This window comes from Rutidosis leptorrhynchoides, chromosome 7 (genome assembly GCF_046630445.1).
Source record: "Rutidosis leptorrhynchoides isolate AG116_Rl617_1_P2 chromosome 7, CSIRO_AGI_Rlap_v1, whole genome shotgun sequence".
Taxonomy (NCBI): domain Eukaryota; kingdom Viridiplantae; phylum Streptophyta; class Magnoliopsida; order Asterales; family Asteraceae; genus Rutidosis; species Rutidosis leptorrhynchoides.
The window spans coordinates 345,778,435-345,850,523 of NC_092339.1; positions in this window are offsets into that span (position 1 = coordinate 345,778,435).

Here is a 72,089-nt window from a genome sequence, read left to right on the forward strand (position 1 = left end):
TGAGAATAGACATGTTTTAAAAAGGTCAACATAAAGTTGGTGAGATATAGGTTTAGTGCCGGCAGCAATATATATATAGACCACAAGATTTCGTATATAAACAGTTTAATAAAAGTATTCTAAGTGGTTGAGCACTCGGTAACCATACTTAACATTTTCACGTCGCATATTCCCTTTAATATGAAATCTTACTACACCGTACCAAGTGTAGTCACAAAACGAAGTACTGTGCAACCGTTGAATACTGGTCGTCCAGTCCGGTTGGGGTTGTCAGGCCCGATAGATCTATCAACAGGATTCGCGTTTACAATACCGCTGTAAATATTAGTTACCAAGCTACAGGGAAGTATGCCAGTGGTACAACTCAACGTAGAACATATTTTTCAGTTACTTGTGTCCATATCGTAAAACATAAAATACATGTATTCTCATCCCGAAATATTTAGAGTTAAAAGTGGGACTATATACTCACTCTTGTCTTGATGATATAAATAATTTGACTCGGTCTTCCGGTTGATATCACGAACCTATCCATATATAATATATCAATATGTTTTCATTTTTAAACAAACGTTATAAATATATACTTGTTATACTTTTAATACTTTGAATATTTCCTTAGTCCGAAGTTAGCAGTCCGATGTTAGTAATTCAATTTTAATGGTTCATTTTTAGATGTTTAATATACCCGCAATGAAATAAATAAAACCCCCAACGAAATCAATAAAACCCCATCGTATATGTGTTGGTCGAGATTAATCTTGACCCATGGTACCGGTGTTGTCAAATGACGTGTTGCGTACATAAAGTACCGGTGTTGTCAAATGACGTGTTGCGTACAATCATGGGATCTTATGATTAATCTTCTCGTGTTGTTTACGGGTGATCCTGAACCATATAAAATTGAATTGTAAGTACATATATATAAAATATCATGTTATCTTAGAAGTATGTGATTTTATATAAATTTTTCCAATGAATCCCGAAGTCATTTAAGTCTTGGATAACCAATTTTGTTTCGGTCATAGTTTCTTCGTTACAAGTCCGTTTTCGTTGATTCAACTTGCCATCTCCTTGGATCGAGTCCCTCTTTAAGACTATGAACTGTAAATACCTTAGTTTGTATTCAAAATCACACGGCATAGGTCAAACTTTAGTGAAACTTATGAAGTTAATCATTTTTCCATCATGTAAACAACCTCAAATGATTATTTTTCTAAAAATACTTATACTTTGAGTTAAATCATGAAATTTTTATGTGTTATCATATTCATAGTAAAAATCATTTTTCTAAAAAATAAATCTCCAATTCAAAGTTTAAGATGGTTTTTAATTATCCAACCCAAAACAGCCCCCGGTTGCACTCCGACGTCGTAAATTCAGTTTTTAAGGTGTTCTTTGAAAAACCAAGTTATACCTTGTTAAGTTAGCATATAATTAAGATATGTTACAGGTCTTGAAGTATTTTAAAAGTTAAGTTAGAAGGATCTATTTAGTTTGCGAACAAGTTTGAAAACATTCAAACTATGTTCTTGTTGTTAAACTTGTATACCACAAAATATGATAGCTATATATATATGAATCGAATAAGGTTATGAACATAGATTCTACCTCAAGTTCCTTGGATGAAGTTGCTGTAAAAGAGAAGTAAGAAGCTAGAATCAAAAGGGTGATAGAAGTGGATGAAAGATTGAAAGTAAGTTGGTGTTCTTGGAAGGTTTTCTTGAAGTGTTGTTGTAAGAGTTTTCTTATGGTGTTTTAGTATGGTTTTTATGGCTAGATCTTCTTGGTTATTTGCTGGATTGTTATGGAGTTTAGAGAGTAAGAAAGAGTGTGTGTTTTTGATAAGAAAATGGTAGTAAAAATGAATCAAAATGCTCTTGTATATATACTACAAAAAAAGGTGTTCCATGATGTATATGGACAAAAATTTCAAGTGATCATTTTATGTATCTAGTCCTAATTGCTTCCAAATTCAATTACCTAGCCCTAATGGCATGAACATTGGCTGGTTAGGTGGTGATTTTGATGTGTATTTACTATTAGTAAATACGTATAAAAGCTAGGTATGATACGAGTATAAATACTCTAGGTATACGTATAGAAATTTTGTGAAAAATGGAATGAGGATTCAAATATAGCTATCTTTTGTGAATACACTTATATGGTTTTATGTATTTAAGTCTTTAAAAGTGATTAAATACATTACTTATACGATATATGTATAAACATTATATGTCTTAAGTATTTATGTCAAATAACGTTACGTATAGTTATTGTTTTGAAAACTTAAGTTAGTAGTTTCAAAATATACTTATAACTTGTTGTTATTAATACAAAATGAGATATTAAAACATTTATTAATCATGTTAAATATGTATATATACCTATATATACACAAACGTATAAATATCATATATTGTATAGTTCGTGATATCATCGGTCAAACTAGACGGTCAAACGTTGTGTAAAACTCTTTTCGGAAATATCAGTCTCGACAATTTGGATTGCTTATCATGTTGGCAAGGTTTAATTTATGTAAATATTAATCTTATAAGTATAGAATGATCGAAAAAGTGCGGGTCGTTACATTACCTCCCCGTTAAATAAATTTCGTCCCGAAATTTTAAAATTGTACCTATTTTGCGTCATCGAGAAACAAATGCGGATACTTTCGTTTCATCTGATCCTCTCGTTCCCAAGTAAACTCGGGACCTCTTCTAGCATTCCAACGAACCTTAACAATCGGTATATTGCTCTGTTTGAGCTGTTTAACTTCACGGTCCATGATTTCGATTGGTTCTTCGACGAATTGTAGTTTCTCGTCGACATGAATTTCTTCAAGAGGAATGGTGAGGTCTTCCTTTGCAAGACACTTCTTAAGGTTTGAGACGTGAAAGGTATTATGTACTCCGGCGAGTTGTTGCGGTAACTCGAGTCGATAAGCTACCGGTCCAATGCGTTCGATGATCTTGAACGGGCCTACGTACCTTGGGTTTAGTTTACCCCTTTTGCCGAAACGTATTACACCTTTCCAAGGTGACACCTTTAGCATAACCATGTCCCCAACCTGAAACTCTAATGGTTTCCTTCGGACATCGGCGTAGCTCTTTTGGCGACTACGGGCTGTTTTCAATCTCTCCTTGATTTGTACTATCTTTTCAGTAGTTTCATGTATGATTTCGGGACCAGTTAAATGTCGATCTCCTACTTCATTCCAACAGATAGGAGATCTACACTTCCTTCCATACAATGCTTCGAATGGCGCAGCTCTAATGCTCGCATGATAACTATTATTATACGAGAATTCTGCTAACGGTAGATATTTATCCCATCCGTTTCCAAAATCGATCACACATGCCCTGAGCATGTCTTCGAGAGTCTGAATCGTTCTCTCACTCTGTCCATCGGTTTGTGGATGATATGCGGTACTCATATCCAACCGAGTTCCTAGTGCCTCCTGTAGTGATTGCCAAAACTTTGAGGTAAATCTACTATCACGATCGGATATAATGGAAATAGGTATTCCATGCCTTGAAACAACTTCCTTTATATACAATCGTAATAGTTTCTCCATTCTATCCGTTTCCTTTATAGGCAAGAAATGTGCAGACTTGGTGAGACGATCAACAATCACCCAAATGGTGTCGTATCCCCAGGTAGTCTTTGGTAACTTCGTGATGAAATCCATGGTAATACCGTCCCATTTCCATTCTGGAATTTCTGGTTGTTGAAGTAACCCTGACGGCTTCTGGTGTTCTGCTTTGACTTTGGAACAAGTTAAACATTCCCCAACATATGTTGCAACGTCTGTCTTCAAATTAGGCCACCAATAATGCGTCTTAAGATCTTGGTACATCTTTCCAACTCCAGGATGTATCGAATATCTTGTCTTATGTGCCTCGTTCAATATCAACTTCCTTAATCCACCCAACTTCGGTACCCAAATACGATTTGCAAAATATCGAATTCCATCTTCCCGCATAACGAGTTGCTTCTCATACTTCTTCATTATTTCATTTCCTATATTTTCTTTAGTAAGTGCTTCTCGTTGAACTTCTTTGATTTGTGAGTTGAGATTCATGCGAATTTTTATGTTCATCGCTCGTACTCGAATTGGTTCTCGTTCTTTTCTGCTTAAAGCATCAGCCACCACGTTTGCCTTCCCGGGATGATAACGAATTTCACAATCATAGTCGTTTATTAACTCGACCCACCTACGTTGCCTCATGTTCAATTGTTTCTGATCAAAAATATGTTGAAGGCTTTTATGATCAGTAAACACAGTGAATTTAACCCCATACAAGTAGTGTCTCCACATCTTCAATGCAAACACGACTGCTCCCAATTCTAGATCATGCGTCGTATAATTTCGCTCGTGAATCTTCAATTGTCGGGATGCGAATGCAATAACTTTCTTCCGTTGCATAAGAACACAACCAAAACCTTGTCGCGAAGCGTCACAATATATTTCAAAATCATCGTTCCCTTCTGGTAACGATAAAATAGGCGCCGTAGTTAACTTCTTCTTCAGTAATTGAAATGCGTTCTCCTGCTCCGAGGTCCATTCGTATTTCTTCCCTTTTTGTGTTAATGCTGTCAACGGCTTAGCTATTCGGGAAAAATCTTGAATAAACCTTCTATAATAACCGGCTAAACCCAAAAATTGGCGTATCTGTGTTGGTGTCTTAGGAGTCTCCCATTTTTCAATAGCTTCAGTTTTTGCTGGATCAACCTGAATTCCTTCGTTATTAACAACGTGACCAAGAAATTGCACTTCTTTCAACCAGAAAGCACACTTAGAAAATTTAGCATAAAGTTGTTCTTTTCTCAACAACTCCAGTATCAACCTTAAATGCTCTTCATGCTCTTGCTCACTCTTGGAATAGATAAGAATATCATCAATGAAAACGATAACAAACTTATCTAAATACGGACTACAAACTCGATTCATGAGGTCCATGAATACAGCTGGCGCATTCGTCAATCCAAACGGCATAACCAAAAATTCGTAATGACCATAACGTGTCCGAAAAGCAGTTTTCGGAATGTCCTCTTCTTTGACGCGTAGTTGATGATAGCCCGATCTTAAGTCGATTTTCGAATACACACATGATCCTTGCAACTGATCAAATAAGTCATCAATTCTCGGTAGTGGATACCGATTCTTGATAGTTAACTTATTTAATTCACGATAGTCTATACACATCCTAAAAGATCCATCTTTCTTCTTAACAAACAAAATTGGAGCTCCCCACGGTGAAGTACTCGGTCGTATGAATCCACGGTCCAGTAATTCTTTTAACTGACTTTGAAGTTCTTTTAACTCGGACGGTGCAAGTCTATATGGAGCACGAGCCACTGGTGCAGCTCCTGGTACTAAATCTATTTGAAATTCTACCGATCTAAATGGAGGTAATCCAGGCAATTCTTCCGGAAAAACTTCAGGAAAATCTCTTGCCACAGGCACGTCGTTGATGCACTTTTCTTTCTTTTCGACTTTATTAACATGTGCTAAAATAGCGTAACATCCCTTTTCTAAACACTTCTTGGCTTTCAAACAGCTAATGAGTTTTAGCTTTGAATTACCCTTCTCTCCATAAATCATCACCGACATTTTATCCTTACCAGGAATACGAATTGCCTTCTTGGCACAAACAACTTCCGCTCCTACTTTGGACATCCAGTCCATGCCGACTATTACATCAAAACTTCCTAATTCTACGGGTATCAAATCAATCTTAAATGTTTCTCCGGCTAAATTTATCTTACAATCACGACAAATTTTATCGGCTTTAATTAGTTTACCATTAGCTAACTCAATCAAGTACTTAGCATCTAGAGGTAATGATGAACAATTCAATTTAGTGTAAAAATTTATACACACGTAACTTCTATCGGCGCCAGTATCAAATAAGATAGATGCTGATAAGTTATTAATGGTAAACGTACCCGTAACAAGCTCCGGGTCTTCTCGTGCCTCTCTAGCATTAATAACAAACGCTCTTCCACGTGCAGGTCCGCCATTCTGATTCGGGCACTGGCTCTTATAGTGACCTTGTTTTCCACACCCAAAACAAGTAATGTTAGCCAAAGCAGTTCTATTTGCGTTGGTGGCAGGAGTCTTGTTACCATTTGCATTTGTAACGAGAGCCTTACAATCTTCAGCAAGATGTCCCTGTCTATTGCATTTAGTGCACAACACACTACAGTAACCAAAATGATGTTTGTGACAACGGTTGCATAAAGGACTTTGTCCTTTGTAACCAAAGCCTGAACCGCTACCCGCACCTTTCGTGGTTTCTTGTTTCTTATAAGGTTGTTGTTGGTTACCTCGATCATAACCTCCATTCCACTTTTTCTTGTTCCCCAATACCTTCACCTCAGTATTGAATGCTTTCTTATCCAGAATGACCTGATCCATTAGCTCGTTTGCCATGGTTATAGCTTCATGAATTGTTTTAGGTTTCGATGCTGTAACATTTGCCTTGACCTTTTTGGGCAAACCACCTTTGTACATTTCAATCTTCCGTGCTTCGGTTGGAACCAATTCAGGACATAGTAAAACCAATTCCATGAATCGCTGATTGTAGTTGGTGATTTCAGTACCAACCACCTTCAAACTTCGTAACTCATCTTCTAACTTAATAACCTCATTCCTTGGACAATACTCGGTGATTATCATTGCTTTGAATTCTTCCCATGGAGTATCATAAGCTACATCTCCTCCTACCGCCTTCACATAATTCTTCCACCATGTGAGTGCACTATCTTGTAAAGTGCACGATGCAAACTTGGTCATGTCTTTTTCATCACAACCGCTGATTTTAAACACCGTCTCCATCTTTTCTATCCATCGGGTTAAACCGATAGGTCCTTCTGTTCCACTGAATGATGATGGCTTGCAAGCTTGGAACGTTTTGTAGGAGCATCCTACACGAGGATTTGGATTAACTGCAGCAGCTCTTGCAGCCTCAACCCATAACATTCTGTCGTTCACTCGCTGGTTGATGAGTTCCTCGAGTTCTTGTTCCGTCATTCGATTCAATCGCGCCATTTCCTAATGAAAGAAAATAATTATTCACATGGATTATTATAGATGTAGTGTGTATTTATAGTACATTATAGCTTATTAATAATATGAACTAGGTATTATTATAAAAGCCTTTTCTTCTTATTAGCGTTTTATAATTATATCTAGGGTAGTACCTACCCGTTAATGTTCATACTTAATAGCTTAGTACAGAACCAATTACTACAATCTAAATAATACTTAACCATGGAAAATTATTGCATTTCATACTTCGCTATTTTACATATGCTTATCTTACATCGAACATTAAACAAACCACACTAATAATATTATACAAAACATTATTTGATTCCATGGTTTAATTTGGCAGCGCATCGTTTGGTCTATTTCCCAAAACATTTATGTCCAGGGAATCCCCCAACGCGAATCCTAGCTGTCTCCCTACGTTTTGGCTGAGGAGCCGAAGAACTAGATGCGGGGATAGCACTAATAGGAATAGCGGGAATAGGGGTGGTAGTGTTGAGTGGAATTGGTGCTACGTCATTCTCACTAAGTTCGGGATTTGAATTTTCTAATTCATTCGCTTTTCGTTTCTTTCCTTGATCGAATTTTTCTTTCGTAATTTCTAGTATTTCTTCCTCAGGTTCACTTTCTTCTTCGGGTTCACTTTCCTCTTCGGGTTCACTTTCCTCCTCGGGTTCACTTTCCGATATTTCTATAGTTGGTTCATCCGGAAATTGTGAGTCTTCCCCAAAAATACCACTTTCGTCATCGGATATGTTAATGACTGAAACACAATCTGAAGGTTCTGATTCGGAGTCGCTGAATGTGATAATAAGTTTCGAGCCCGACATCTATCACACAACAACTAACCCATTAGTACTACATAATATTTACATATAAATTTTAACCAACAGTGATAAGCAATGGTTTTTTTTTTTTTTAAAATCAGACCCGGTCAAAGTCCAGACTTTACTAATGTATCCTAACGACTTCTCGATTAGACACACTAATGCAAACCTGGTTCGCTAAGACCAACGCTCTGATACCACATGTCATAACCCGTCCTTAACCATAAGAACGCGTTAGATAACGTATGATTTCATTGCGAGGTATTGACCTCTATATGAGACATTTTTGAAAGAAAACTGCATATATTATACATTACAAACCATAACCATTATTTTTGTTACAAGCTTAAGACAATAAAAAGAAGATTAACGTTTAGCGATAATCTTCGACTTACAAACTTTACAAATGATGACAACAACACGGTTTCTAGCATATTTTACAATACAACATCTCGGATATGCAGTTTTATTTTTGACACAAACATGCGTACGCAAGATCCTGGTTAGATCCAACATGATGCAGCAGAAGCTTTAGAAATCACCTGAGAATAGACATGTTTTAAAAAGGTCAACATAAAGTTGGTGAGATATAGGTTTAGTGCCGGCAGCAATATATATATAGACCACAAGATTTCGTATATAAACAGTTTAATAAAAGTATTCTAAGTGGTTGAGCACTCGGTAACCATACTTAACATTTTCACGTCGCATATTCCCTTTAATATGAAATCTTACTACACCGTACCAAGTGTAGTCACAAAACGAAGTACTGTGCAACCGTTGAATACTGGTCGTCCAGTCCGGTTGGGGTTGTCAGGCCCGATAGATCTATCAACAGGATTCGCGTTTACAATACCGCTGTAAATATTAGTTACCAAGCTACAGGGAAGTATGCCAGTGGTACAACTCAACGTAGAACATATTTTTCAGTTACTTGTGTCCATATCGTAAAACATAAAATACATGTATTCTCATCCCGAAATATTTAGAGTTAAAAGTGGGACTATATACTCACTCTTGTCTTGATGATATAAATAATTTGACTCGGTCTTCCGGTTGATATCACGAACCTATCCATATATAATATATCAATATGTTTTCATTTTTAAACAAACGTTATAAATATATACTTGTTATACTTTTAATACTTTGAATATTTCCTTAGTCCGAAGTTAGCAGTCCGATGTTAGTAATTCAATTTTAATGGTTCATTTTTAGATGTTTAATATACCCGCAATGAAATAAATAAAACCCCCAACGAAATCAATAAAACCCCATCGTATATGTGTTGGTCGAGATTAATCTTGACCCATGGTACCGGTGTTGTCAAATGACGTGTTGCGTACATAAAGTACCGGTGTTGTCAAATGACGTGTTGCGTACAATCATGGGATCTTATGATTAATCTTCTCGTGTTGTTTACGGGTGATCCTGAACCATATAAAATTGAATTGTAAGTACATATATATAAAATATCATGTTATCTTAGAAGTATGTGATTTTATATAAATTTTTCCAATGAATCCCGAAGTCATTTAAGTCTTGGATAACCAATTTTGTTTCGGTCATAGTTTCTTCGTTACAAGTCCGTTTTCGTTGATTCAACTTGCCATCTCCTTGGATCGAGTCCCTCTTTAAGACTATGAACTGTAAATACCTTAGTTTGTATTCAAAATCACACGGCATAGGTCAAACTTTAGTGAAACTTATGAAGTTAATCATTTTTCCATCATGTAAACAACCTCAAATGATTATTTTTCTAAAAATACTTATACTTTGAGTTAAATCATGAAATTTTTATGTGTTATCATATTCATAGTAAAAATCATTTTTCTAAAAAATAAATCTCCAATTCAAAGTTTAAGATGGTTTTTAATTATCCAACCCAAAACAGCCCCCGGTTGCACTCCGACGTCGTAAATTCAGTTTTTAAGGTGTTCTTTGAAAAACCAAGTTATACCTTGTTAAGTTAGCATATAATTAAGATATGTTACAGGTCTTGAAGTATTTTAAAAGTTAAGTTAGAAGGATCTATTTAGTTTGCGAACAAGTTTGAAAACATTCAAACTATGTTCTTGTTGTTAAACTTGTATACCACAAAATATGATAGCTATATATATATGAATCGAATAAGGTTATGAACATAGATTCTACCTCAAGTTCCTTGGATGAAGTTGCTGTAAAAGAGAAGTAAGAAGCTAGAATCAAAAGGGTGATAGAAGTGGATGAAAGATTGAAAGTAAGTTGGTGTTCTTGGAAGGTTTTCTTGAAGTGTTGTTGTAAGAGTTTTCTTATGGTGTTTTAGTATGGTTTTTATGGCTAGATCTTCTTGGTTATTTGCTGGATTGTTATGGAGTTTAGAGAGTAAGAAAGAGTGTGTGTTTTTGATAAGAAAATGGTAGTAAAAATGAATCAAAATGCTCTTGTATATATACTACAAAAAAAGGTGTTCCATGATGTATATGGACAAAAATTTCAAGTGATCATTTTATGTATCTAGTCCTAATTGCTTCCAAATTCAATTACCTAGCCCTAATGGCATGAACATTGGCTGGTTAGGTGGTGATTTTGATGTGTATTTACTATTAGTAAATACGTATAAAAGCTAGGTATGATACGAGTATAAATACTCTAGGTATACGTATAGAAATTTTGTGAAAAATGGAATGAGGATTCAAATATAGCTATCTTTTGTGAATACACTTATATGGTTTTATGTATTTAAGTCTTTAAAAGTGATTAAATACATTACTTATACGATATATGTATAAACATTATATGTCTTAAGTATTTATGTCAAATAACGTTACGTATAGTTATTGTTTTGAAAACTTAAGTTAGTAGTTTCAAAATATACTTATAACTTGTTGTTATTAATACAAAATGAGATATTAAAACATTTATTAATCATGTTAAATATGTATATATACCTATATATACACAAACGTATAAATATCATATATTGTATAGTTCGTGATATCATCGGTCAAACTAGACGGTCAAACGTTGTGTAAAACTCTTTTCGGAAATATCAGTCTCGACAATTTGGATTGCTTATCATGTTGGCAAGGTTTAATTTATGTAAATATTAATCTTATAAGTATAGAATGATCGAAAAAGTGCGGGTCGTTACAACTAAGTTGGATATGAGCACCGCTTATCATCCGCAGAAGGATGGTCAGAGTGAAAGGACCATTCAAACGTTAGAAGACATGTTACGAGCGTGTGTTATTGATTTTGGTAATGGGTGGGATAGATATTTGCCACTAGCTGAATTTTCTTATAATAACAGCTATCATGCAAGTATTAAAGCCTCACCGTTTGAAGCTCTGTATGGTAGAAAGTGTAGGTCTCTCATCTGTTAGAATGAGGTTGAGGATGCTCAACTCACAGGCCCAGAAATTATTCATGAGACTACCGAGAATATCGTACAGATTAAAGAAAGATTGAGAATCGCCAGATGTCGGCAAAAGAGTTATGCCGATAAGAGAAAGAAAGATATTGAATTTGAAGTTGGTGACCGTGTTATGTTGAAGGTATCACATTGGAATGGTGTGGTACATTTTGGAAAAAGGGGAAAGTTAAATCCTCGATTTGTTGGACCATTTGAGATTATCGAGAGAGTTGGACCCATGGCTTATCGTTTGAAATTGCCACAAGAACTCAGTACTGTTCATGAAATTTTTCATGTATCGAATTTAAAAAAGTGTTTGGCCGAGGCCGATGAGACCATTCCTCTAGATGAACTTCATGTTGATAAACAACTCCATTTTATTGAGGAACCTGTTGAAATTATGGATCGAGAGGTTAAGACTCTCAAGCAGAGTAGAATTCCTATCGTTCGAGTTAGATGGAACGCCAGACGCGGACCCGAGTTCACTTGGGAACGTGAAGATCCGATGAGGCAGAAGTACCCGCATTTGTTCCCAGATTTCGAGTCAACCCCTGCACCTGCTTAAATTTCGGGACAAAATTTCCGTAACGGGAAGGTACTGTCACGACCCTACTTTTTCCGTTATCTTTTACCGTTTACAATTTAACGTCCATTAATTTTTATTCGTGCCACGTCATTTCTATGACCTATATTATTATTTTAGTAATACTATATTAATTATTATGTGTTATGTGAATATTTGTATTCATATTTTAAATTGTACGTTTATACGAATCGTGGATTTCTGTCCAGCGAATCTTTTCGATTTTCAAACCAACGGTCAAGCTTTTGGGATTTTTAAATCCAAATTGTTTTAAATATGATATTTTAAGGTCATATGATTATATATAGTGTTTATATATTTTATTCGTCGCGTATTTGTTATCTCTCCGAATTATTAATCGCGTAATAGCGTTTTCGCGTTTCGGGTTTCGATCGGGCGTCCAGGCCACAAGCAATTGTTCATTAAGCAAAATTAGGCCATAGGGCCCACCCCATACCCATCCATTCGGCCGAACCAAATCGGGAGGGGGTATACCCCTTTTGTTTTCCACTTCCACATTTTATTCTTCATTTTATCAAATTAAATCAAACCTAATATTTTCTCTCAACTTTTCTCCTTCCTCTCCTCTCCCTTGGCCTTCCCCCTACACCAAGAACATCATCATCATCTTCATCAATTGTTGATCATTCAAGAAGCTTTCATCATCATCGCGTTCATCCCTTCGATCTCTACACGTTCATATCATTCAATTCTTGATTAGGGTATAAACCCTAACCCTAACTTTTTTATTTTTCTTTAATTTTTCTATTTTTATATGTTATTATGATTGTATAGTACTTGTATGTTGATGGATTGTTGATTGTATGCATAGAAACACTTGTTATAGCATGTTTTCGGTTTGATTGATTTTGGACATCAGCATATTCGACCATTTCAGGGAACTAAACTGATTTTTTTTGTAAAATTAAAGTGTCTAGATGTGTTCCTCTCATCAAGACATTGATTTTAGACTCCGGATTAATGTTATTTCGATTCCCGGAGCTTAAGTTATGATTAAAATGGTGTTTTCATGAAATCAAATTATAAAAACTAATGTGTGCAGGTTTGGTCGGACTTTGTGACCATTTTTGGAGTCTTTAGGTGTACTAGTGTGTTAGGATTGATGATTGGATGAACATTCATGTTCGGGTCATCGAAATCCGAGCCACGGATCACCCGATATGACTAAAACATGTTTTTGAACGGATTAAAGCTCCAAGTTGAATGTCGGCTGTTGGTCACAACTTGGTGGCTGTTCTTGGGGTGTTCTTGAGTGTACTAAGGTGTCGGTTAGTTTGGTTAGGCGAAGATATATATAAGACTCACCGAAAACCGATACCTGGGGCTCAAGTTATGACCCGATGAACTTTTAATTAAAACTTATGGTTATTAAACAAGACTTATGATATAAATAATGATTTTCGTTATTAATAAATTATTATGATATAAAAATTAATTATTTTAATTTAAGACTTATGATATACATATTTATTATATCATTTATTAATAGTATTATGATTTAATTAAATATTTAATTAAACTTATGATTAATAATACTTTTATTATTAATGAAAAATACTTAAGGTAAGTATTAAACTTATGTTATGAGATTATTATAATAAGACTTATAATAAGGATTAATTATTTATTAAATTATTATAAGGCTTAGTTATTATTTAATTATAATTTAAATATTAAATACTTATGATTTAATAATTATAATTAAATACTTATGATATGATTAATAATTCATTATTAATTAATAATACATATGATATGATTAAAATTTATTATTAATTAATAATACTTATGTTATGACTAATATTTATTTAATTAATTAAATACTTATGTTATATTAATTACATCATTTAACTTATGATTAACTTTAATAATTCAATTTAATCTAACTAAACTTATGTTATGACATAATTATACATATATGACTTTAAATAACATTATAACTTATATTATTAATATAATTTATACTTTAAAATTCAATGTTGATTAAGTTTGACCAAGGTTGACTTTTGAGTTGACTTTCGATTGACTTTGACTTTCAGTTGACTTTCGTTGACTTTCGTTGACTTTCTAATTAAGGAAACTTTCCTAAGTTAAAACTTTTCAAAAATAGCAACTTTCTAAATATGAAAACTTTTCAAAAATAGAAACTTTCTAAAAATAGAAACTTTCCTAAAATAGAAACTTTTCAAAAATGGAAACCTGCTAAAAATAGAAACTTTCTAAAAATAGAAAGTACGTGTCCTTACGCTATTCTGATCAAACCGAAGCATGTTGAGTATTGTTCTATGTTTACTTGCAACAAGTACTATAGCTATCATACTAAGACTTGACCTAAGTTATTTATTTATATCGACCTGCTTTATTTTTAGGTCGGCGTTGTGATCATTCTTGATCACTTTACTTCGTTTGCTGTTCGCTTTTTGTGTGGTTACTTCATTTGCTTTAAGGTGAGTTATAGTCCAGCTTTTCGTACTATTTAAAGTATTTTTGGGATGTGATTACATGCATTTTGTTTTACGTTTAGACATAAGTGGCAATTAAATTTAAATCATTCATTATGAGTTGAACGAAAATATTCTCTAGTCTGGTAACTGTAATCACTGGTTTCTACTGGTGAACGCGAATCCTGTGGATAGATCTATCGGGCTTGACAGCCCCATTTCGAGCTAGTCGCGCTAGCAATTTATAATCGGAATATATTAGTACTTCGTATTTATTTGAAGATACACATGTTCATTGTATATATATTGTGTTTGGCAAGGGTAAGTAAATAGTTAAGTGGTTACCAGGTGGCTCATAGATAATGGAATAATGTTTTATGTTTTCTAACATTTTAAATCTTGTGGTCTAAAGTTTATTCGTTTATTTAAACCTATAATTCACTCAACATTTTTGTTGACAGTTTACTCGCATGTTTTCACAGGTACTTGATTTGTTTGGTGCTTCCGCTGTGTTAGAAGTGTCTGCATGCATTTGGGCAGATTTTGTTAAACAATTTATGAAACATTAAACTTGCATTCTCTTTTTGGATATTTAAACTTGAGGGTATTTGGTTGGCTATGTTTTATGTCAACTTTGGATAGTTAATATGTTGCGTTTGTTTAAACTACATATTTTGGTAAATTTCCTTTTTGGGAAACTTTTTGAATAAAAGAATGCAATGTTGTTTATTAAATTCATTTAAAGTTCGATCAAGCTATGGGACCAAGTGACGGAGCCGTTAATTGTATTGACGGGGCCATCACAGATGCGGTGGGAAGTGGGGTCCAAGGACCTTAAATAAAATTTAAAAGTGTTTAAACACTTCCGGGAGAATCGAGTCCTCCCATGTTGTTTTTAGGAAGTAAAGTCTTTCAAACTTGTAAGTAAAGTCTTACAAGTAAAGTTTGTTTCAAAAGACCATTGCTTGAAAGTAAGGTTTTTTAGGTTTCGTGCAATAGATCCCCCGAAAAATTTACACCCAAGGTAGGTCGCTTTAGTGCAACTACCCTTGTGGCTGTCCCATAATAGGGAAGGCTTGTATGCACACTGGCTTTTGAGCCAAATCATGGAATTGATGGACCTCTTTATTAGCCACGTGGGGCACTAATTCCACGAACCTCCGTCAATGCTTTCGCCCTACTATGAGAGAAACCATAGAGTTGTGATAGAAAGCTTGATGAGTGGCGGTCATCATGTGCCCGGATTGACCATAAAGATAGGGGTAACCAGTCCCCTACGCTTTGGCGCACCCACCTTAACCCAAATTCTGGAATTGACGGATTAATGATGAAATTGATGAATCATTGGTGTTTCAGGGGCATGGAGGTGAAAGAGGGATAGCCATAACGGGGTTAATTAGAGGAGCATACTTTTTGAAGGCGTATACCTTGTGCACGATAGATTCCTTAGTGAACGGTAATTTTTATGATATTTATGACTATTGTTCATTTTTGGGGTTTTACATTATGATTTTCATGGTGATTGGAGCTTATGATTTATATCTTGTTGATTATTTTGAGTTGATTTTGGTAAGTTGATGGCCATCCCGTGAATCCTACGTAATTGGTAAAAGTCAAAGAGGTCAGAATTTTGAGTTTATCATATTTCATATTTATGATTGATGTTTTAATGACCTTTGCGAAGAGGTAGTTGACTTTGACCGGGGAAATGGTTGTGATGGGTAGATTTAGGCTTGAATTATGGTTAAATTGATGGTTTTGTTGAAGACTTGTCCAAATTTGTTTATTTCTACATTAGTTGATTTTATTTAAAGAAAGAATTGCTTGAGGATAAGCAAGGTTCAAGTGTGGGGGATTTGACATCGCTCAATTTATACATATTTTACATCGCAAGATCGGTTCTTTATTGTTGTTTTTTCGAGAAAATGTGAAGACTTTTATTATTTATTGAGCTAAAATGATAAATATAGCTCCAGAGATTTTCGGGTTAGTGTTTTGGTGGTTTCTTGCTAAGTATTGGTGATATTTGAGCTTAAAGTACGTTTAGATGCAAGAAAATGAAGTTTTGCTGAGTCTGGAGTGTATCACGACCGTGATAGGTGGTGTCCCGGTCGTAATAAGTTGGCAGGGATTGGCAGAATTCGAAAAAGGGTGAATCACGGTCGTGATATAGGCATCGCGGTCGCGATGCTGATGATTGATCCCGGTCGCGATGGCGGTATCGCGGTCACGATGCGGGCTCGAACTAGTGACTTTTTGTTTAACTATAAATACTCGAGGTTTTTAACCCTAAAGGGGGAGACAGTTTTCCAGCTAGGAATTAAGGAGTTCTTTGAAGACCTAAACCCTACCATTGAATACTTGCTCATTATTTACTTCTATTCAGTTAATCTTAACGTTCGGTACTCGTTTTTATTATCAGTTTATCGTTGTAATCATGAATACTGTTGGTTTTTATTGTTTGATTGTTCTTTGCTACTTTAATATGCTAGGCTAAATCAGTTTGGTGTTTGCTTGAATGTGACACTACAAATATTGGATTGTTCTATCTTATGGATTTAATGTTTTTATGATTGAAATTGATTGTGTTTGGTTAAAGATCCATTCTTATGCATGTTCTTAGTTCTTAATTCAATTACATAGGTTGTTAATCATTTAATGTGAGTTAGATTTGAGATGCAATCTATGCTTCAACACTTAGGTGATCTAGATAATTAAAGAAGTGATTTCAAGTGATTGTTTCATTAATTTAATTGGTGATTGAAAGACTAGTGAATTGCATGATAGTGAAATTGTTGCAAGTGATTGTGATAATTAGGACTTTATGTGAATTTAGTCCAAACCAAATCTCATTAGTTTCTAGCAAATATAGTTTAATTTCTTGAAGTGAGTTTATGTAAGTTTACCAACTTTGATTGATTAGAGCTTTGTGAAAAGTCATACAACTATATTTAGAACATAATAATCGGTAATAATTGCAAGAACAATCCATATTAGTAGTGAATCATTCAAGTGGACATTGTTTTTATCTCTACTGTTAATTCATTTCATTTTACTTCACGTTGATTGCGTGAATTGAAATACAAACCAAATCTTTAAACTGAATTCTAGGATAGTTATTAGTGTTAAGATCTTGATTAAACTGCTCTATGTGGAACGAACTGGTCAATTACTTATAGATTACTGCATGATCGAGTTATAGTTGCCTTTAAGTGTGTGATAATTGTTAAGTTTTTAGCTAATTATTTTAAAGTACGATTTCACATATCAGGGAGTAAGTAATATATTTTTTGAAAAGTTTTTTGATTTAAGGCCAAGTTTGTTTGTGGAGCAATGAAACTAGTTAAAAAAACATGTAGATTTAGGCTTAATTTTCACTATAAATAGACTCATAACCTCCTAGTAAGTTTGTGCACAATAATAAAAAAAAATTGTTTAATTTGCACCCGTGAATGAAACCCTCCTCCAGGCCATTAGAGTTGAGATATAATCACGTTAGATTCTTGTGTCGTATATATTTATTTGTCATTTATGTTTGTTCTATTCGTTTGTTGTTGTGAGTTTGTGATTAGTGTCAATCCATGTCTTGTCTGGTTTGAATCCATAATTCCTTAGACATAATTCATGGAATAACTATATACTAATTAAAATAAGAACATGTTTATCTTTCACTTAATGATCTATTTTTATACAACTCTTAATTCAGTAAGTAAAATTTATGTTTCTTTAAAAAAAAACTGAATGATCTAACATTGATTGGTACATAATCTGAATGATTCAAAAGTTCTAATTAAGGTTGCTTCTGAATGAAAATAACTTGTTTGATAATTATTTTGAACGAATAATGTGAATTATGTAAAATTACCTTATTAACCCTTGACATGAATAAAAACTATAATATAATTGCTTAATAAGTATTCCTAATATAATTTAAATAGCATATTACGTATAATTTTGGTGCTTAATGGTTAAAAGATAGTTCCAGCTCTGAATGATTCAACACTAAATGATGAACCATTTAATATCATATATCATTCAGATGTGAGACACAAACACATTGAATGTTGAATGGTATAGAATTCAGCGCTAAACCATTCAATCAAAAGGTAAACAAACACACAATTTGTCATTTAATCTGTCATTTAATCTAGGAAACATGAAATCAGACACCCTTTTCCATTAACAGACAAATGGAAACATGACTTAACATAGAAAAAAGTAAACAGCCCCTAAATGTATCTTCATGGAGAATTTTAGTGAGCGTCTACAGACAAGGGACAGACCTATATTGGGGTGAGGGAGTCATTCATCCTCGACGAGTAAATTTTTTTAGTGTATTTATATATTAAATTTTGACGTTTTATCGTTGTATTCTTTGTTTTTTCACATTTTTGCACTCCTCGAAAGAAGTATTGAATTTGTCACTGCTACCAACACGATTTAATTTGATTCATAAGGGAATAGTCATCTATTCTTTTTTTTTGAAAGCTAACAAGATATTATATGTAAGAAACTATACAAGATAAAGTAGCCACACTCGGGCAGCCCTAAAACCACAACTTCGCCTAGGAGTAGCAACGAGGACTCAAAACAAAAAACAACTACAAGCTGACCTTGAAAATACTAACTCAAAATGCTACCAGACACGAAACAACAGAGTATATGCTGAGATAGCAAATAAAATATTCAAGATAGAGACAATTACTCTTGCGGGTTTGAGAGCCAAATATACCAATCAATACTAACTCCTTTTAACCTTATGGATATCCAATCCAAGCTAATAATTTGAATCTCATTTAGAGCAGAAGGACTGCACCAGCTTTTATTCCTGAAGATCTTTCAATTTCGGTTCTTCCGCAATAAGTATCCGCACGTTCATTCAACCGTCTGCCAAATTTTTGACCCAAGATCCGAGGAAGCACGATTTAAATTACCTGTGAAAGTCTCATTTATGCTAAGATTTGAATAGATTCCTATCCCCTACCACTTGTAAACCCGGGACCATACATCTAAAGTGTTTTTACAAAATACCAAAGCGTGATCAATTATCTCCACATCGCCATCGCAAATAGGGTATCAGACCGAATGAAGATCAACACCACATTTTTCTAGCTCGATTAAAAACAGAATCCTTTTCTTAAGAACCCTCCAAATAAAAATCTCGACTTTCTTTGGCACTAATATGTTACGCATGGTTCCTGGTTGACTTCTACCATCCATAAGAATTTTTCAGCAATATTATTGTTGATTTTCTTTGTGGTGAAAATACTGTTTGGAGACAACACCCATTTTCACGTATCTGCACCCCTGGAATCATGAACATAAGAAGTAAGCAAGTTTGTTAGAGTCTCAAGATCATCACTTTCTCGACTGAAGGGAGATATGCTTCATTGCCATAAGATCTCACAACTACCATTGCTCCAGTTTATACGATCAATAACCTTTTTCATCTTTATTTGGTTCTAAGCGATATAACCTGTCAAATTTATGTTCCAATTTTTCGTCGCCAATCCATACAACTTTCCAAAATAACGTTGAGGAGACATCGATAATAACTTTCTGGAATGAAGTGTAGAATGGAACACCTAAGTAAGATAACATTAGACATGCACGTATAATAGAAGACCAAGTACTGGAAAAATATGGTTGTGAGATTGGACTATTATGTACCAACCCACCAAGTGGCCCATATATGCTTATGATGACTTTTGCATATAATGAGCTAGACTCAATATGAAGCCTCCACCATCATTTACCGAAAATGGCTAAGTTTTTGCAAATTAGGGAACCAATATTGAGACTACCATCCAAAAATGGAAGGATGGTCTTCTCCCATTTAATCCAAGATATATTTTTACCCGGCCCAAAAACTCCCCAAAAGAAATCTCTCCTCATTCTCTCAAGTTCATTTATCACACAAGACGGAGCACAGAATATCGAAAAGTAGTACAATGGAAGACCCGAATGAACCGACTTAATAAGCGTTACATGGCCACCAAAAGAAATCGAACGTGCTTTCTGATCCGATAATCTACTCTTGAATTTGTCAATCACCACTTTCCAATCACACAAATTTCTCATCCTTGAACCAATAGGCAAACCAAGATAAGTGAACTAGAAAAGTACCACCACTACACCCAAGATATTTGCAAGAGAAGCTATCTCATTGTCATCCACCCCAACGCCATAAATAAAACTTTATTCCATGTTGACTTTATATCCTGAAGTTAGTTCAAAACATTTGAGAAGATTCATAAGGCTCCTTAAGTTGTCGTAATCCCAATCTCCAAAGAAAATAGTATCATCCGCATATTGGAGATGTGAAATGACGATTTTATCTTTCCCCACTTCCACGCCCTTGTATAAGTTCTGATCTACCACCGCTTTTGCCAAAATATTTAGTCCTTATACCGCTACGATAAAAAGAAAGGGTGAAAGAGGGTCGCCTTGCCGAACACCTCTTCCCATCATGAATTCACTTTTAGGTGACCCATTCACAAAGATTGAGATAGATGCCGAATTAAGGCATGCGAGAATCCACTTACACCGTCTCTCACCGAATCCCATATACCTCATGACTTCCAACAAGTATTCTCAATCAAGGCTATCAAATGCCTTTTCAAAATTAACTTTGAAGATTAGACCTTTTTTTGCGGGACCGTCTAATGAAATCAAAGGTCTCATTTGCTATTTGAATAACATCGAGAATATATATCTTGCTTTTAAAAAAGCGCTTTGTTCAACACCAACTACACTTGGGATAACCCTACTAAGCCTATTTGATAGGGCTTTTGACACAATCTTATAGAAACTTCCAATAAGGCATATAAGATGATAGTCGTTTAGGTCTATAGGATCGTTTGTTTTAGGAATCAAGGAAATGAAAGATGCGTTGCATCCTTTTAAAATTTCGCCCTTTTCCTAAAACCAGTGAATTGCATTCATGAGATCAACCTTGATAGCATCCCAATATTTTTTAAAGAAACGCATATTAAAGCCATCCGGTCCCGGTGCCTTATAATTCCCACAATCCTTTAACGCTTCCCAAATTTCTTCCTCGGCAAAAGGACTTTCCAAATTTGCAACATGTTCCTATGAGATGACCAGATATTGTAGGATACACATAGAACGCCTATTAATTGTTTGCCTTTTAATTTGTTGGCAAAAGTGATTATGCATGGCCTTCTTTATGTCAAAAACATTCTCGTTCCAAAGGCCATTAATTATAAGACCACGAATGTTATTTTTGTTGTATTTTCGTCGGATAATAAAATGAAAATAACTCGAGTTTTCGTCGCCTTCCACTATCAAACGAGCTCTCGTTTTTTGACGAAGCATGTTTGCTTTTGACCCTTACATAACCGATTTCTCCTACAATCCATCAATGCAAACCTCTCATGTTCACTTAAAACCCTGCTTTTGGCCAATGATTCCCAAACATCTACCTTTGATTTTAGCTCCACAATTTCCTGATCAAGATAACTGAAATTCGATTTATTCCAAGATTTAAGAGCATTTTTCACAGTCTTTAGTTTGTTACGAAAAACAGTCTTTCATATTCCCATTCACCTCAATACTCAAAGCATCCTTAATTATTTTATCCACCCCTTCAACATTTAACCATTCGTCAAAAATTTTAAAAGGTTTTGGCTCAAAATCAATAGCTCTATCTCTGAGAACTATCGGGCAATGGTTCAAAAATTTTCTATCAAAAACAAGGGCCAAAGATCACTCCATAGACTGAGGAAATTTTCAGACCCGAGAAATCTGTCAAGTTTACTCATTTTAACTCCATTGTCGCATATTCGAGTGAATTTTCTACCCCCATGAGAAATCTCCACAAGACTACTATTTGATATAAAGCTGTTGAATCTCCTCGCACGACTAGGAATATAAACATTGTTGAATCTTTCTTCCTCGTCTCTTACATCGTTAAAATCTCTACATGATAACCAACATGTGTCAAAAGTTCGCATTAAGGAATTTAAAGAATCCCATATTCTAATTTTACCTGAGTCGTCATGAGGCCCATAATCATTTACAACAATCATTTCACAATTTGAGAATTTACATTTTCCTTTTATCGCAATGAATAATTCACCATCCACATAACTCTCAACAATGAAACTACTGGAGTCCCAGATTAACATTAGACGCCCCGAATTACCAGTTGCTTCTTTTTGTGCAAAGCCAACATTACTGGTCCACCACAAATTTGAAACCCGGTAATCGCTAATAGTTCTACATTTGGTCTCCTGAATTGCAAAAATATCTGGCCTCTCTTCCCTACATAGGTTTTTAACCCACCCAAAAGCCCCATCTTTCGTAAAACCTCTGATGTTTAAGGACAATATCTTCATTTTAAATGAGAATATATCAATAATCAGACCAAAAAATAACTTACAGATGTTTATATATGATCCTGAGATTTGGCTTCCGACCACTTTAATCCCAGATTCTTGCCATACTCATATACTTCCTCGCTTTTACTCGAATTCAACATTCCACCAACACTTTTCCCATTAACGCTTCTATTTGACACATGAGAATTTGAAGTTTGAGATCGATGATTATCACGTACGGGTCCCGTCATGCTTTTGTTCCGTTTTGAGCTTTTATTCGCTCGATTGATTGAATTACTCTTCGAAATTTTTCTTCGACACTTACTACATCCATCCTTTTTCTTTTGATTACAACCCAATCTCGCCATGGATTTCATCCGCAGAAATCTAGACGATGTCTTCCAATTCCCAGGTGTGCACCGAACATGATTAAGAATAGTCATCAATTCTATTAGGTGCTCAGTATGCGATTAACATATAGAAACAGATTAAGAATCACTTGTTTGCGAAATGTTCGATGTAGATAATATTTTGTTTTCTTCTTGACCATATATATAAATGACAATTACGGAGTATATATTATTATTAAAAATTAAAAATAGTAATTTTCGAGTCATTGGTAGATAGTGTATATACACATTTATACTTGATCGTTCCATGTTACCAATGAGTTTGGGTAATATTTTTATTACAAAGTAAGAGAACTTCCAATGCTTTTCTTTTTAAGCAAAATTGTTTATTTTTTAGATAAATACGTAGCTAAAGGATAATGGTTTATTATCAAAAAATAATACTATAACTATATATCCGACGTGTAGTTATTAATTATTTTTTTTACGGTTTAAACTTTAATTATATTTAGTCTTTTTATAAGACTTAATTTATATCTACATTGCATTGATTTGTTTCTTATATACAATTTTTGTCGATTTCATTGACGTACTCATAGATAATATTTTATATTTGTAATTTTTATTGCCGAAACCCGAAAATCTTACGGGTCTTGAGCTAGTTATGTATTATATATCATTATCAAAAAATAGTACTCTTCGAGTTATTGGTAAATAGTATGTACACATTTATACTTGATCATTCCATGTTACCAATGAGTAGGGTAGTATTTTTATTACAAAGTAAGAAAACTTTCAATGCTTTTCTTTTTAAGCAAAAAGTCTAGTACTAAAAAACGTTTATTAATTGATAAACGTTTTTATTATTACAAGCTAATGACGATTTACTAAAAAAGAAGCTAATGACGCAAAGCTAATGACGCATAGAAGAATACAATATGAAAACCCATTCCATGTTAACTCACGTTCTTACGTTTTAAATATTGTTACTTACTCTGTCCCAGGTGGCCTGAAGAAAAATCGCAAGGGCCACCTTGCGCCTTGCGCCCTTGCGATAATGTGAGGCAAAAAAAGTAGACAAAAAAGGCATTTAAGTAATAATTCGAGGAATAAAAGGCATTTAAGTAATAATTCGAGGAATAACTAGTTTAATTATCATTCAAGCAAATTAACTTAATTAAGACATAATGTGAACGTGTTTTTTTGACAAATTGCGACACTTATCTACCATGGAAAAGACCCCCAAAAGTAACCTATCTTTAATGAAATAAAGGATGAATATGTGATCAATCACGATCTAAAAGTGTAGTTTTATTGTTTTTATCAATCACAAATATTTATACTCACGAATATGTCACAAGTGAGACTTGAACCCTCAACGTCTTGGTTAAAGGGCCAACACGATACCGCTGGGCCAAATGCGCTGTGGTGTTTTATTGTTTATATATATACTTGTTCATGTACGTACACTATATATATCTCAAATATAGATAACATGACATTGTAATCAACATTTTCAGACACGAATATAGTTATCATTGTGCATGGTTGTTATGGATAATGTTACGTTCGATATATGTAAAAATTAATGTTATAAATATGGATCTTCAATTTACTTTCTCTTGTATTCGGATCCAATCATATAGATATGGATCTTTTATTTCTCTTGTACATGTATTCGAATTTAATCATATATATATATATATATATATATATATATATATATATATATATATATATATATATATATATATATATATATATATATATAGGGTGAGGTTATGGTACAAATGATTTTATGCTACATAGAAATAGGAAGAAAGTTTGGCCGTCAGATCGTCCATCTAGAAATTAGATATCGAGATATTTTAGTGAATTCTGTTTAGAAATAATACACTCAGGGGTATAATAGTCTTCTAGTGTATTCTTCCATTTACATTTCACAATTTAAAAAGGTCGCATCTAATTAATTAGCCACTGTTATATTTAATAAATAAATTCCATATAATTATTCCGGCATGAATCATCATCATCTAGATACATCATAATTTTGATACCTTTTAAAATTTGATACATGATTTAAAGTTTGATACAAATTAGATAAAGTTTGATACATAATTTGATACATATACCTTTTAAAGTTTTGATACAACAATTTGAATATTTGATACATTATTCTGTTAATGATAAGGAAATATTTGATACTATGCTGAAGTTTGATGCAAGAACAATAATATGTTGATACATAATAAATATATTTGTACATGAATGTTGGCAAATTGATGCATATACTGTCACGTAGGAAAATTCAACGCATTGTTACTAGACATATTTTTATGCTTGGATAATTCTAAACCATGGCATCAAATAAGTGATGCTAAAAAAGAGAAGCAGTGATACACAAAGGTCGGTGAACATCGCAGGGTTAAAAGAGGTGATTTGTTAGGTTGGAGATGAGAAACCTATTGTGCCATCATTATCAGAATCTTTGCAAGAGTTAGGTTTGGGGAAAAATTGGTTTGAGGAAGGAAGGTTAGGAAAATTAATGGGTGAAAGGTTAGACATTTCAAGAGAGGGGAGGTTATTAAGTGAAGGTAAATAGGGTAGATGAAGATTGCGGTGGACGGTGGTGGAGAAGAGGAGGAAGACGACCGGAAAAAATGAAATTTATGGTGATAGGTTAGGTTGGCACATACTTCAAGTTAGAGAATAAAGCCGTTGCTTTGTTACATAATTCACTTTTGATAGCTTTTGTTGATCCATAGTACAATTAAGATGCAGATTTTGTTGATACAGGATGAATTTTTGGTTCGGCAACAAAGCGTGTAAGTATAATTAATTTAATCAAAAAAGAAGAGTGAATGTAGGTTTTGGTTCGACAACTAAACGTAGGCAAGTAGGCAAGTGTTTATGGATTATTTGCATTTTTAGTTTTAGCATAGGAATAAATTACCAAGTTACCTTTATGCTTAGTGTGTAGTGACCCTAACTTTTCCATGTTTATATATATATTAAATGAAATTGTTATTTACATGATTAAGTGTTTCCAACATGTTAAGCAATCAAACTTGTTAAGACTTGATTAATTGAAATATGTTTCATATAGACAATTGACCACCCAAGTTGACCGGTGATTCACGAACGTTAAAACTTGTAAAAACTATACGATGACATATATATGGTTATATATATAGTTAACATGTTTTTATTATAAGTATGTATCTCATTAGGTATTTTAACAATGAGTTATATACATAAAAATGAGACTATTAATTTAAGAAACTCGAAAACGATATATATAACGATTATCGTTATAACAACGTCTTACTAGGTACATATGAATCATATTAAGATATTGATACACTTGGTTAATTATGTTAAATGATAAGTAAATATATTATTAAGTGTATTAACAATGAAATACATATGTAAAAATAAGACTACTAACTTAATGATTTCGAAACGAGACATATATGTAACGATTATCGTTGTAACGACATTTAACTGTATATACATCATACTAAGATATATTATATATCATAATATCATGATAATATAATAATTTAACATCTCATTTGTTATAATAAACAATGGGTTAACAATATTCAACAAGATCGTTAACCTAAAGGTTTCAAAACAACATTTACATGTAACGACTAACGATGACTTAACGACTCAGTTAAAATGTATATACATGTAGTGTTTTAATATGTATTCATACACTTTTGAAAGACTTCAAGACACTTATCAAAATACTTCTACTTAACAAAAATGCTTACAATTACATCCTCGTTCAGTTTCATCAACAATTCTACTCGTATGCACCCGTATTCGTACTCGTACAATACACAGCTTTTAGATGTATGTACTATTGGTATATACACTCCAATGATCAGCTCTTAGCAGCCCATGTGAGTCACCTAACACATGTGGGAATCATCATTTGGCAACTAGCATGAAATATCTCATAAAATTACAAAAATATGAGTAATCATTCATGACTTATTTACATGAAAACAAAATTACATATCCTTTATATCTAATCCATACACCAACGACCAAAAACACCTACAAACACTTTCATTCTTCAATTTTCTTCATCTAATTGATCTCTCTTAAGTTCTATCTTCAAGTTCTAAGTGTTCTTCATATATTTTACAAGTTCTAGTTACATAAAATCAAGAATACTTTCAAGTTTGCTAGCTCACTTCCAATCTTGTAAAGTGATCATCCAACCTCAAGAAATCTTTGTTTCTTATAGTAGGTTATCATTCTTATACAAGGTAATAATCATATTCAAACTTTGGTTCAATTTCTATAACTATAACAATCTTATTTCAAGTGATGATCTTACTTGAACTTGTTTTCGTGTCATGATTCTGCTTCAAGAACTTCAAGCCATCCAAGGATCCGTTGAAGCTAGATCTATTTTTCTCTTTTCCAGTAGGTTTATCCAAGGAACTTAAGGTAGTAATGATGTTCATAACATCATTTGATTCATACATATAAAGCTATCTTATTCGAAGGTTTAAACTTGTAATCACTAGAACATAGTTTAGTTAATTCTAAACTTGTTCGCAAACAAAAGTTAATCCTTATAACTTGACTTTTAAAATCAACTAAACACATGTTCTATATCTATATGATATGCTCACTTAATGATTTAAAACCTGGAAACACGAAAAACACCGTAAAACCGGATTTACGCCGTCGTAGTAACACCGCGGGCTGTTTTGGGTTAGTTAATTAAAAACTATGATAAACTTTGATTTAAAAGTTGTTATTTTGAGAAAATGATTTTTACTATGAACATGAAACTATATCCAAAAATTATGGTTAAACTCAAAGTGGAAGTATGTTTTCTAAAATGGTCATCTAGACGTCGTTCTTTCGACTGAAATGACTACCTTTACAAAAACGACTTGTAACTTATTTTTCCGACTATAAACCTATACTTTTTCTGTTTAGATTCATAAAATAGAGTTCAATATGAAACCATAGCAATTTGATTCACTCAAAACGGATGTAAAATGAAGAAGTTATGGGTAAAACAAGATTGGATAATTTTTCTCATTTTAGCTACGTGAAAATTGGTAACAAATCTATTCCAACCATAACTTAATCAACTTGTATTGTATATTATGTAATCTTGAGATACCATAGACACGTATACAATGTTTCGACCTATCATGTCGACACATCTATATATATTTCGGAACAACCATAGACACTCTATATGTGAATGTTGGAGTTAGCTATACAGGGTTGAGGTTGATTCCAAAATATATATAGTTTGAGTTGTGATCAATACTGAGATACGTATACACTGGGTCGTGGATTGATTCAAGATAATATTTATCGATTTATTTCTGTACATCTAACTGTGGACAACTAGTTGTAGGTTACTAACGAGGACAGCTGACTTAATAAACTTAAAACATCAAAATATATTAAAAGTGTTGTAAATATATTTTGAACATACTTTGATATATATGTATATATTGTTATAGGTTCGTGAATCAACCAGTGGCCAAGTCTTACTTCCCGACGGAGTAAAAATCTGTGAAAGTGAGTTATAGTCCCACTTTTAAAATCTAATATTTTTGGGATGAGAATACATGCAGGTTTTATAAATGATTTACAAAATAGACACAAGTACGTGAAACTACATTCTATGGTTGAATTATCGAAATCGAATATGCCCCCTTTTTATTAAGTCTGGTAATCTAAGAATTAGGGAACAGACACCCTAATTGACGTGAATCCTAAAGATAGATCTATTGGGCTTAACAAACCCCATCCAAAGTACCGGATGCTTTAGAACTTCGAAATTTATATCATATCCGAAGGGTGTCCCGGAATGATGGGGATATTCTTATATATGCATCTTGTTAATGTCGGTTACCAGGTGTTCACCATATGAATGATTTTTATCTCTATGTATGGGATGTGTATTGAAATATGAAATCTTGTGGTCTATTGTTACGATTTGATATATATAGGTTAAACCTATAACTCACCAACATTTTTGTTGACGTTTTAAGCATGTTTATTCTCAGGTGATTATTAAGAGCTTCCGCTGTCGCATACTTAAATAAGGACGAGATTTGGAGTCCATGCTTGTATGATATTGTGTAAAAACTGCATTCAAGAAACTTATTTTGTTGTAACATATTTGTATTGTAAACCATTATGTAATGGTCGTGTGTAAACAGGATATTTTAGATTATCATTATTTGATAATCTACGTAAAAGCTTTTTAAACCTTTATTGATGAAATAAAGGTTATGGTTTGTTTTAAAATGAATGCAGTCTTTGAAAAACGTCTCATATAGAGGTCAAAACCTCGCAACGAAATCAATTAATATGGAACGTTTTTAATCAATAAGAACGGGACATTTCAGTTGGTATCCGAGCGTTGGTCTTAGAGAACCAGAATTTTGCATTAGTGTGTCTTATCGAGTTTGTTAGGATGCATTAGTGAGTCTGGACTTCGACCGTGTTTACTTGAAAAATGATTGCTTAACAAATTTTGTTGGAAACTATATATTTTTAACATGTGAATATTATGTGATATATTAATCTCTTAACGCGTTTGATATTATGTGATAGATGTCTAACTCTAGAACAAGTCCCATTGACTCACCTAATAATAATGAAGAGTCAAATGTAAATTGGAATGATTCGTGGACTGATTCATAAATTCCCGAAGAGGAACCGGAAGAAGAGTCGGAACCGGAAGAAGAATCAGAACCGGAAGAGGAGGAACCGGATGAAGAAATAGAACCGGTGGGGGAAATAATAAAACGGTTAAGTAAAAGAAAATCCTCAACCAACCGACCAAGGTTAATTATGGTCAATGGTGTTTCCGCCAAGGAAGCAAAATATTGGGAGGATTACCAATTCTCCGATGAATCGGATTCCGACGAGAATTCCGATGATGTTATAGAAATTACCCCAACTGAATTTAAAAAGGCAAAAGAAAATAATAAGGGAAAGGGCATAAAAATAGAGAAATCTAATTCCAACCCCGATGAACTTTATATGTATCGTCAACCCCCGAAGTCCTTAAGTTGTAACAATGACCCGGGAACCTCTAAACCACCCGATTTTTCTAAACCAATGTGGATAACGACGGCTCGTATTAGGGGAACATCATATATCCCTAGAAACTTAGCAAAACGAACCAAAACCGAAGAAGAAGAAACGAGCGAGTCGGAATAAGATAGTTGTATTCGTGTAGTGTAATATATGTAATATAGTGTGCTTATGCTTTATGATATATGTAAAAATTGCTTGTATTAATAAGTATTTTTTTATGAATCTAACTCTTGTCTATTTTACAGTTTAAAAACACAAAATGGATAGACAACCCAATATTTTAAGAGACCTACCCGGAGACATGATTGATGAAATCTTGTCTAGAGTCGGTCAGAATTCCTCGGCACAACTATTTAAGGCAAGATCAGTTTGTAAGACATTCGAAGAACGTTCCAAGAATGTCTTGGTTTATAAGAGACTTTCATTTGAAAGATGGGGGATATCACATTGGGAAACCCATAAGTTACGATGTGTTTACTTTGACGCATATATTGCGGGGAACCCAAATGCTATTTTACGCAACGGGTTAAGAAATTATTTTGACTCAATATATCCGAATATTGGACTTCGTGATTTAGAAAAAGCGGCTAACATGCAACATAAAGAAGCATGTTATGCTTACGGATTAGTAATGTTCGCTTCTCACCAAAGTGAGAACAAGAACATCGGGCTACAACTATTAAACAAAACGTTTCCACAAGTGACGGAGTCGGTAATTGGGGTAAGAAATGAGGTTTTTAGATTGTTACGGGACTGTTGGACATTACGTAACCCTCGTCCCTTTGACGACGTTACAACACGCTGTCTTATCAACGGCCATAACGGTTATGTTCCACAAGACCAAGGATGGGAAGTAGTCCTAGTAAAACCATAATGCATGACTTATTTCTGGACGTATGAATTACGTGTCTTTGTTGCCTTTGCTGAACGACTTGTGTACTAGCTAGAATTATCTTCACAACTATCTTGTATCAAAGTTATTGTGTGCTATATTTCATGCTTTATGTAAAATAAGCGGTATTGTAAGTTTGTAAAATATTGTATAAAAGTTTGAACGCGAAATCTTATTATAATCAGTTTTTCATATAGAATTGTAGTAGTTGAATTGTATATTAGCTACTAAGTATGAACTTAACAGGTAGGTACTACCCGAATTTAAACTTATAAAACGCTAATATGAAGAAAAAGCTTTTATAAATGAGTTCATATTATGCTACGAAATACTATTAACTACTCTTAATATTCTGTATGATTAACTTGTTCCATTTGACTATTTTGAAGGAAATGGCACCGACTACTCGACACACCGTGAATATGAATGAAGAGGAATTCCGTACTTTTCTAGCTTCAAACATAGCCGCAGTACAGGCTGCGCTACATACCAACAATAACCTTGGATCTAGCAGTACAGGAAATCGTGTAGGATGCACCTACAAAGAATTCACTGCCTGCAAACCTTTGGAATTTGATGGAACCGAAGGACCGATCGGATTAAAACGGTGGACCGAGAAGGTCGAATCGGTGTTTGCCATAAGTAAGTGTACTGAAGAGGACAAAGTGAAGTACGCTACGCATACCTTCACAGGTTCTGCGTTAACATGGTGGAATACCTATCTAGAGCAAGTGGGACAAGACGATGCGTACGCACTACCGTGGTCAGCATTCAAGCACTTGATGAACGAGAAGTACCGTCCCAGAACCGAGGTCAATAAGCTCAAGACAGAACTTAGAGGGTTACGAACCCAAGGATTTGATATTACCACGTACGAAAGACGATTCACAGAATTGTGCCTATTGTGTCCGGGAGCATTCGAAGATGAGGAAGAGAAGATCGACGCGTTTGTGAAAGGATTACCGGAAAGAATCCAAGAAGATATAAGTTCACACGAGCCCGCCTCCATACAACAGGCATGTAGAATGGCTCACAAACTAGTGAACCAGATTGAAGAAAGAATTAAAGAACAGACTGCTGAAGAGGCCAATGTGAAGCAAGTCAAAAGAAAGTGGGAGGAAAACGGTGATAAGAATCACCAATACAACAACAACAGCAATTACAACAATAATCGCAACAATTATCCCAACAATCGCAACATCAATCGCAACTACAACAAACGGCCCAACAACAACAACAACAACAACAACAACTACAACAATCATCCCAACAACAATAATAACCGCAACAACAACAACAATCAGAAGCAGCTATGCCAAAGGTGTGAAAAGTATCACTCGGGGTTCTGCACCAAATTTTGCAACAAGTGTAAAAGAAACGGTCATAGAGCGGCGAAGTGTGAGGTCTACGGACCAGGGGTTAATAGAACGAAAGGAACAAATGGTGTCGGAACGAATAATGGCGGATCAAGTAGTGTCGGAGCAAGTTATGCCAATGTAGTTTGTTATAAATGTGGAAAACCAGGCCACATTATTAGAAATTGCCCGAACCAGGAGAACACGAATGGACAAGGCCGCGGAAGAGTTTTCAATATTAATGCGGCAGAGGCACAGGAAGACCCGGAGCTTGTTACGGGTACGTTTCTTATTGACAATAAATCTGCTTACGTTTTATTTGATTCGGGTGCGGATAGAAGCTATATGAGTAGAGATTTTTGTGCTAAATTAAGTTGTCCATTGACGCCTTTGGATAGTAAATTTTTACTCGAATTAGCAAATGGTAAATTAATTTCAGCAGATAATATATGTCGGAATCGAGAAATTAAACTGGTTAGCGAAACATTTAAGATTGACTTGATACCAGTAGAGTTAGGGAGTTTTGATGTGATAATCGGTATGGACTGGTTGAAAAAAGTGAAAGCAGAGATCGTTTGTTACAAAAATGCAATTCGCATTATACGGGAAAAAGGAAAACCCTTAATGGTGTACGGAGAAAAGGGCAACACGAAGCTACATCTTATTAGTAATTTGAAGGCACAAAAACTAATAAGAAAAGGTTGCTATGCTGTTCTAGCACACGTCGAGAAAGTACAAACTGAAGAAAAGAGCATCAATGATGTTCCCATTGCAAAAGAATTTCCCGATGTATTTCTGAAAGAATTACCGGGATTACCCCCACATCGATCCGTTGAATTTCAAATAGATCTTGTACCAGGAGCTGCACCAATAGCTCGTGCTCCTTACAGACTCGCACCCAGCGAGATGAAAGAACTGCAAAGCCAATTACAAGAACTTTTAGAGCGTGGTTTCATTCGACCAAGTACATCACCGTGGGGAGCTCCTGTTTTGTTTGTCAAGAAGAAAGATGGTACATTCAGGTTGTGTATCGACTACCGAGAGTTGAACAAACTTACCATCAAGAACCGCTACCCACTATCGAGAATCGACGACTTATTTGATCAACTACAAGGCTCGTCTGTTTATTCAAAGATTGACTTACGTTCCGGGTATCATCAAATGCGGGTGAAAGAAGATGATATTCCAAAGACTGCATTCAGAACACGTTACGGTCATTACGAGTTTATGGTCATGCCGTTTGGTTTAACTAATGCACCAGCTGTGTTCATGGACCTTATGAACCGAGTGTGTGGACCATACCTTGACAAGTTTGTCATTGTTTTCATTGATGACATACTTATTTACTCAAAGAATGACCAAGAACACGGTGAACATTTGAGAAAGGTGTTAGAAGTATTGAGGAAGGAAGAATTGTACGCTAAGTTTTCAAAGTGTGCATTTTGATTGGAAGAAGTTCAATTCCTCAGTCACATAGTGAACAAAGAAGGTATTAAGGTGGATCCGGCAAAGATAGAAACTGTTGAAAAGTGGGAAACCCCGAAAACTCCGAAACACATACGCCAGTTTTTAGGACTAGCTGGTTACTACAGAAGGTTCATCCAAGACTTTTCCAGAATAGCAAAACCCTTGACTGCATTAACGCATAAAGGGAAGAAATTTGAATGGAAGGATGAACAAGAGAAAGCGTTTCAGTTATTGAAGAAAAAGCTAACTACGGCACCTATATTGTCATTGCCTGAAGGGAATGATGATTTTGTGATTTATTGTGACGCATCAAATCAAGGACTCGGTTGTGTATTAATACAACGAACGAAGGTGATTGCTTATGCCTCTAGACAATTGAAGATTCACGAGCAAAATTATACGACGCATGATTTGGAATTAGGCGCGGTTGTTTTTGCATTAAAGACTTGGAGGCACTACTTATATGGGGTCAAAAGTATTATATATACCGACCACAAAAGTCTTCAACACATATTTAATCAGAAACAACTGAATATGAGGCAGCGTAGGTGGATTAAATTATTGAATGATTACGACTTTGAGATTCGTTACCACCCGGGGAAGGCAAATGTGGTAGCCGATGCCTTGAGCAGGAAGGACAGAGAACCTATTCGAGTAAAATCTATGAATATAATGATTCATAATAACCTTACTACTCAAATAAAGGAGGCGCAACAAGGAGTTTTAAAAGAGGGAAATTTAAAGGATGAAATACCCAAAGGATCGGAGAAACATCTTAATATTCAGGAAGACGGAACCCGGTATAGGGCTGAAAGGATTTTGGTACCAAAATTTGGAGATACGAGAGAAATGGTACTTAGAGAAGCTCATAAAACCAGATACTCAATACATCCTGGAACGGGGAAGATGTACAAGGATCTCAAGAAACATTTTTGGTGGCCGGGTATGAAAGCCGATGTTGCTAAATACGTAGGAGAATGTTTGACGTGTTCTAAGGTCAAAGCTGAGCATCAGAAACCATCAGGTCTACTTCAACAACCCGAAATCCCGGAATGGAAATGGGAAAACATTACCATGGATTTCATCACTAAATTGCCAAGGACTGCAAGTGGTTTTGATACTATTTGGGTAATAGTTGATCATCTCACCAAATCAGCACACTTCCTGCCAATAAGAGAAGATGACAAGATGGAGAAGTTAACACGACTGTATTTGAAGGAAGTCGTCTCCAGACATGGAATACCAATCTCTATTATCTCTGATAGGGATGGCAGATTTATTTCAAGATTCTGGCAGACATTACAGCAAGCATTAGGAACTCGTCTAGACATGAGTACTGCCTATCATCTACAAACTGATGGGCAGAGCGAAAGGACGATACAAACGCTTGAAGACATGCTACGAGCATGTGTTATTGATTTCGGAAATAGTTGGGATCGACATCTACCATTAGCAGAATTTTCCTACAACAACAGCTACCATTCAAGCATTGAGATGGCGCCGTTTGAAGCACTTTATGGTAGAAAGTGCAGGTCTCCGATTTGTTGGAGTGAAGTGGGGGATAGACAGATTACGGGTCCGGAGATTATACAAGAAACTACCGAGAAGATCATCCAAATTCAACAACGGTTGAAAACCGCCCAAAGTCGACAAAAGAGCTACGCTGACATTAAAAGAAAAGATATAGAATTTGAAATTGGAGAGATGGTCATGCTTAAAGTTGCACCTTGGAAAGGCGTTGTTCGATTTGGTAAACGAGGGAAATTAAATCCAAGGTATATTGGACCATTCAAGATTATTGATCGTGTCGGACCAGTAGCTTACCGACTTGAGTTACCTCAACAACTCGCGGCTGTACATAACACTTTCCACGTCTCGAATTTGAAGAAATGTTTTGCTAAAGAAGATCTCACTATTCCGTTAGATGAAATCCAAATCAACGAAAAACTCCAATTCATCGAAGAACCCGTTGAAATAATGGATCGTGAGGTTAAAAGACTTAAGCAAAACAAGATACCAATTGTTAAGGTTCAATGGAATGCTCGTAGAGGACCCGAGTTCACCTGGGAGCGTGAAGATCAGATGAAGAAGAAATAACCGCATTTATTTCCAGAAGATACGTCAACACCTCCAACTGCTTAAAATTTCGGGACGAAATTTATTTAACGGGTAGGTACTGTAGTGACCCTAACTTTTCCATGTTTATATATATATTAAATGAAATTGTTATTTACATGATTAAGTGTTTCCAACATGTTAAGCAATCAAACTTGTTAAGACTTGATTAATTGAAATATGTTTCATATAGACAATTGACCACCCAAGTTGACCGGTGATTCACGAACGTTAAAACTTGTAAAAACTATACGATGACATATATATGGTTATATATATAGTTAACATGTTTTTATTATAAGTATGTATCTCATTAGGCATTTTAACAATGAGTTATATACATAAAAATGAGACTATTAATTTAAAAAACTCGAAAACGATATATATAACGATTATCGTTATAACAACGTCTTACTAGGTACATATGAATCATATTAAGATATTGATACACTTAGTTAATTATGTTAAATGATAAGTAAATATATTATTAAGTGTATTAACAATGAAATACATATGTAAAAATAAGACTACTAACTTAATGATTTCGAAACGAGACATATATGTAACTATTATCGTTGTAACGACATTTAACTGTATATACATCATACTAAGATATATTATATATCATAATATCATGATAATATAATAATTTAACATCTCATTTGTTATAATAAACAATGGGTTAACAATATTCAACAAGATCGTTAACCTAAAGGTTTCAAAACAACATTTACATGTAACGACTAACGATGACTTAACGACTCAGTTAAAATGTATATACATGTAGTGTTTTAATATGTATTCATACACTTTTGAAAGACTTCAAGACGCTTATCAAAATACTTCTACTTAACAAAAATGCTTACAATTACATCCTCGTTCAGTTTCATCAACAATTCTACTCGTATGCACCCGTATTCGTACTCGTACAATACACAGCTTTTAGATGTATGTACTATTGGTATATACACTCCAATGATCAGCTATTAGCAGCCCATGTGAGTCACCTAACACATGTGGGAATCATCATTTGGCAACTAGCATGAAATATCTCATAAAATTACAAAAATATGAGTAATCATTCATGACTTATTTACATGAAAACAAAATTACATATCCTTTATATCTAATCCATACACCAACGACCAAAAACACCTACAAACACTTTCATTCTTCAATTTTCTTCATCTAATTGATCTCTCTCAAGTTCTATCTTCAAGTTCTAAGTGTTCTTCATATATTTTACAAGTTCTAGTTACATAAAATCAAGAATACTTTCAAGTTTGCTAGCTCACTTCCAATCTTGTAAAGTGATCATCAACCTCAAGAAATCTTTGTTTCTTACAGTAGGTTATCATTCTTATACAAGGTAATAATCATATTCAAACTTTGGTTCAATTTCTATAACTATAACAATCTTATTTCAAGTGATGATCTTACTTGAACTTGTTTTCGTGTCATGATTCTGCTTCAAGAACTTCGAGCCATCCAAGGATCCGTTGAAGCTAGATCTATTTTTCTCTTTTCCAGTAGGTTTATCCAAGGAACTTAAGGTAGTAATGATGTTCATAACATCATTCGATTCATACATATAAAGCTATCTTATTCGAAGGTTTAAACTTGTAATCACTAGAACATAGTTTAGTTAATTCTAAACTTGTTCGCAAACAAAAGTTAATCCTTCTAACTTGACTTTTAAAATCAACTAAACACATGTTCTATATCTATATGATATGCTCACTTAATGATTTAAAACCTGGAAACACGAAAAACACCGTAAAACCGGATTTACGCCGTCGTAGTAACACCGCGGGCTGTTTTGGGTTAGTTAATTAAAAACTATGATAAACTTTGATTTAAAAGTTGTTATTTTGAGAAAATGATTTTTACTATGAACATGAAACTATATCCAAAAATTATGGTTAAACTCAAAGTGGAAGTATGTTTTCTAAAATGGTCATCTAGACGTCGTTCTTTCGACTGAAATGACTACCTTTACAAAAATGACTTGTAACTTATTTTTCCGACTATAAACCTATACTTTTTCTGTTTAGATTCATAAAATAGAGTTCAATATGAAACCATAGCAATTTGATTCACTCAAAACGGATGTAAAATGAAGAAGTTATGGGTAAAACAAGATTGGATAATTTTTCTCATTTTAGCTACGTGAAAATTGGTAACAAATCTATTCCAACCATAACTTAATCAACTTGTATTGTATATTATGTAATCTTGAGATACCATAGACACGTATACAATGTTTCGGCCTATCATGTCGACACATCTATATATATTTCGGAACAACCATAGACACTCTATATGTGAATGTTGGAGTTAGCTATACAGGGTTGAGGTTGATTCCAAAATATATATAGTTTGAGTTGTGATCAATACTGAGATACGTATACACTGGGTCGTGGATTGATTCAAGATAATATTTATCGATTTATTTCTGTACATCTAACTGTGGACAACTAGTTGTAGGTTACTAACGAGGACATCTGACTTAATAAACTTAAAACATCAAAATATATTAAAAGTGTTGTAAATATATTTTGAACATACTTTGATATATATGTATATATTGTTATAGGTTCGTGAATCAACCAGTGGCCAAGTCTTACTTCCCGACGAAGTAAAAATCTGTGAAAGTGAGTTATAGTCCCACTTTTAAAATCTAATATTTTTGGGATGAGAATACATGCAGGTTTTATAAATGATTTACAAAATAGACACAAGTACGTGAAACTACATTCTATGGTTGAATTATCGAAATCGAATATGCCCCCTTTTTATTAAGTCTGGTAATCTAAGAATTAGGGAACAGACACCCTAATTGACGCGAATTCTAAAGATAGATCTATTGGGCTTAACAAACCCCATCCAAAGTACCGGATGCTTTAGTACTTCGAAATTTATATCATATCCGAAGGGTGTCCCGGAATGATGGGGATATTCTTATATATGCATCTTGTTAATGTCGGTTACCAGGTGTTCACCATATGAATGATTTTTATCTCTATGTATGGGATGTGTATTGAAATATGAAATCTTGTGGTCTATTGTTACGATTTGATATATATAGGTTAAACCTATAACTCACCAACATTTTTGTTGACGTTTTAAGCATGTTTATTCTCAGGTGATTATTAAGAGCTTCCGCTGTCGCATACTTAAATAAGGACGAGATTTGGAGTCCATGCTTGTATGATATTGTGTAAAAACTGCATTCAAGAAACTTATTTTGTTGTAACATATTTGTATTGTAAACCATTATGTAATGGTCGTGTGTAAACAGGATATTTTAGATTATCATTATTTGATAATCTACGTAAAAGCTTTTTAAACCTTTATTGATGAAATAAAGGTTATGGTTTGTTTTAAAATGAATGCAGTCTTTGAAAAACGTCTCATATAGAGGTCAAAACCTCGCAACGAAATCAATTAATATGGAACGTTTTTAATCAATAAGAACGGGACATTTCATAGTGGACACATGTCATAATCCTATTGCTTCCTACCTTATGTATTTTAACACTTAGGGACTGTTTATTTTTGTATTAATGAGCTGAGTTGAATCAAAATACTTATTCGGTAAGTCAAACATGCTGTTTACTTTCTTCTTAAATTAATGAAATATCTTACTACATGCATTATTAATTAATGTAGAATATCACACTAGTCCCCATACAGCCTTCTATTTGTCCAACTTTGTCCAATATTTACCAATATTACCCTTCCCCTTTCCCTTCCATTTTTGCTCACCCTGCTTCTTTAAAAATCAAAACTCGATAGATGCTTCGACCAAAATTACTTTATCCCAACCCACCTCTTCATTTAATTCCCAAAAAAGGACTAATTTCAACAATAGAAGTAAAGTTAATAGAAATCTGGACTTCAATTCGTAAAATTGAACAACGAAGAATCATAAATACGAGTATCTAAAGTTTTATTTCTATTTATATTAAGTAAAACAAAAAGAATATCCCAATTACGTTGGCAAAACTATAAAGAAATCAACTAATAAAAAGTCAACATTTCTTTAATTTTAGAGTATATATGTATGTATGAAAGATTTTGTGAAAATGAGAGTTGAAGAATCTTGAGGAAATTTTAGAAGTTTGTTTGTATATATGAAAAAAAAATTGAAGGATTTTGTGAAGCGAAGAACTAGAAGAATATGGAGAAGAGTATTATTAGAGGTTCTAAAATTGTTGATAGTTTCAAGAGGTGTCTGGTTTATGCGGTGGTGGTTTAAATATACCCTCAAGGTCAAAACAGTAATATACTCTTATTTACTCACTCCATTCAGCACAAAAAGTAAACAACCATTTTTATTAACTTCTTACTGCATATAACTTTTCATTATCTATACTGCCATCTATACCCATACAGGAAATTAATGGAAAAAAAATAAACAGGCCCTTATTGTAGATGAACCAACCCCTATATATATATATATATATATATATATATATATATATATATATATATATATATATATATATATATATATATATATATATATATATATATATAGGGGCAGGAACAATGGGGAAGTAACCAATCGGGGGGAAGCGGGGGGAAGAAAAAAAAATTCCGTTTTTTTGAATTTTTTTTTTCCGGCATCAAGATCACACGAAAATATGAACATTTAGAAGAGACACCTCGTGATGAATGTTATTATTTAGGCGGGAAAACGATCGACAAAAATAACATTCAAGATAATATTGTTCGTGATGAATATGAACGTTTTTTTTTTTCATTTTTGTGAAGTAAAATTTAGCCCGATTTAGAGTTTAGGGTTTAGGGTTTAGGGTTTGGTGTTTTGGGTTTATTCCATAAACCCAAAACACCAAACCCTAAAACCTAAACCCTAAACCCTAAACCCACAACTCTAAACCGTTCGTGTTAAAAACTCAATCTAAATCCTAAATCTAAACCCTAAATCTAAACCCTAAACCCTAAATTTCTAAACCCTAATATCTAAACCCTATAAACCCTAATATCTAAACCCCAATAGCTAAAACATCAAAATACGCTCGAAAAACACGATAATTGTTATATATTACTTCTTCGAGCGTTTTCCCGCCAAAATAAAAACATTTATCAAAAAGTGTCTCTACTAAATGTTCATATTTTCATCTCATCTATAATGTTCGTGAACAAAGTTTTTTCAAAAAATGAAAAAAAAAAAAAGTTTTTGCTTCCCCCCGCTTCCCCCCGAATGGTTACTTCCCTCTTGATCCTACCACTATATATATATATATATATAACACGCTTTGAACAACAAATATTTTAATAAACATGTATTCCAGGACTCGATAATACCAGAACCAGTAGGGATAAGCAAACAGCCTAAGAGCCTTATAGAAGATATAATACACTTTGATGGTATATTTTGTAGGAAGCATGAATTTTTTTCACCGGGCCAAGCAAACAGCCTAAGAGCCTTATGAATTTTGTAGGAAGCATGGTATATTTTAGGGAAGTTTTTGGGCAAAATACAGAAGAGGCTTTGGGGTCAAAATATGGAGACTTTTGGGTAAAAAAATTCCTCTGGGGACAAAATCGAAAAAATCCAAAATTTTTGCACTAAAAATTAAAAATTCACTGGGAGCGGGCGCCCCTGCCTCAACATATTTCCGCCCCTGGTAGTATGTACTATAAGGGAATGCTTGGTTGAGGGTAATGGACTATAAGGAATGACTTTGATTATAATTGGTGTTGGTTGTTTATGTGTAATGGGAATCCTCATTACCATAAAGTGGTTAATGATCAACATGAGGAGAATGGAAAACACGATACTTTTTAGCCTATTTGTTTAACAACTAGAAAAAATCCGACCGCGCGTTGCTGCGGTTGTATTCGACGCGCGGTCCAATTTGGATATACGATGTTCGTTTCGCGTATAGTTAGTCGTGTTGTATATGTATATATATGTATGTAATGTAGCCCGAAATATTTATTTTTTTTAACGATGTCCGTTTCGCGTATAGTTAGTCGCGTTGTGTTCGTAAAATTATTTCGAGTTGAACGGTGGTCTCGGAAAAATTTAACTCGCACCGAGCGTGAATATAGGGCCCGTTATTTAGTGTTTTTTTAACGATGTCCGTTTTGCATATAGTTAGTCCCGTTGGGGTCGTGAGATTTTTTCGAGTTGAACGGTGGCCTCGGAAAAATTTAACTCGCACCGAGCGAGAAGATAGGGCCCGTTATAAATTCGGGTGGAGTAAGGTTTTTTTATTTTAATAAAATTATAAATTTACGTCTTTTATCCCTGAAAAGTGTAAAGTTGAGGGGTTGTTGTGTAATTTGTGCGAAAGTTGGAGAACGCAAACTCGAAACGACAATTCGGTAAAACTGAAACGACAAAAAATGGGAGGAGGTTTAGTATATAAGTATAGTATAATTTCTCACTCTTCCTATTTTTTCTCCACCATTACTATATAACTTATCACACGTTTAATTTTACTTTTTTAATTTAAATTTCACTTTTATTTTCTTTCTATTATCACTTTTATTATCCTTTTATTTTTCATAGTATTCCTTTAGTATTCCTATTATCTTTGTCATTCCCATTAACAAATTTAAATCAAGCATGCCCTAAGTTTGTAATCTCGGTACAAGAATTTTAAAACTTCTGCTATATGTGGTGTAAGAAACACCCATTTGTATATAATTATGTAAAGTCTAGAGTTTAATCACGACCTCGAAAGGTGGATGTGACAAATGATATGATATTATTCGTTGTTTCTCCAAGCTCATAACTATCAGCTGATTGCACTTTAGCAACTTCTGTATACCGATAAACATTATGTATGATTGAGTGGAAGTATCAAACTAATTATTCTAATAATAAAATTTAACTCTTTCAAATACCTATAAATGTGTTGTCTAATTTAATGTAATCAAGATATATACTCTAATATTTAGTGTCGTCCACTGTCATACGTAGTGAAATTCCGGTCATCGAATCAGATCCAGTTAGAGTATTACCCTTTTTAAAGCACATAATCTAATGGTAGATTTCAACCTTTATAAAAGGGAAGAGGAGAAAAATGAATTACTTTATTGTAAAACAACAAATTAATAATCACTATACGAAAGTATCCATGTTTTTTATGTCATTAATTATTAATTAACCCTTATACAATAAAACACATGGCCAAATGTATAGTTTTACTTATTTCCGGTTATAGTTTTGCGTTTACGTTCGCACTACAATAGGTCTCTCAACTTCGGCTCAATTTACACAACAACCCCTAAAGCTTACATTTTTTCAGGTGTAGAAAGTGTAAACATATAATTTTATTAAAATAAAAGAAACCAATTCCCCCGAATTTATAACGGGCCCTATCTTCTCGCTCGGTGGGAGTTAAATTTTCCCGAGACTACCGTTCAACTCGAAAAAGTCTCACGAACCCAACGGGACAAACTATACGCGAAACAGACACTTTTTAAAAAACGCTTAACACAACGACACCCCGTATCGTTCTGTTAGCCGCAAGTTAAATTTTTCCGACAGCACCGTTACACCCGAAAATTTTTTTTTGAACAAAACGAAACTAACTACGTTCGAAACGGACACTTTTTAAAAACGCTTAAAACAACGACATCTAAAACGGCGTTTAAGACATGAGCCATTTTTCCCTCTGTAAATACACAACGCTACGTTAAATATGGATACACAAGCCGAAAGCCCCCGCCGCATCGCGCGGGCCGGATCCGGACTAGTTGGAACAAAAAAGTAAGCCAAATAATTGAAATCCCCTCTATATTATTGTTTTTTGAAAAAAAAAAATTTATATTGGAACATTATCAAATAAATGAAGCCTTACAAAACGGTACAAAACCCTTTATTAAAAATAAAAAAAATAAAAAAATAAAAAAAAAAAAACGTACAAACCCCTCTATATTATTTGGACTTTATGACTATCGTTCATAATCACTATAAATAATGTGGTAAAATAATCGTCAAACTAACTTAATAACGTAATTATAACCGTAAAGTAAAACATATTTATGTGTAGCGGGAAGTTAATAACCGACAACTCCGTCGGATTATATATATATATATATATATATATATATATATATATATATATATATATATATATATATATATATATATATATATATATATATATAATACTTCTTCTGTCTCGAAATAATTGTTTCATTTTAATTTTAAAGTCATTTCTTTTTTATAGACTTCAACTTTAAATATATTTTTAAGTAGGTTTATAACATTCGATAAAAATTCTATCAAATTGAGCATGTTTATATTCAGTCCATTCATATCAAATCAAATGTTCTCTAAAACAAGCAAGAATAATTTAAGCCAATATTGGAAAAGAGACTTTTTAAAAGTCAAATGAAACAATTATATTTTTATTTTGGGAATGGCAATAAATGGAACAATTATATTGAGATGAAGTAATTTTATACCTATATATCGCAAATAAATTCTCTATTGAATTGATAAATGAAAACACAAATAAATAAAGCGGGTTTATTTTAAAATAAAAATAAAATGCCAAGATGTATATACGTGTAACAAAACAACACTCATTCTTCTTACACACTACTAGAAGGGCCAAAATTAGTCGTTTGACTAAGTCGAACGGCATTTCCATTAATAACATGACTTTCTCAAACTACATTTGTTATTTGCTATTCGAAAAGTCGGTGAAGATGGTTTGGCTTCTATTGGTTTGATTTCGCGATTGGTGCAGTTTGGTTGTCGCTACACTGGTGTGTTCATACTTTTCTCGTAGCCGAGTCTGTTCAGGTGGACTCGGTGTCGTTGCCGTCGTGTGTTGACTTGTTGATGAAACGATCCGTCCTAATCCATAAGGACGAATACAATAACATATGGTTACATTGCGAGGTATTTGACCTCTATATGATACATTTTACAAACATTGCATTCATTTTTAAAAGACACACTTTCATTACAACGAAAGTTGACAGGTATGCATACCATTTCATAATATATCCAAACTAAAAATGACTTAATCTGTCATTTACTTAATAATAATCTTTTTGGAACTCAATGACTTGAATGCAACGTCTTTTGAAATATGCCATGAATGACTCCAAGTAATATCTTTAAAATGAGCAAATGCACAGCGGAAGATTTCTTTCAAACCTGAGAATAAACATGCTTACAAGTGTCAACCAAAAGGTTGGTGAGTTTATTAGTTTATTATAATCATTCATTTCCATAATTTTAATAGACCACAAGATTTCATTTTTATAAACATACATCTCATATCAGGCATTTCGCAAACTGCATAGAGATAAAAGCCATTCATATGATGAACACCTGGTAACCGACATTAACAAAAATGCATCTAGCATATCCCCATACAGGCACCTAGTCCGTATATAATATAAACCTCGAAGTACTAAAGCAGTTCAAATTCTCTGACTGTGGCTTGTCAAGGCTCATAGATCTATCTTTAAGATTCGCGTCAATTAGTGGCGTTCACTAATTCTTAGGTTACCAGACTAAACAAAAAGGGATACGCGGTATAATAATTCACCATAGAATGTAGTTCAAGTACTTGTGTCTATTTTGTTAAACATTTATAAAAGCGCATGTATTCACAGTCCCAAAAATATAACAAAAGGGAGTAATGAAACTCACGATACTGTATTTTGTAGTAAAAATACATATGACGGCATTGAACAAATGTAGGGTTGCCTCGGATTCACGAACCTATATTAAGTATATATATATTTATACGTTGGTTAATAAATGTCTAATAATTTAGGTCAAGTCGTAGTGTATCACCATCCTAATGCTCGAGATCGATATGCAAAACTCAACAAAAGTCAACTTGACCCATAATGACTTTCAAAATCTATACATGTTTATTATATAACTTAAATATAGTCGTTTTATATATTTAAATATATTTATTAGATTTTATTAAAGTAAATAATACAAGTCATTTATTAATAAATAAAAATTTATTTAAAATTTATATATGATAAAAATATACTTTAATATATATCTCAAGTAATAAAATTTATACGGTTCACGCAATATCATAAACATATAGTGGTATGTATTATTAATATAATTATATTACGTGTGGTAATAATATCTTTGTATCACATATTTATTTGATAAAATTATACGGAGTATTGATAATAATAATAATTATAAGTAAAAGTTGTATTATTTTGTAATAATAATTATTATTATTATTCTACTAATAATATTAACAATATTTATATTTACTAATGATAATATTAATTATGATAAAATGATAATTCTAATCATGATAATTTTAATAATAACGATACTTTTTAATATTAACTGTAATTATAATAATATATTTTTTAATTAAAATAAATAATAATTCTATTCAAAATGATAATTTTCAATAATAATAATACTAAAATGATAATAATAACGACATTTTATAATAATAATGATATTTCTATTAAAAATGATAATTTTATTAAAAATGATAGTTTTAATATTAATGATACTTTTAATAATAATAATAATGATAAAAATAATGAAAACCATATTTTTATCTAAATCAATATCTTACAATATTTTAATTTCATCATGATACTTATACTCATTATTTCCTAATCGGTTTGTTTAATAGCTTTTAGTCTTCTTTTATATTGCATTTATAATAATGATAATAATAGTAATCATAATAATTAGATGATACTAATATTAGTTTTTATGATAATGATAGTAATATTATATTAATGATAATACTGATAATAATAATAATAATAATAATAATAATAATAATAATAATAATAATAATAATAATGATAATAATAATAATAATAATAATAATAATAATAATAATAATAATAATAATAATAATAATAATAATAATAATAATAATAATAATAACCTTAGTGATAAGAATGATAATTTTAATAATAACAATAACAATTTTAATGATAATACTTATATTGATAATGATAATGATAATAATAATATTATTAGATAATAATAATAACGATAACCATAACGACGATAGTAATAATAATAATAATAATAATAATAGAATTAATAATAATTCAGTTGACCATATTTTTTAATCCGTTCATCGAAACCACACGATTTCTAAATGAAAAGTTATTAATTTTTTGCCAGCTTTCCAACGACATGCATATCATATACCTTATCTCAGTAACATAAGTATTAAATTCATGATTTATCATAAACTATTTAACGACGAAATTAAGCATACAAGCATTCATAAACATATATATTCGAGCAGTAGTCAGAGATACTCTATTAATATATAAAAGATAGGATATGAATGCTTACGTATCAATATTGTGATTCAATATTGCAGGAAAGTACGTAGACGCGACGGAGATGATAAACACTAGTTTGACTCACGAGCAATACCCCCGAACGAAACTCATAACCTACATAGCTATAATCCATAGTTTCCTTGGCTCTATCCCGCTCGAAAAACCCGTTTGAAATAACTCGCTCATGACCTTGTCGTAGTATTTTATGTATAATACTAATAATAATAATAATACTAATACTACTAATAATAATATTAAGATTAATAATAATAATAATAATAATAATAATAATAATAATAATAATAATAATAATAATAATAATAATAATAATAATAATAATAATAATAATAATAATAATAATAATAATAATACAGAGTGAGTAAGATAAATATAGATATGTGTGTGTTTCGGAGAAGAAATCGTCGAGCTTTATAGATGTGTTGGCCAACCTTACCCCATGCGATCGCATGGGCTGGAAGGCTGTTTGCCATGCGATCGCATGCCTGCCTCTGACAGCTCATATGCACGATCTTCTTCTTCTTCTGCCGACACTTTTTATTATATATTTAATATATATTTATATATATTTAATTTATATAATTATATATATATATTATATTATATTTACGAGCATGGGTGATTTGTAAAATTTGTGATGACCCGGAAATTTTCGACCAAATTTAAAATTAATCTTTATATGTTTCCGACACGATAAGCCGAGTCCGAAATGTTGAAATCTTAAAAACTTTGAACTGTGTTTAATATATTCATTTGACCTTCGACTGCTCTCGACGATTCACGAACAATTAATTGTAAATAGATATGGGTGTATGTATATATAAATCATAATTCGAAATATAACTTGAAGTATTATATTTTGTTGTTATTAAAAATTTATAAAATAAAAAGAGGATATTATAATAATTATTATTTAAGATATATCTCTAAATATAATTAAAGTATATTAAAAATAAATACTAAATGATTGCAATGCTAGTATGATGTTTCGATCAATGTTAAACAAGTCTAAATATGAACTTATGTGAGTTTCATTTGCTCCCTTTTTAATTGCTTTTGCATTATATATTTTTGGGCTGAGAATACATGCGTTGTTTTATAAATGTTTGACGAAATAGACAAAAAAAATAATCCCATTTTTAAAACTCTTTAAATGTTTTGGGATGAATAAATGAGCTTTTTGATTTACAAAATAGTTCCGTCAAAAACTAAATTCTATGTAGAGTTGTATCAACAAATATTTTTGGTTACACCTCAGGCTGTGGAATAGAACTATAGATTACTATATGTTGTTTAGCATGGATTATTATATGCTGTTTAGCATTGATTTTAAATTCTAAGCTGAGTTGTATCATTAAATATTTTTGTTATACCTCAATGTAGAATAATTTTATAAAATATTTTATAAATCTATTGGGCCTAACGAACCCCATCCAAAGTACCGGATGTTTTAGTACTTCGATGTTGTTTTTATCATGTCCGAAAGATATCCTGGAATGATAGGGGATATTCTTATATGCATCTTGTTAATGTCGGTTACCAGGTGTTCACCATATGAATGATTATTTTTGTCTCTATGCATGGGACATATATTTATGAGAACTGGATATGAAATTCTTGTGGTCTATTAAAATGATGGAAATGAATAATTATGTTAAATTAATGAACTCACCAACCTTTTGGTTGACACTTTAAAGCATATTTATTCTCAGGTATGAAAGAAATCTTCCGCTGTGCATTTGCTCATTTTAAAGATATTACTTGGAGTCCTTCATGACATATTTCAAAAGACGTTGCATTCGAGTCGTTGAGTTCATCAAGATTATTATTAAGTCAATTATAGTTGGATGTATTATGAAATGTATGCATGGCGTCAACTTTCGATGTAATGAAAGTTTGTCTTTTAAAAACGAATGCAATGTTTGTAAAATTGTATCATATAGAGGTCAAGTACCTCGCGATGTAACCAAATGTTAGTATATTCGTTCTTATGGATTAGGACGGGTCCTTTCAAATTATATATATATACATATATCTATCTTCATTTTGAAATATAAATTTGTACGTATTATATTTATTTAATAATATCTTATTTTAGTTTTTCAAAACTAATTATATTTCAAAATTCATTTGTAATCGTTTAAATAATATTATGTCGTATCACGTTTACGTTTTTGAAATAATATATATATATATATATATATATATATATATATATATATATATATATATATATATATATATATATATATATATATATATATATATATATATATATTTGTAATTCATAATATAATGCTTTAATTAAATTCTTCTAATTCTGTATAAATAATTTACTTTTATAACAACAGGTTTTAATAACTCAGTTCTTGAAATCGTTTCCATACGTTTGAAACTAAATCAAATAATATTATAAAGTTTAGTTTTCCAAAACTACTTATATTCAAAGTCATTTTATTAAAAAGTTTTAGTAATAGAAATTGTTATATCATGAAACTTTTTCATTTAATAAAGTAAAATTACATAAAATGTAAGTCCTAGTGGTTTCTAGTTTATAACTTACAGTTCATTCGTGAATCGTAGGGTTACATCCAATATATAATTAGACGTATGAAAATCACCTTAATGTATACGTCACATGGGTTTATCTTGTCGACAACCATGAACCTAATTATTTACTCTACACGATTTCACCTTTTACGTTAGATATTATAACAGCTAAATGATTAACTTATCAAGAGTCACGAGAAAATTATTGTTAAGCATGCTTTGAAAATTAAGCAAGAATCTCCACTAACTTTTATCTAATTCTCGTTATTTGACACTTTGTTCTCACTTGTAGATTACTTTACCATTTATTTCGAATACCGTTAAAATTATAATGATCTCTTAATCGCAGTGGACCTCACAACAGATGTGATGACCCGGGAATTTCCGACCAAATTTAAACTTTAATCTTTATATGTTTCCGACACGATAAGCAAAGTTTGTAATGTTGGGTCTTAAGAAATCTTGAACTGTTTATATGGAACCATTTAACCTTCGACCATTCCCGACTATTCAAGAATAGTTGATTTTAAATAAATGTATATATGTATATATGTATATATGTATATATGTATACAAATATATATAAACAAAAGTATAGATAATAAATTGAAATAATAAGATATAAATTAGTCATCAGAATTGAACATGTAAAATAATATACAAGGTAATAAGGAGATTTTTTTTTAATAAAACTATATATATATATTTAAATTTATAAGATTTCTATAAATAAATATTATGATAAGTATATAGGAATATATATAAAAAGTTTCACTATTACATATTATATATTAATTAATAAATTATACATAATTAATAATATGTATTACTAATATATTAAATGCAAGTTGAAAATATAGTTGTTATAGTAATGTTATAAAAAATTTTATTATTATTATTATTAATATCAATGTTAGTATAATTAATATTATTAGGTCTAATGGGATATAAGTATATATAAAATTTGTTAGGTATAACTTGTTACCTTATGATTATTAATAGTATTATTATTATTATCATTTGAAATTTTGATTATTGATAATATAATTAGGTTTAAAAAAAAAATGCCGAAATAGATATAGGGATATACAGCTACTTTCTTGAATCAGTTAAAAACCCCTTTCAACTTTATTCATTTCTTTCTTCCTTCGGTACAATTGATTCCTTTCTTTGCTATAAAACAACTGCTTTTATCTATGGTCTGTCTCCTCCATTATTCGCATATTACAAACAAAAATCAACCACTTGTTATCTAATTAAACCTGCTGCAATATGGTATCGGTCGATTGAAAATATAACAGGTTATATTTTTTTTCTTTTTTTTCCTTCGATACCTCTGTTGTGTATTTATTTTTTTCGATATTCGAAATCAAAGTTTTTTTTTAAAATCTAAAAATACAGAAGTATCCTAATTCACGTCTTGAATGATTCTTCTAATTCTCAAGTTCCAATTCGTCAAAACAAGTTCGAATTTGAGAGTCAAAGGTAAATCATAAAAAGTCAAACCTATATGTTCATCGTGAAATTCATACTCAGTTTTACACTTTAAGTTTAATTGAAGATTCAGTTAGATTCTAACACTGATTTGAAATTTTTTTCATGTTATAAACATTTTTCAAAACGCCCTTGAATTCATTATCAATTTTTTTTTTAAAATAGCTGCGACGGCAGCACAGCTTCTTATATATATATATATGTATATATATATATATATTTTTTTGTGTATAATCAAGAACATTTTATATGGTTATTGATATGTCATAAAATCAAAACCGTAAACTTGCGAATTAAGTTGAGTAGTGATTTTGTCGATTTGAGTTTGTTTAATTTTTTTTTTGTTCGAAGGTACAACAGGTGCTGTATTATTTTTTTTTTGTTTTTATTTTTTTATGGTTTGCTAACTAATTTACATGTTAACTGTTTTATTCTATTTTAAAACCGCGATAAAAAAAATGGAAACTTGAATTGTTGGTTGAAGAATTAATGGTGTCATTCATGAACTGAGAGAACAAAACAGGCAGATAATTAAATTCGGGTTAATTATATTTAAAGGGCTTTATAAATCAGAAAGTGGGCAGCAGCCCAAATGGTTCAGTGTGTATGGGAGTTAGCAAGTGGTCGCGGGTTCAAGTCCCTGAAGGGGCTGTTTATTCTTTTTAGGCCAATTTTCTGTTGAAGGTAGCTTCCTTATTATTATTATTATTATTATTATTATTATTATTATTATTATTATTATTATTATTATTATTATTATTATTATTATTATTATTATTATTATTATTATTATTATTATTATTATTATTATTGTTATTTTTATGTTATTAATATTAATGATTACTATTATTATTATTTGTATTTATTGTTAGTATTATTATTAATATTAGTGTTATTACTTATGATAAACATTATTATTATTAATCATTATTATTATTACTAATATTACAATTATTATCATTACTTGTAATATCACTAAATATTATTATTATTACTATCGTTATTATTGATTTCATAAGACTACTACTAATATAAGTCTTACTATTATTAATATGATTAGGATTAGGTTTATTATTATTGATATTATAAAAATCATACAAATTATTATTATTTTTCACTAATATCAGTATTAATATCATTTTTTTTTTGTAATTATTAGTTTTACTATTACTATTATTAACATAAGTATCGATTTTAATGAATATCGTTATTATTATTATTATTATCGACATTAAGAAATTTATGATTATTAGTAAATCATTATTATCAAAACTATCGTTTTTGTTATAGATAAATATTTTGTATCTAAAAATATACTTAATACATATATTATAATTATGTTAATAGTTTATATACCTATATATCAAACATAATAAAAATAAATACTTATATATACCAAACTAATAATATTTTTATATAATACTAACCATATATATATATATATACATATATATAGATATATTAATATAACTAAGTAGATAAATATTAAACATTTTAAATATATATATATATATAAACTAAATAAGTATAATATATAATTTAATATATAAAATATAATTGTTCAATTACAAATATGTGTATTAATACATATACACATAATATAGGTTCGTGAATCCGAGGCCAACCCTGCATTGTTCAATATCGTCATATGTATTTTTACTACAAAATACATTACGGTGAGTTTCATTTGCCTTTTTACCCTTTATATTTTTGGGCTGAGAATACATGCGCTGCTTTTATAACTGTTTTACGAAATAGACATGAGTAAATGAAACTACATTCTATGGCTGGATTATTAAACCAAATATGCCCCTTTTTAGTCTGGTAATCTAAGAATTAGGGAACAGACACCCTAATTGACGCGAATCCTAAAGATAGATCTATCGGGCCTAACAAGCCCCATCCAAAGTACGGGGTGCTTTAGTACTTCAAAATTTATATCATGTCCGAAGGAGGATCCCGGAATGATGGGGATATTCTAATATGTATATTGTGAATGTCGGTTACCAGGTGTTCAATCCATATGAATGATATTTTTGTCTCTATGTATGAGACGTATGTTTATGAGAAATGGAAATATGAAATCTTGTGGTCTATTAAAATTATGAAATGATTATTTATGTTAAACTAATGAACTCACCAACCTTTTGGTTGACACTTGAAAGCATGTTTATTCTCAGGTACGAAAGAAATCTTCCGCTGTGCATTTGCTCATCTTAGAGATATTACTTGGAGTCATTCATGACATATTTCAAAAGACGTTGCATTCGAGTCGTTGAGTTCATCAAGATTATTATTAAGTCATTTATAGTAAGATATATTACGAAATGGTATGCATGTTGTCAACTTTCGATGTAATGAAAGATTGTCTTTTCAAAAACGAATGCAATGTTTGTAAAATGTATCATATAGAGGTCAAGTACCTCGCGATGTAATCAACTGTTGTGGATCGTTTATAATCGATATGGACTTCGTCCGGATGGATTAGGACGGGTCCTTTCAGTTGGTATCAGAGCGGTGGTCTTAGTGAACCAGGTTTTGCATTAGTGTGTCTAACTGATAGTCGTTAAGATACATTAGTAAGTCTGGACTTCGACCGTGTCTGCATGTCAAAAGTTTTGCTTATCATTTTTGTCGGAAATCATCTGCTTATCATCCTTAGGAAATTACCTGCTTATTATTCTTAGTCTAGACACATCTTACTGCAATGATTGCATGAATAGTGTATAGACAAAACTCGTATCTTAGCATATCTGCTAATTCATATCTTAGCATATCTGTTACTGTAACTTTGCCTGACAACTCCCGTAGATTCCTCCGTAACTTATGGGATTTTAGTACTATATATGCATGTGTAAATTATGTATTGCAGTTTACTAATCTACATCCTATAATCTATTTCTTATCGAAAATCCTTCATCTGATCGTACGAGATGAATCCTGCAACCAGTTCGAGTCTCTCAGATTCCGATAGCTATTCCGATAGTTATTCCGACAGCTATTCCGACATAGATGTTCACCTAAGTTCTGAAAAGAGCGTCATCGGCATGAATCAACCAATCAGCCATTATCAATTCATCTGATGGGTTCGTAGTCAACTGAATTAATGGAAATGCGCAGAAGGCAATCCCTTCCACCAACCGAATTCACCTCACAATGAACCTGAAGCGTTTACCGAACATGTTCGAGACACCATATTCAGTCTCATTTCCAGGGTAACTCGACAAGATTATATTCTATCCACAATTCTGAACCTCATTCATCCGCTCGTTCCGATCGACAATCATCCTGGAGTAATAAGTCAACGAACTTCACGCTCGAATAGTCAATTCGAAGGATATGGTGCAAAATGTACCAGCTTCAGCAACATCACCGGCACCAACAGTACAATCAATAACAGCACCAGTACCATCAACAATCCATACTTCAATATCATCATCTGTACTTTGAGTATGATCTTCGTTCGACATGTCGAATATGTAATCTCTAAAGTTTTAAAGATTATTTATTCTAGTTCCAACCGAAAAGCAAATGAGTTTAATATTATATTAACTCATTAAATCCATGAATACATTTGAAGAAAATATATATGTATATATGTTTTCATAAAGATTGTAATTAAAAATTCTCTTGTACAAACTGTTAATGGTGAAAATATTTTAACGGGTATGTAATACCCGAGGACTATTTAAATTTCATATTAATAAGTTACATTGTACGTTCTTCGAATCTGTTTCAACAGTCCTATACTATCGTAATTACACTCACCGATATACGAATCCGCTCACCACAGAATAACCATTTTCGTCCAAATTCAATTTCATATTTGGATTTTGATTTATCAGAATCCAACAAGTGGCATAACGAAAAAAATAATTGACACAATAAAATTTGTTAGAAACAAACAAATTAACTATGAGGAATTTTGTTAAGAATCCACGCTAACTGTTCCTAGCTAATTGTTCCTAGCTAACTGATTATATTTTATTTATCGCAATTTAATTATCGCAATTTATTTATCGCAATTTACATTCTCGCAATTTTATTTATCGTCATTTAATTTCTGTTATTTACTTTACGCACTTTATTTATCGTCATTTAATTTCTGTTATTTATTTTACGCACTTTAAATATCGGGACATGTATACAAGGTTTTGACATATCATATCGACACATCTATATATATTATTTGGAATCACCATAGACACTCTATATGCAGTAATGATTGAGTTCTCTATACAGGGTTGAGGTTGATTCTCAAATAATATATATACTTTGAGTTGTGATCGAGTCTGAGACATGTACACGGGTCACGATATTTATTAATCAATTCTAATATTATATATTAAACTATATATGAATTACTGGACTGTTACTGTGGAATATCAACTGTAGACTACCAACACTGGACAATTAAAATGAATTAAAATATTGATTATAACATATGAAACTAAACAATTCTTCAAGTTTGCCACTTGATTTCGTTTTAAACCCCATTCATATCATCACAATTACAATCTGCGTTCAAACCTTTCATGATTCTTGAAAACACCTCAACCGAGAGGATGAACCAACCGCACTTCATCTACGTAAGAAGAGATTGATGCATATAGTTATACACTTGAAAACTCTCGGAACCTGAGTAAACGTTTAACACGTATCTGCGATAGCTCCTTTGGCGTTGTTATTACAAAAAATAATTTTACAACCCCTCTCCAAATTAGCCAATTTCGTCACAGCTCCAGCAAATCAACTTCGACTCTTCGTTTGAAACAACCTTATTATAACTTTGACATATATGCGTGCTCTTTTATTGTTACCGGGGAACCATTCATATTCCACCATGTTACCATCAGCGTTAATTATCTAAAAACACAATTCTCTTGAAACCACTTCGGAATGATAACCGATGATTCAGATATCGTAGCATTAAATGCAGAGGAAACATAAAAATTGTAGATGGTCTAAACGGTCAAAAGTTTGATGATAAAGAAGAGAGTGTTGGGAACGCTCGATAGAAAATTTGGTACTGAAAAACAGATTGAGCAAATCATGAAGGAGACCAAGGCCAAAAACCAATACCATACCCTATATTCAAAGAATCCAGATAATCCTGGATCCGTTGAAATCTTTAGAGAATATCTTGCTCTGAAGTCATGTTAAAATCTTGCGGAAAATCTTTCCCCATCGACCATCGAACTTAGAAATTCCAAAATATAATCATCAATATCTTCGATATTTCTGAGGATATTTTCATAAATATTCTCGTTCGAAATTATATACCTCTTCGTGCCTCCTGTGTATCATTATATTGGAAACATTCAATAGAAAATTTAGTATCAAAAAGCAGATTATGCGAAGCTATGAAGGAAGCCGTGGACAAATCACAAAGAATAAGTTTGACTTCAAAGAATCAAAATGATTCTGTTTCTGATGAAATCTTTAGTGAATACCTTGCTTCCGAATCTAAACTCTTACGGATAAATCTTCTTCATCAACCATCGATAATAGAAATTCCAAGATATCATCGTATCTCTCATTATAAATATCCTCCATATTTCTGGATATATTTCTATAACTATTCTTATCTGAAATCATTAATCTCTTCGTACTATCAGTATTACATCGTATAGAAACTGTAGTTTCTATATTCTGTAAACTTTCGAGCTTAAAAATATGAATGTTATTGAAGTAATGTTGGGAACTGATGCATGAGTTAGTATAATATAATGACACTTGATCAACGTGATTATATTACAGTAAGTCATGCTAAGTTTCTAATGGAACGTGATGATTCACAGATCATACCGTCATCACGTGCCATGTTACATAACTCTTTTATTTAAATTAACTTCTGAACATATCAAGAAAATATATTCTTGATAGTTCTATTCTCAGTGATTCTGGTAATTTGATAAATCAAATCGTGCTAATACATTAGTTCTTATTTAGAACATGATGTTTATTCGAAATTCCATACTTACGAATTCTGGACCGTTACTCGCTTTACTAGAAGTTGGGAGGATAATAAAAAGGCAAAGAGCTCCAAAATATAAGGAGAGATATAAAGCCCGATAACAACGCATAAATTACAAACCGTGTATATCAATGTGTATCGCAACATAAAGACACGGGAGAATTAAAAGCACTATAACCCCAAGAGTAAAGTAGAAGTAAGCAGATTCCTCGGGTGGAAGTTGGAAAAGGAGAATGATTGTTACGATAGTAAGGGTGAGGACAAGGATTAGAACTAGATTAAGCATTTTCAGAATCTTTTGGATGTATGAAGCAAGAAGGAATGTATCGGAATGGTGAGAGTAATGGAACGGAAGATTTTAATTTATAATGGAAATATCAGACAGGGTAATCGAAGCAAATCACCGTATTTATTTATAGAGATCTTAATTTCCTTATTCGCCGCAGAATCAAATCTTTTAGATCTCGAAGATTTTTATTTAAATCCCTTGAATTCCGGAATTCAACCAAGACAACGTCAAAAGTTAAGACGCAACATATTTTCTAAATTCAACCCTAACTCTGTCCAAAGTTAAGACAAATCTTTACTTTTCCTATTTCAATCTTTTGTGATAGCTTCACTCGTACGCTTCGAGTAACTGAATAGTTTTATCCAAATTATTCAATGGTGATAAAACTCTAATTATCAACTCATATTCATCAAGAAAACATTTTTTATTGTTAGCCATGACCACCTCACTCAAATTTCGGGACGAAATTTCTTTAACGGGTAGGTACTGTGATGACCCGGGAATTTCCGACCAAATTTAAACTTTAATCTTTATATGTTTCCGACACGATAAGCAAAGTTTGTAATGTTGGGTCTTAAGAAATCTTGAACTGTTTATATGGAACCATTTAACCTTCGACCATTCCCGACGATTCACGAACAGTTGATTTTAAATAAATGTATATATGTATATATGTATATATGTATACAAATATATATAAACAAAAGTATAGATAATAAATTGAAATAATAAGATATAAATTAGTCATCAGAATTGAACATGTAAAATAATATACAAGGTAATAAGGAGATTTTTTTTAATAAAACTATATATATATATATATATATATATATATATTTAAATTTATAAGATTTCTATAAATAAATATTATGATAAGTATATAGGAATATATATAAAAAGTTTCACTATTACATATTATATATTAATTAATAAATTATACATAATTAATAATATGTATTACTAATATATTAAATGCAAGTTGAAAATATAGTTGTTATAGTAATGTTATAAAAATTTTTTTTATTATTATTATTATTAATATCAATGTTAGTATAATTAATATTATTAGTTCTAATGGGATATAAGTATATATAAAATTTGTTAGGTATAACTTGTTACCTTATGATTATTAATAGTATTATTATTATTATCATTTGAAATTTTGATTATTGATAATATAATTAGGTTTAAAAAAAAAAATGCCGAAATAGATATAGGGATATACAGCTACTTTCTTGAATCAGTTAAAAACCCCTTTCAACTTTATTCATTTTTTTCTTCCTTCTGTACAATTGATTCCTTTCTTTGCTATAAAACAACTGCTTTTATCTATGGTCTGTCTCCTCCATTATTCGCATATTACAAACAAAAATCAACCACTTGTTATCTAATTAAACCTGCTGCAATATGGTATCAGTCGATTGAAAATATAACAGGTTATTTTTTTTTCTTTTTTTTCCTTCGATACCTCTGTTGTGTATTTATTTTTTTTGATATTCGAAATCAAAGTTTTTTTTTTAAATCTAAAAATACAGAAGTATCCTAATTCACGTCTTGAATGATTCTTCTAATTCTCAAGTTCCAATTCGTCAAAACAAGTTCGAATTTGAGAGTCAAAGGTAAATCATAAAAAGTCAAACCTATATGTTCATCGTGAAATTCATACTCAGTTTTACACTTTAAGTTTAATTGAAGATTTAGTTAGATTCTAACACTGATTTGAAATTTTTTTCATGTTATAAACATTTTTCAAAACGCCCTTGAATTCATTATCAATTTTTTTTTTTAAAATAGCTGCGACGGCAGCACAGCTTCTTATATATATATATATATGTATATATATATATATATATTTTGTGTATAATCAAGAACATTTTATATGGTTATTGATATGTCATAAAATCAAAACCGTAAACTTGCTAATTAAGTTGAGTAGTGATTTAGTCGATTTGAGTTTGTTTATTTTTTTTTTGTTCGAAGGTACTACAGGTGCTGTATTATTTTTTTTTTGTTTTTATTTTTTTACTTCTTCTTTTATGGTTTGCTAACTAATTTTCATGTTAACTGTTTTATTCTATTTTAAAACCGAGAAAAAAAATGGAAACTTGAATTGTTGGTTGAAGAATCAATGGTGTCATTCATGAACTGAGAGAACAAAACAGGCAGATAATTAAATTCAGGTTAATTATATTTAAAGGGCTTTATAAATCAGAAAGTGGGCAGCAGCCCAAATGGTTCAGTGTGTATGGGAGTTAGCCAGTGGTCGCGGGTTCAAGTCCCTGAAGGGGCTGTTTATTCTTTTTAGGCCAATTTTCTGTTGAAGGTAGCTTCCTTATTATTATTATTATTATTATTATTATTATTATTATTATTATTATTATTATTATTATTATTATTATTATTATTATTATTATTATTATTATTATTATTATTATTGTTGTTATTTTTATGTTATTAATATTAATGATTACTATTATTATTATTTGTATTTATTGTTAGTATTATTATTAATATTAGTGTTATTACTTATGATAAACATTATTATTATTATTCATTATTATTATTACTAATATTACAATTATTATCATTACTTGTAATATCACTAAATATTATTATTATTACTATCGTTATTATTGATTTCATAAGACTACTACTAATATAAGTCTTACTATTATTAATATGATTAGGATTAGGTTTATTATTATTGATATTATAAAAATCATACAAATTATTATTATTTTTCACTAATATCAGTATTAATATCATTTTTTTTTTGTAATTATTAGTTTTACTATTACTATTATTAACATAAGTATCGATTTTAATGAATATCATTATTATTATTATTATTATTATCGACATTAAGAAATTTATGATTATTAGTAAATCATTATTATCAAAACTATCGTTTTTGTTACAGATAAATATTTTGTATCTAAAAATATACTTAATATATATATATTATAATTATGTTAATAGTTTATATACCTATATATCAAACATAATAAAAATAAATACTTATATATACCAAACTAATAATATTTTTATATAATACTAACCATATATATATATATATATATATATATATATATATATATATATATATATATATATATATATATACATATATATAGATATATTAATATAACTAAGTAGATAAATATTAAACATTTTAAATATATATATATATAAACTAAATAAGTATAATATATAATTTAATATATAAAATATAATTATTCAATTACAAATATGTGTATTAATACATATACACATAATATAGGTTCGTGAATCCGAGGCCAACCCTGCATTGTTCAATATCGTCATATGTGTTTTTACTACAAAATACATTACGGTGAGTTTCATTTGCCTTTTTACCCTTTATATTTTTGGGCTGAGAATACATGCGCTGCTTTTATAACTGTTTTACGAAATAGACATGAGTAAATGAAACTACATTCTATGGCTGGATTATTAAACCGAATATGCCCCTTTTTAGTCTGGTAATCTATGTATTTTTAGTCTGGTACCGGGTGCTTTAGTACTTCGAAATTTATATCATGTCCGAAGGAGGATCCCGGAATGATGGGGATATTCTAATATGTATATTGTGAATGTCGGTTACCAGGTGTTCAATCCATATGAATGATATTTTTGTCTCTATGTATGAGACGTATGTTTATGAGAAATGGAAATATGAAATCTTGTGGTCTATTAAAATTATGAAATGATTATTTATGTTAAACTAATGAACTCACCAACCTTTTGGTTGACACTTGAAAGCATGTTTATTCTCAGGTACGAAAGAAATCTTCCGCTGTGCATTTGCTCATCTTAGAGATATTACTTGGAGTCATTCATGACATATTTCAAAAGACGTTGCATTCGAGTCGTTGAGTTCATCAAGATTATTATTAAGTCATTTATAGTAAGATATATTACGAAATGGTATGCATGTTGTCAACTTTCGATGTAATGAAAGATTATCTTTTCAAAAACGAATGCAATGTTTGTAAAATGTATCATATAGAGGTCAAGTACCTTGTGATGTAATCAACTGTTGTGGATCGTTTATAATCGATATGGACTTCGTCCGGATGGATTAGGACGGGTCCTTTCAACAGAGACCCGTAATCATATCACAATGTATCTGGTAATTTAATCATTTGATATTATCTTTCAATCTCCTTGATAAATATAATAAACTTATATCGAAAAAATTACATTCATGTAAAGTATTGTACATCTAATACTTTGTTAACGTTTTCAATTATTATAATATAATATATGCATATCTATACACATAAATGTTCGTGAATCGTCGAGCACGGTCATAGGGTAATTGACTTCATGAATATAATTCCAAAACTTTTGAGACTCAAGATTACAGACTTTGATTATCGTGGCGAAAACATTATATCATATAAAGATTAAGTTTAAATTTGGTCGAAAATTTCTGGGTTGTCACAGTACCTACCCGTTAAAGAAATTTCGTCACGAAATTTGATCGAGGTCGTCATGGCTAACAATAAGAATGTTATTATGACGAATATGAGTTGATACATAGGATATTATCATGATTAAGAAATATGGATAAAATAATTCGATTACTCGAAGCGTATGTGTGAAGCTATTGTAAAAGAGTGAGATGAGAAAGTTAAAGATTCGTCTTATCTTTTGACGTCATCACGGGTGATCTACGGATTAAAGAAAATTTTTGTAATCTATATAAGATTTGATTCTTCGACGATTAAGGAAATTATGACCCTCTTCGATTTAATGCGATGATCTATCTCGATTTCCCTGTCTGATATTTTGCTATAAATCTACCCTCTTTATTTCCATATTTTCACATCTCCCATCTTCTATACTTTCTTCTTTAATTCAAATTTCTAAATCATTCATCAATATGCTTGATCCAGTTCTGATCCTTGATATGTTTTTAACTATCACAACGATCATCCTCCTCTTCCAACTTCCACTGAAGGAATCTGTTTACTTCTATTTCGCTCGTGGGGTGGTGATTTTTTGTAATCCTTCCTTGCATCTGTCTTTTCATAATTATTGACATTCATGGTTAATGATCTCTCTTATTTGCTGCGATTTATACTCCTATATATATTTCGAAGCTCTATGCTTTAGTTTTCTCTTCTCGACTTTAAGCAAAGCAAGTAATGGTCCAGAATTCGTAAGTATGAAATTTGGAATGAACATAACTAATGTTCTGAGAGAGAAATTGTGATAGCTCGATCTGACTTGTCAAATTACCAGAAGTCGCGGAAAAGACCGAATCATCAAGAAAAATATTTTCTTGATATTTTTAGAGGTTATATAGAATGAAAGAGTTATGTAACATGCTACATGATGACGGTATGGTCTGTGAATCATCATGTTCCATTAAAAACTCAGCATGACTTACTGTAATATAATCACGTTGATCAAGTGTCATAATATTATACTAACTCATGCTTCAGTTCCCAATACTACTTCCAAAAACATCCATAATTTAAACTCGAAGGTTTACAGAATATAGAAACTAAACAGTTTCCTTTATGATGTAATACAGATAGTGCAAAGAGATAAATAATCTCGAACAATGATAGTTATGATGGTATCTTCAAAAATATTGAGGATATTTATACTGAAAGATTCGATGATGTTTTAGAATTTTAAAATATCTGGAATCAAAGGATGATGCGGGAAATTTGTCTGCGAAGGTTTAGAATAAGGAGTAAGGTGTTTGCTAACGATTTCAGCAGACACTGAATCATTTGGATTCTTTGAAGGTAGATTTTGTCTTTGCGATTTGTCAACAGCCTCCTTCATGGTTTGCTCAACTGTTTTTCAGCACCAAATTTTTCTCATTTTCTGAACTTTTTCAACACACTACTCTTTATCATCAAACTCTCGACTATTAAGGTCGTTTACAGTTTTTGCTGCTTCATCAGCATTTTTTCAAAATTCGGAGAACTAGTTCGCAGTTTAGGGTGTTTTTCAGAAACTTCACATTCGAAGTATGTAAGTCTAGGAGATAGACGTTATATGTATATATATATATAACTGTTGGCACAGAATTGCTGTGAAATTTGAGAATAATGATTCAAGCTTTTTGGTATGGAAACTACCGTAACAAGATGCAGATGAGTACATGATAGGATTTCAATGAATAAGTATAGTGATTTTCCGGAGAGGCTTAAGTCAAAGGGTAATGAAGTTGTTGATATGTTTACTGTTAATATGGTGGAATGTAAAAGGTTCCCCGGTAACGATGGCGAAAGGGCAACGTATATATCGAAGTTATAATAAGACTGTTTCGACTGAAAAGTCGAAGTTGACTTGCTGGAGCTGTGACAAAACTGATTACTTTGAAAACGGATTGCAAAGTTATTTTTGGTAATAAATGCCAAAGGAGCTGACACAGATATGTGTTAGTCTATGACTTTGGTTTCGAGAGTTTCTAGTTGTATTGCTATACGCGTAATCCTTCTTGTAACATCCGTGTTACATCCGTCCCACATCGGTTGGAGAGGGGAACGAAGCATTCCTTATAAGGGTGTGAAGACATTTCTTAGCGTGACGCGTTTTGGGACCACAAGCGCAGCAGATCTCATGAGAACTCAGCGTGCTCAGGCGAGATCACTACCAGGATGGGTGACCTCCTGGGAAAGTGCTCGTCGTGTTTGGTCCAAGAAAAATCCGTGCGCCTACGGGCAAAGCGGACAATATCATGCTACGGGGAACGTGTTACCTGGGATGTTACACTTCTTTCTGTTGATAACGTGTGGTTGGATCATCCTCTCGGTTGTTTCTTAATTGAGGGTTTTCAAGAATCCTAAATGGTTTGAACACAAATTATAATTGTCAATATACATATGATGTTCTAGAATTTTGAATGATACGAATATTTTTCTGGGTTTATGAATAGAAGTGATGTGCAATCACAGTTTTGAATTCAAAGTATGGCTTTGAAAAATGTAGGAATCTAAGAGTGATGATATTGGTTATATCTCGACTTGGATTCTAATATGTTAAAATCAGAATATGCAATTGGATTTGAATGAGTATGGTTGTTTTGATTTCTATGAAAGAATGTATATTGTTGTGAAAATAGTGAATATAGTTGATGATTGCTGAATCAGAATCGAAGAATGTAACTTATTAATTGTGAATTTATATATCTCTCGGGTATTACCTACCCGTTAAAAGTTTCACAAGTAATATTTTATACAAGAGAATTTTTATTACAGTCTTTATGAAAACATATGTATATTTTCTTCAGATGTAATACAGATTTAACGAGTTAATATTAAATTAAACTCAATTGATTTTCGGCTGGAACTAGAAATGAATGATCTATAAAACTTTAGAAATTACGTAAACTTCGTGGATTATCTTTTCAACGTAAATGGAATTATGAATCAATACTTCATTATTCCTTTTTATTGATATTTCCTCGGTGAATGATGTTGGTGTTCATGGAATTCTTGTGAACTTAGCAAGATATGAATGATGTTTTCTTAGAAAGTTTCGAGTACATCGAAGATGAATTGTAAAATCAAACATGTAATTGATTAATACACTTGGTTTATTATGAAATGGGATTCATTGAGTTGAAACAGAGATTGTAGTTAACGATGGTTAAGTCTTTAACGAAGGATGTACATCACTGCATATTAGTAATATGAATTAATCGAGTAGTATCTACCCTTGAGAATTCACACGTAATAGCTTAGTACGAAAAGATTTATTATGGTTTCAAAATTTATATATATAAGATATACATATAAATTCTTCGGAGGGAATGAGTTAATACTTCATAACTCATTAATACAACATGCTCGTTGTTGATTCGTGATGATGTCCATGGTGATTATGGGACTGGCGGAGATTATGATGCTGCAGGTGTTGCTAGTACTGGTGATGTTGACGGTACTGCTGGTGCTATTTGTATAACAAGTCTAGCTTGTAAATCACTCACTATTCTTGTCAGAGTTTCTATTCTCCCTTTTATTATCTCTATCCATTCATTCATCTGATTTGCGGTCAGAAATAAATAATCTCTAAGACTTTGGAGATTACATAATCGCCGCAAATATTTCTTCAATGAAGTTATGAATTAATACTTCTTCGTTTGTTGTTGTTGGTATTCCTTGGTATCTACAGGTCATATGACTTGATGCTCGAGGTACAGATTATGATGTTGAGGAGTGGGATTCGGATGTTGTTGTTGTTGGTGGTAATGGTACTGTTGGCGTTGATGATGGTGGTACTGTTGATGCCGGAGATGCTGCTGGTGCTTGTAACCTTTGAACCATGTTCTCCAAAGACACTACCCTAGCGCGAAGCTCGTTGACTTCTTCTATTACACATGGGTGATTGTCGGTTCGGATGAGCGGATGAATAAGATCTAGAATTTAAAATAGTATATAATCATGACGAGATACTCTGGAAATGAGAGAGAAAATAGTGTTTTGGATAGGTTCACTGGTAAGTGCTTCAGGTTCTTCACCAAGAGGGAAATGTGGTGGATGGAAGGGATCGCCTTCTTCTTGTCTCTAATGATTAAGTAGACTACGCACCCATCCCCAATTCATCCAGAATAGATGATGGCTAATTGGTTGATCCATTCCGATCACACTACTTTCGGAGCTCGAGTGAAACTCCATATCGGAATCCGAGGGACTTGAACTAGTTGAGGGGTTCATCTCGTACGATCAAGGAAATGAATTTTGAAATGAATTAGATTATAGGACTTAATTTGGTATTCTTTAATACATATTTTTCATATGTATATATAATACCAAGATCCCATAAGTTACAGAGAAATTTTCGACAGATGTCAAACAGCGTTTACTGTAATAGATATGTAAAGATATGAATTTGTCTATACACTATCTAGGCAATGAATGCAGTAAGGTGCGTCTAGAATTAAGATGATAAGCAGGAAATTTCTAACAAAAATGATAAGCAAAACTTTTTGATATGCAGACACGGTCAAAGTCCATACTCACTAATGCATCTTAATAACTATCCGTTAGACACACTAATGCAAGACCTGGTTCTCTCAGACCACCGCTCTGATATCACATGAGATGGCCCGTCCTAATCCATAAGGACGAATACAATAACATATGGTTACATTGCGAGGTATTTGACCTCTATATGATACATTTTACAAACATTGCATTCATTTTTAAAAGACACACTTTCATTACAATGAAAGTTGACAGGTATGCATACCAATTCATAATATATCCAAACTAAAAATGACTTAATCTGTCATTTACTTAATAATAATCTTTATGGAACTCAATGACTTGAATGTAACGTCTTTTGAATTATGCCATGAATGACTCCAAGTAATATTTTTAAAATGAGCAAATGTACAGGGGAAGATTTCTTTCAAACTTGAGAATAAACATGCTTACAAGTGTCAACTAAAAGGTTGGTGAGTTCATTAGTTTATTATAATCATTCATTTCCATAATTTTAATAGACCACAAGATTTCATTTTTATAAACATACATCTCATATCAGGCATTTCGCAAACTGCATAGAGATAAAAACCATTCATATGATGAACACCTGGTAACCGACATTAACAAAAATGCATCTAGCATATCCCCATACAGGCACCTCGTCTGTATATAATATAAACCTCGAAGTACTAAAGCAGTTCAAATTCTCTGACTGTGGCTTGTCAAGGCCCATAGATCTATCTTTAGGATTCGCGTCAATTAGTGGCGTTCACTAATTCTTAGGTTACCAGACTAAACAAAAAGGGATACGCGGTATAATAATTCATCATAGAATGTAGTTCAAGTACTTGTGTCTATTTTGTTAAACATTTATAAAAGCACATGTATTCACAGTCCCAAAAATATAATAAAAGGGAGTAATGAAACTCACGATACTGTATTTTGTAGTAAAAATACATATGACGGCATTGAACAAATGTAGGGTTGCCTCGGATTCACGAACCTATATTAAGTATAAATATATTTATACGTTGGTCAATATCTGTCTAACAATTTAGGTCAAGTCGTAGTGTATCACCATCCTAATGCTCGAGATCGATATGCAAAAGTCAACAAAAGTCAACTTGACCCATAATGACTTCCAAAATCTATACATGTTTATTATATAACTTAAATATAGTCATTTTATATATTTAAATATATTTATTAGATTTTATTAGAGAAAATAATACAAGTCATTTATTAATAAATAAAAATTTATATTAAAATTTATATATGATAAAAATATACTTATATATATATGTCAAGTAATAAAATTTATACACTTCACTCAATATCATAAACATATAGTGTTATGTATTATTAATATAATTATATTACGTGTGGTAAAAATATCTTTGTATCACATATTTATTTGATAAAATTATATTGATAATAATAATAAGTAAAAGTTGTAATATTTTGTAATAATAATAATAATTATTATTCTACTAATAATAATAACAATATTTATATTTACTAATGATAATATTAATTATGATAAAATGACAATTCTAATCATGATAATTTTAATAATAACGATACTTTTTAATATTAACTGTAACTATAATAATATATTTTTTATTAAAATAATAATAATTCTATTCAAAATGATAACTTTCAATAATAATAATAATACTAAAATGATGATAATAATGATATTTTATAATAATAATGATATTTCTATTAAAAATGATAATTTTATTAAAAATGATAGTTTTAATATTAATGATACTTTTAATAATAATAATAATGATAAAAATAATGAAAACCATATTTTTATCTAAATCAATATCTTACAATATTTTAATTTCATCATGATACTTATACTCATTATTTCCTAATCGGTTTGTTTAATAGCTTTTAGTCCTCTTTTATATTGCATTCATAATAATGATAATAATAGTAATCATAATAATTAGATGATACTAATATTAGTTTTTATGATAATGATAGTAATATTATATTAATGATAATACTAATAATAATAATAATAATAATAATAATAATAATAATAATAATAATAATAATAATAATAATAATAATAATAATAATAATAATAATAATAATAATAATAATAATAACCTTAGTGATAATAATGATAGTTTTAATAATAACAATAACAATTTTAATGATAATACTTATATTGATAATGATAATGATAATAATAATATTATTAGATGATAATAATAACGATAACCATAACGACGATAGTAATAATAATAATAATAATAATAATAATAATAATAATAATAATAATAATAATAATAATAATAATAATAATAATAATAATAATAATAATATTATTAGAATTAATAATAATTCACTTAACCATATCTTTTAATCCGTTCATCGAAACCACATGATTTCTAAATGAAAAGTTATTAATTTTTCACCAGCTTTCCAACGACATGCATATCATATACCTTATCTCAGTAACATAAGTATAAAATTCATGATTTATCATAAACTATTTAACGACGAAATTAAGCATACAAGCATGCATAAACATATATACTCGAGCACTAGTCAGAGATACACTAGTAATATATAAAAGATAGGATATGAATGCTCACGTATCAATATTGTAATTCAATATTGCAGGAAAGTACGTAGATCTAACGACCCGTCCTAATCCATCTGGATGAAGTCCATATCGATTACAAATGGTTCACAATAGTTGATTACATCACAAGATACTTGACCTCTATATGATACATTTTACAAACATTGCATTCATTTTTAAAAAGAAAAACTTTCAATACATTGAAAGTTGAAGGCATGCATACCATTTCATAATATATCTAACTATAATTGACTTAATAATAATCTTGATGAACTCAACGACTCGAATGCAACATCTTTTGAAATATGTCATGAATGACTACAAGTAATATCTTTAAAGTGAGCAAATGCACAGCGGAAGATTTCTTTCATACCTGAGAATAAACATGCTTTAAAGTGTCAACCAAAAGGTTGGTGAGTTCATTAGTTTAACATAAATAATCATTTCCATCATTTTAATAGACCACAAGAATTTCATTTCCAGTCCTCATAAATAAGTCCCATGCATAGAGATAAAAATCATTCATATGGGATGAACACCTGGTAACCGACATTCACAAGATGCATATAAGAATATCCCCATCATTCCGGGATCCTCCTTCGGACATGATATAATTTCGAAGTACTAAAGCATCCGGTAATTTGGATGGGGCTTGTTTGGCCCGATAGATCTATCTTTAGGATTCGCGTCAATTAGGGTGTCTGTTCTCTAATTCTTAGATTACCAGACTTAATAAAAAGGGGCATATTCGATTTCGATCATTCACCCATATAATGTAGTTTCAATTACTTGTGTCTATTTCGTAAAACATTTATAAAAATTGCGCATGTATTCTCAGCCCAAAAATATAAAGGGTAAAAAGGCAAATGAAACTCACCTAATGTATTTTGTAGTAAAAATACATATGACTATACTAAATAATGCAGGGTTGGCCTCGGATTCACGAACCTATAACATTTGTATATATATATTAACACATGTAATTGTAATCGAACAAAGTTGTATATATATATGTAAATTTATTATTTATATTGTTTTTACATTAATAACCTATATATTTCATATATTCATTTTTTTTATATATAAATATAAATATTGTTTGGTTATAAATATTAAGTATATTTTGTGTATATATACATATATATATATATATATATATATATATATATATATATATATATATATATATATATATATATATATATATATCATTTGTTTGTTAAGATAATTATTATGATAATACTAGAATAATAATTGATATGATAAAAATTATAACAAAGGTAATACTTGATATTAATAATAGCAACAATATTAATGATTCTATTAATGAGGTTATAAATGTTAGTTTTATTAATAAGTTTTATATTAATGATAATAACAGTAATCTTTAATAAGAATGAAAAATTTAATAATACTGAAAATAATGATTTACGATAATAATATGTAATACTTTAATAATAATAATTATTATAGCAATTTCACTACTAGTGGTAATATTAATAATAATACTTATGTTAATCATAATTAAAATCGTCATGTTTAATTTGTAAACTCATAACTTAAGTTTCGTAATCCTATTCATAATAATAAGAGTAATACTTATTAATCATAATAATAATATTTTTCATAAATGTGACTATAATCTTAATACTAATAATGAATGTATCTAATATATATCTATATATATATATATATATATATATATATATATATATATATATATATATATATATATATATTAAAAATAATATTAATAATACTAACATTTATCATATTTGTAATACTAACAATAATAACAATAATTAATAATAATAATATCAACAATAATAATAATAATAATAATTCTAATACTTAATAAAAATAACAATAATGATAAGTGTAATAATAATAACAATAATAATAATAATAAAAATAATGATAAATGAATGACTACCTCAAAGAAAATGGCTTTTAAAAAAAAAATAGATGCTTCAGCTCAGGCTCGAACCCGAGACCTCTCGGTTAACACAAATGCACCCAACCATCTGTTCCAACCCATTTTCCTGAATTAATACGAATCTAATATCTAATTATTCTATATTTTCGTTTCCTCTTCTTCTTCACCATAAAACTGTATCGAGGGAGATTCAAGATCAAAAGAACAAATTTATTTTTGTTTAAGACTTTGTAATCAATCAGAAAACCATGAAACATGGTCTTGATAAAAAAAAAAATAGTTCCAAGTGCTCGCTGCTATCGCTAATAATATATATATATATATATATATATATATATATATATATATATATATATATATATATATATATATATATATATATATATATATATATATATATATATATATATATGTATGTATGTATGTATGTATATATATATATGTATCATTTGTTTGTTAAGATAATTATTATGATAATACTAGAATAATAATTGATATGATAAAAATTATAACAAAGGTAATACTTGATATTAATAATAGCAACAATATTAATGATTCTATTAATGAGGTTATAAATGTTAGTTTTATTAATAAGTTTTATATTAATGATAATAACAGTAATCTTTAATAAGAATGAAAAATTTTATAATACTGAAAATAATGATTTACGATAATAATATGTAATACTTTAATAATAATAATTATTATAGCAATTTCACTACTAGTGGTAATATTAATAATAATACTTATGTTAATCATAATTAAAATCGTCATGTTTATTTTGTAAACTCATAACTTAAGTTTCGTAATCCTATTCATAATAATAAGAGTAATACTTATTAATCATAATAATAATATTTTTCATAAATGTGACTATAATCTTAATACTAATAATGAATGTATCTAATATATATATATATATTAAAATAATATTAATAATACTAACATTTATCATATTTGTAATACTAACAATAATAACAATAATTA